The following is a 72,089-nucleotide window of genomic DNA, read 5'->3' as shown; positions in this document are numbered from 1 at the left end:
TCATACAATACCATTGTCGAAGTGTATAATGATCTCCTGGTTCTGCTCATTTCACTTAGCATCAGTTCATGTAAGTCTCTCCAAACCTCTCTGTATTCATCCTGTTGGTCATTTCTTACAGAACGATAATATTCCATAACATTCATATACCACAATTTACCCAGCCATTCTCCATTTGATGGGCATCCATTCATTTTCCAGCTTCTAGCCACTACAAACAGGCTGCCACAAACATGTTGGTACATACAGGTTCCTTTCCCTTCTTTAGTATCTCTTTGGGGTATAAGCCCAGTAGTAACACTGCTGGATCAAAGGGTATACAGTTTGATAGTCCTTTGGGCAGAGTTCTAGATTGCTCTCCAGAATGGTTGGATTCGTTCACAACTCCACCAACAATGCATCAGTGTCCCAGTTTTCCCGCATCCCTCCATCATTCGTCATTATCTTTTCCTGTCATTCTAGCCAATCTGACAGGTGTATAGTGGTATCTTGGAGTTGTCTTAATTTGCATTTCTCTGATCAATAGTGATTTGGAACACTTTCATATGAGTGGAAATAGTTTCATTTTCATCATCTGAAAATTGTCTGTTCATATCCTGTAAGTAAGTAATTGACTAACCAAATATATATCATAGATTTGGGCTCAGTATTATTTGGAGTATGTATTTGGGGTTGGAATAACTTCTAGAACAGAGCTGGTCAAAAAGAGAGAAGTTTTCTCAGGAAAGAGTAAGCTTCCCATCATTTGATATGGAAGTTACTAATGTGTCATATTGCAGTCCCTGTTAAAATTAACTCCAAAGATTCATACAGTGTAATCCCACAGAAAAATCTTCGCTCCACCCCTTTTTCTCCTGTCTAATCCCTTTATTTTAGGAAAAGGTAAAGAATGAAAGTGAAATCCCCAGAAGATGGATTAAAGATGGTGAATAGCTTTAAAAAGTTTTTAGCACAGTGCTAGGTAGGAGGAGGTTCTTAATAACCATGTCTGTTTTTATCATTAGAACATTTGAATAGATAATGATTTGCATACTAATGATAAACTAAGGGTTCCAGGGTTGTATTCTTATATATCTCCTGCCTCACTTTTTCTGGCTCCTTTAGGCAAGTGGTGTTTGATCAATTCCCTTGTTAGTGGGATAATCATTTTTAAAAGGACTTTTTTTTTCTAGGTTGAAAATTTGATCTTCTATTCATATTCAATAGTTCAAATATTTATTAATAATGAAAATTACAACTTTATACTAGTTTCCAAAATATCTCACTTCCTCTCATGACTTTATGAGCTAGGTAATCCAAGTGCTCCATGGTATAACTAGCAGTTTTTCCATCTGCCATAAACTGTATAAAAAGAAGTGTGTAAATCAACATTTTAAGAGCAAATTTATTTGGGAGGATGTAATAAGACCCAGAGATATAGCCCTGTAATAAGAAATAAAACTTGAAAAGCCACAAAGTTGATGGTAGAAAAAGTCAGGATCGATATAAATAGGACCTCAGATATGATAGTCACCTGGGGGATAAAGTGTTGGACTTGCATCAGGAAAACTCATGTACTAGAGTTCAAATTTGGCCTCATCATTTCTTTTAGCACAATAGTATTCCTTTATAATCATATATAAAATTAAATTTTATATTTTTCTTTCAATTTCTTTGGGGACCTATTACAGACCTAGTAGTAATTGTAGTAGTCAAGGGATATGTAGAGTTGTATAGCCCATTGGGCATAGTATCAAATTGTTCTCCAGTTCTAGATATCCAACCAAGGCAGCATACAAGCAGTGTACTCTCACTGTCCTCATTCTTAAGACTCTGTCTTTTTCATAGTCTGAATCTGATAACTGCCATATCACTCTTATTGACTCACTGAGCTGAAGTCCACTAAAACATGACTGTCAAGCACATCTTTTTCAAAAGATAAATTATAGAACAAAATAATATCACCAGGAGGGGAAAGCATTGGAAGGTTGAATAAAGAAGACTGAACTATAGAAAAGCCTTACCATGGTGGCAAAGTTGTAGCACAAGTCAGAGAATGGTCAAATTATCGTTTTCCATTATTGTTCCAACAACAACAATAACACCCCTTGACTTCAAAGAAGCATTGTAAAGGATTTCCTAAACCTAACTAAATAAAAATCACAATCAGCAGGAACAGAACTAATTCTGGTATAACCTAGCCTACACAGCTACAAGGTCATTATAAGAAACTATCAAATTGCTCTGATAAAATTTTGGTGAACTATCTACTGATCTAGAAACCCTATGAAAGAAGGAAACAATGCTAGTCCAGAAAGACTTAATCATAACTGGTTCTTTAGAATCACCACATTCTTTCCTAAATGTTCCTTCACCATTTAAAAAATAAGATATTAAAAAGTTTTTGCTATGAATGTAGGCAATTTAATGACCTATAATTTGCAAGCTCTGAGGTCTTTCTGTCTCTGTCTCATCAGAATAGTTGCCTCTTCCAATTCTCCATTACCCTTCAAAGATCACAAACATGGCTCAGTATCCAGATCTACTAGTTCTTTCAGTAAGTTGAAGTATTCTACTTCTGCAACTCTGTTAAACTGAACTTTCAAAGGCAACAAAATGCTTTTCTATGTTCCTATTACTTACCACGGATTCTAAGATCCTATCAGTCATTCTTATTCTGTTTCTTTCAATCCCTAAATTTGCCTTGACAAACAAAACAAAAGTGAAATGAATTGAATAATTCTGCCTCCTGTCACCTTTTATAGTTATCATCCCATCCACCTTGGATAGATAGCAATACTAATCTTTAGATTTTATTTTTTCTCCTCACTCAGTATAGCTTTAAAAACAATTAAATTAAAATAACACCCCCACCACCACATTTTTTCTGTTCTTAGTAATCCTATCCAACCTCAGATTATTTTGATCTTTGGTGTTCTTGAGATTCTTTTTATAAGACTTTGTTATGTTTGTACATTTATTCTGTTACCCTCCCTTACTTCCTGCCTTCTGTACATAACTTGTAAAAAAAATTATTATCAAGCAGGTTGATAAATTCCTTGTCCATATCTATTGATCTCTTCAGATAATACCATTTTTTGTCATTAGGATCATGGATATAGAATGGAAAAAGAATTCTGAGAACTTACTGCTGTTTCCTAATTTTGTAGAAGAAACCACCTCAGAAGCAATAAGCACTTGGAATAGAATTTTAATCCAAGTCTTCTAACTTCTGAATCATTTCCCTTTCTATTATACCATACTTATAGAACGATTTCCCTTTTTCATTGTTAAGATTTCATTCTTAAGTTTCTGATGTCTAATGAGTTAACTAACTTCTATTGAATTCTAACTCCTGGAATTCCACCTATCCTTTCTCTGAATTTTCTGAAATCTGTTTTCTCAAAATTGAAGGTGAATGCCATACCATGCTCTCCTTTTCCTCTCTATCCTTATCCTCTATCTTAACTAAATTCTTAGTTAAGCTGGTCATTTTGTCCCTTCTGTCCTTATTTTTTATTTTAAGGAAATTTCATTTTTAATCTTCCACCTAAGAAATATATATTTTGTCTTGTCATTTTCTCTTACCCATTGGGAAAAAAAGCAAAAAAAGAAAAACAAAACTCTTATAAGATATTCATATAAGATATTCAAGCAAAATTCTAGCATTAGCCATATGAAAATGTATGTCCCATTGTGTATTGAATTCATCACTTTTCTGTCAGAAGATGAATAGCATTCTTCATTATCCCTCTCCTGGAATTGTGGTTGGTCATTACAGTGATCATATTTTCTAAGTCTTTCAAAACTATTTGCTTTATACAAAGTACAAAATGTTCTTTTGGTTCTGGTCACTTTACTCTGAACTCAGTTCAAACAATGCAATGTTACAATGATATTCCATTATGTTCATGTAATAATATATTCATCATTCCCTAGCTGATAGACACTTCATTAGTTTTCAGTTTTTTTGCCATTGCAAAAAAAGCTTCAATAAATATTTTTGTACATATGTGACTTTTTTCATTTTCCTTGCTCTCTTTGGCTTAGTAGTGATATTTCAGGGTCAAAGGATATGTATAACTTATTAAAATTTGTGGGCATAGTTTAAAATTGCTTTCCAAAATAGCCAAATCAGTTCATAGCTCTAACAATAGTATATCAGCATACTTATTTTCTTATAGACCCTCCACCATTTGTCATTTTCCTTTCTTTCAGCTTTGTCAATTTGAGGTTTACTTGAAGATGTTTTAACTTTTATTTCCCTAATTAGCAGTGATTGGAGGTTAGCATTATTTTTCTTTCGGTTATTGATAACAAGAATTTCTTTTGAAGACTGCCTGTTCATGGTATTTAGCCATTTATCATTTAGAAATGATTTATTCCTATAAGCCTGAATCAATTCCTTATTTATCTCAAAAATAAGATCTGTATTAGAGGAACTTAAAGCAAAAAATTTTTTCCAACTAATTTTTCCTTCTAATCTTAGCTACATTCAACCTATAGAAGAGAGAACTCTTTCTCTTTTGAACTTAGTTTTATTTTTTAATGAACAAAAATTTACCTCCCCCCTTGACTTATTTACCTTACCTCTACCTCTCACTTATTGAAAAAAAAAAAAAAGAAAAAGAAACTCTTGTAATAATCAAAATTAAGCAAAACAAATTTTAATATTGGCTATGTCCTCCCCAAAATACATCCTGATTTGTACCCTAAGTCCATTATCTCTTTGTCCAGAGATAGGTGACATGTTTTATCATGAGATCTTTTGAACTGTAATTGATTATTGCCTTGATCAGACTTCTTCTTATAAAGAAGAAGTTTGATTGAAAAATCAATTTAAAAAAGATATTGAGAGATGAGTGTGCTCAACATCAGTATATCAAGTGTGAGTCAGTGTGCTTCTTTGCCATTAAAAATCCCAAATGGCTGAAACAATTCAATAACAACAAAATGAGGGAGTTGGCTATGAGATGCTTTCCAGCTTTGAATCTCTCACCCTAAAAGCCCAAGATGGAGCTTCCTATTATTCCTACTTTTTTTTTACTATATTTATTACTATTGTTACTACAGTTGTGTCTGTAACTACTTTGGGATCTGTAACTCACAATGTTCAACTTTAGCAAGAGCCATTTGAGAAGCTACTAAATCACCACTGGGTGGTGCTATGGGAGCAATTTTTTGTTTGTTTTTTTTGGTTTTTTGCCCTAAGACAGAATTTTGAGACGTACCTAATCAATTTAATAAAGCAGTGGAAGACTATTCCCTACCCATCTTATTCCTACGGGACTGATAGCTTTCTGTCTAACTCTCTTTTTCTTTTTCTATGTATTCTCTGTGTATCTGACTGTCTCTTTTCTATTTCTGTATTTGCCTTTCTCTCCATTCTGTTTCAGTTTTCCTTGCCTTTTTCTTTTCCGTCTTTGTCTGTCTGTCTCTGTCTCTGTCAGTTTGCTTCTGCCTCTCTTTCTTTTTTTTTTTTTTTTAAATTTTTTATTTAATAATTACATTATATTGACACTCGTTTCTGTTCCGATTTTTTTCCCCCTCCCTCCCTCCACCCCCTCCCCTAGATGGCAAGCAGTCCTTTATATGTTGGATATGTTGCAGTATATCCTAGATACAATATATGTTTGCAGAACCGAACAGTTCTCTTGTTGCGTAGGGAGAATTGGATTCAGAAGGTATAAATAATCCGGGAAGAAAAACAAAAATGCAGATAGTTTACATTCGTTTCCCAGTGTTCTTTCTTTGGGTGTAGCTGCTTTTGTCCGTCATTTATCAATTGAAACTCAGGTCTCTTTGTCAAAGAAATCCACTTCCATCAAAATATGTCCTCATACAATATCGTTGTCGAAGTGTATAATGATCTCCTGGTTCTGCTCATTTCACTTAGCATCAGTTCATGTAAGTCTCGCCAGTCCTCTCTGTATTCATCCTGCTGGTCATTTCTTACAGAACAATAATATTCCATAACATTCATATACCACAATTTACCCAGCCATTCTCCAATTGATGGGCATCCATTCATTTTCCAGTTTCTAGCCACTACAAACAGGGCTGCTACAAACATTTTGGCACATACAGGTCCCTTTCCCTTCTTTAGTATTTCTTTGGGATATAAGCCCAATAGAAACACTGCTGCATCAAAGGGTATGCACAATTTGATAATTTTTTGGGCATAATTCCAGATTGCTCTCCAGAATGGTTGGATTCGTTCACAACTCCACCAACAATGCATTAGTGTCCCAGTTTTCCCGCATCCCCTCCAACATTCATCATTATTTTTTCCTGTCATCTTAGCCAATCTGACAGGTGTGTAGTGGTATCTCAGAGTTGTCTTAATTTGCATTTCTCTGATCAATAATGATTTGGAACACTCTTTCATATGAGTGGTAATAGTTTCAATCTCATCCTCTGAAAATTGTCTGTTCATATCCTTTGACCATTTATCAATTGGAGAATTCTGCCTCTCTTTCACACACACACACACACACACACACACACACACACACATACACACACAATCTTCTCTCTGTCCCCTTCCTCCTTCAGATTCAGAATTATATTATACCATGTAGAATATTTCTCTGTTTTCTGAAAAATTAAAAACATTCCACCAAAGACCTAAGGTGGCATAGTGGAGAGAAAGTCAGATCTGAAATCAGGAAGACTCATCATATTGAAATAAAATCCAAACAAACAACAAGAACCCTCAAGATCATCTTTATTCAACAATTTATCCCCTTCTTTTTACACATAAGAAAACTGAGACTCAGAAATAGATGACTCTATTTTTATTATAGCTTTTTATTTACAAAATATATGCATGGGCAATTTACAGCATTGACAATTGCCAAACCTTTTGTTCCAACTTTTCCCCTCCTTTCCCCCATCTTCTCCCCCAGATGGCAGGTTGACCAATATATGCTAAATATGTTAAAGTATAAGTTAAATACAATATATGTATACGTGTCCAAACAGTTATTTTGCTGTACAAAAAGAATCAGAGTTTGAAATAGTGGATGATTAGCCTTTGAAGGAAATCAAAAATGCAGGCAGACAAAAATAGAGGGATTGGGAAATCCATGTAGTGGTTCATAGTCATCTCCCAGAGTTCTTTCGCTGGGTAGCTGGTTCAGTTCATTACTGCTCTATTGGAGCTGATTTGGTTCATCTCATTGTTGAAGTGAGCCACGTCCATCAGAATTGATCATCATACAGTATCGTTGTTGAAGTATATAATGATCTCCTGGTTCTGCTCATTTCACTTAGCATCAGTTCATGTAAGTCTCGCCAGTCCTCTCTGTATTCATCCTGCTGGTCATTTCTTACAGAACAATAATATTCCATAACATTCATATACCACAATTCACCCAGCCATTCTCCAATTGATGGGCATCCATTCATTTTCCAGCTTCTAGCCACTACAAACAGGGCCACCACAAACATTTTGGCACATATAGGTCCCTTTCCCTTCTTTAGTATCTCTTTGGGGTATAAGCCCAGTAGAAATACTGCTGGATCAAAAGGTATGCACAGTTTGATAACTTTTTGAGCATAGTTCCAAATTGCTCTCCAGAATGGCTGAATATGTTCACAATTCCACCAACAATATATTAGTGTCCCAGTTTTCCCACATCCCCTCCAACATTCTGCATTGTCTTTCCCTGTCATTCTAGCTAATCTGACAGATGTGTAGTGGTATCTCAGAATTGAATGGCTTTCTAAAGATCACAAGGTAGTAAGTAATAGAGTTGGAATTCAAGCCCAAGTCTTCTAATTAACTGTAACACTGCTTTTCCATTATAAAGTGCTCCCATGGAAATTGGGGACAAACAGAAAATGTCTAATCCTTTCCCCACACAATAGCCCTTCAAATATTTGAAGTTAGCATACCCACCCTAAGTTTCTCTTTTTTCAGACTAAATCTTCCTAGTTCCTTTAAAAAATGATCTATTTTGTCCCTCTGTTCCTCTTGGATGCTTTCCATTCTATCAGTGTCCTTCCTAAAAGTTACTTCCCACAACTGAACCCAGGACTCCCAAATGTGGCCCAAGCAAGGAAGGGTACAGAATTCTCTTGAGACCTAGATACTATACTCTTTAATGTAAGTCATAAACCTGAGGGCTCTTTTTGTAGAAAAGGGAGATGTATTCTCTGAGAAGGAAGCCACTACTTAGGTTCCATGATCCAGAGGAGCCTAAGAAGAGAGATCATTCAGAGGAAGTTAAGGGAAGTAGTCCTGTGGAGTGACTCTCCTTGATGTGGAACACTGAAGCAACTAGCTGTCACCCTAACCCTGTGGAAGGGGGCTGTCTAAACAGAGCATTTGTCTGGGGTTGGATGGAAAAATACTCATGACCTGTCAATCTAGATGACTATTATGCTTTTATTATGACTATTATCATGCCTGATGATTTGTGTGGATACCAATGAAATGGCAAGAAAGGGTTCACAAAATATTGTGGTCTGCTTAGTTTTATGGAGTCTTAGGCAAGAAACTGAACAACTTAGGAACAACAGTCATGTGTTAATCACTGCCAACAAAGTCAAAGGCTTGAGAAGGGGAAAGCAGATTTGTTTTGTGTTTTGTTGTTGTTGTTGTTGTTTTGTAAGGTGTATAATTGGTTCCAGATACTCAAAGTAAGAACAAATAGAAATTGCAAAGAAACATCCTGCTGACTGAGTGAGTAGAATGCCCTCTGTAACCTGACCTAGTCTCAATATTAATTTATCCAGACTCTTTTGGATATAAATATAATTTGGATGGAGAAGAGAAAGTGGCAATGTGATTTATCCTATACTCTGCACCTCCCCTGATACCTTCACACTCACTGATCCTAGCTGTGTGACCATAGATTGATAGCTCACTTCACTTCCTGAGTTTTCAGTTCTCCATATGTAAAATGGAAACATGTTCTACTTGCCTGTGGTGAAGATCAAATGAGATAATACCTTCAAAACCATAAAGCCCTATATAAATGGCAGACTCATTATTACTCTGGACATTCATCCCTGAGATACCCCTGAGATACTCCCATTTTTCCAGGTCCCTTCTGAATTCCTGAAGGATAGCCCCTGGTCTCTCACCCTCTCAAGGGATATTCCTAAAACTCCCTAAAGATGCCCTCAAGATCTTTATAACCTTTAGAAACTACCCTAGCAAGAAGAGAGAAATGTTCATATGATAAGATGTGACAATCTGGGGAAAAATCACTTCAGAGTAGTCCTGATGCTAGAAGTAAGATTTTCTGTTTTTTTGCAGGTGCATTTTGTCATCTCCAATTCATTGTTATTCTGTGATTTTTCTGGGCTGTCAATAATCATTACTGAAAGTCTACCCTAGACTGGTATTGTTGAGGGAAGATTGAAGATATAACCTCCCTTCTGGGAGCCTGAGGTTTTGTCAGGGAGAACAAAGACACAAAAGAAAAAGTGTCAAGGCCATACAGAGAGCCATATGATGATTATACTATATGGACAACATAGAATAAAGGAGAAATTAGGGAAGATTCCTTGGAAGAGTTGAGGTTTTTTAATAAAGCTTTTTATTTTCAAAACATATGCATGGATAATTTGACAGCATTGACTTGCATGGCCTTGTGATTCAGATTTTCTCCCGCTTCCTCTGACCTCCTCCCCTAGATGGCAAGTAATCCAATATATGTTAAACATGTTTAAATACATGTTAAATCCAATATGTGTAGACATATTTATACAATTCTCTTGCTGCATAAAAAAAGTCAGATCAAAAAGGAAAATAAATGAGTAAAAACAAAATGCAAGCAAACAACAACAAAGAACGAAAATGTTATGTTATGATCCACATTCAGTTCCCACAATCCTCTCTCTGAGTGCAGATGGTTCTCTTCATCACAAGATCATTGGAACTGGCATCAATCATCTCATTGTTGGAAAAAGTTACATTCATCAGAATCAATCATCGTATAATCTTGTTGCCGTGTACAATGATCTCCTGGTTCTGCTCATTTCACTCAGCATCAGTGCTTTCCAGTCTCTCCAGACCTCTCTGAAATCATGCTGTTGGTTGTTTCTTATAGAACAATAATATTCCGTAATATTCATATACCATAATTTACTCAACCATTCTCCAGCTGATGGGCACCCACTCAATTTCCAGTTTCTGGCCACTACAAAAAGGGCTGCCACAAACATTTTTGCAGATGTGGGTCCCTTTTCTTCTTTAAGAACTTTTTGAGATATAAGCCCAGTAGAAACACTGGGGATCAAAGGGTATGCAGTCTTTGTTAGCTCTTTGGGCATAGTTCTAAATTGCTCTCCAGAATGGTTGGATGTATTCACAACTCCACCAACAATGTATCAGTGTCCTTGTTTTCCCGCATCCCCTCCAACATTCGTCACTATCTTTTCCTGTCATCTTAGCCAATCTGACAGGGGTGTAATGGTATCTCAGAGTTGTCTTAATTTTCATTTCTCTGATCACTAGTGATTTAGAGCACTTTCTCATATGATTAAAAATAGTTTTAATCTGGAAGAGGTGAGTTTTGAACTGGTTATTGAAGTACTCAAAGAAAATAACTGGGAGAGTTCATAATAACCAGGTAGGGTAGGATTAGAAATACAGAATCATACAGTGTCACAATTGGATATAGACCAATTCTCTCAATGTATGGGATATAGCACAGCTGGTGCTAAAACCCAAGTTCCTGATTCCTGATCCAGGATTCTTTCCTTTGGGCCACATTCATCAATATACTGGATTTATATTGAATTGAATATATATTGAAAACCAATGTGGCAGCTGTATTTCTAATCTTCCACAAAACATAAAGACATCTAACTGCAACAACCATTGGTATAGACCTCCATTAAAGAGCACAATTTCTCTAGGATTTTTTTGAGTAGAGGCTCTTTAAGAGATTCCATGGCCTCACTGTGACCTAATTTTGGGAAGCCTCTTTGAATTTAACTGGTGAGTGCTGGTGCCATAAAGGTTCACAAGGCCCATGCGAGAAATCTTCCCAAGTTAGCAAGACTTTTTAGGACTTGCATCCTATTGACATCACCCAGATGTCAAGAACCCAGGCTCCCTCCCATATCATGATGAGGTTTTATATTAGCACTTTGTTGTTGTTGAAATTGTTGAATCATTTTTTAATTGTGTCCAGGACCTCATTTGGGATTTTATTGGCAAAGATACCACCAGGGTGGATTGCCATTTCTTTCTACTTGTTTTACACATAAATTGAGGCAAATAAATTTCAGTGACTTGCCTTGATTTATGATTAGATTTGAACTCAGGAAAATGAGTCTCCCTGACTATACCTGCGCTCCTAAGGGTCTAAATCCTATCATCCTATTAATCCTACTCAAGATCAAATTTCCTTTTCCTCTGCCAAGTGACACTGTTTACAAATATTGAATTTATAATCAATTCCTTTCTCAACTTTCTGCTCCCATGAAAAGTCTAAATGTTAATTCATTCAATTTAACAAACATTTGTCTAGAATCTACATCTTGTCTCTGGGCTGTTGAATTTTTGAATCAAAATGCAGAACTTGACATTTATCCCATAGTTATGGTAGAGATGAAACATTGCACATATAACTTATGAGATTCTTCTTTCTTTCTGTGAAAAACCAAGGAAATGATTTTCTAAGAGCTTGGAAAAGCAAATTCTAAGATCAGATAAGGGACAAAATGTGTCCCTCTCAACTCTCAGAGTTAAATGGTCCTTCTATCAACTGAAGACTGGAGGAGTTGAAGACCACACCACGTTACAATTAACATCATTCTCAAATCAACCAAGAATCTGTAGATACTGAGTCCTGGAGTCATCACAGAATTTAATCTTCCTCAGTTTTCTTTGCTCCATAAGAATATGCCACCTCTTTCCTATTCCTTTATGGGGCTTAAGTGTACACACTCAGAAGATAAACTATCTACTCCTGAGAGGTGATTAATCTGGAAAGAAGAATTAATTTTTCTTTTTTGCATTTTAATTCCCATGATATGAAAGCTACAGAATCATATATTACAGTTGATCTTCTGAAGCACAATGATAATTTAAATTGATTATTTTTATGACATTTACCACCGTAACTTTTCATTGAAAATTGTTAATGTAAAACCTGAAAATTTTTGAAAGACTATTTGGCTCAGAAATTACTAGCAAAAAAAAAATGTTTCCCCCAACCTTCTCTACTTCCATCAAGCCATGTCATTATGACATACTAATCTATAGGTGCCAAGGGAAGAAACCAGATATGAAATACCTCTATGGGGTGGCGTAAAAAGAAATATTGACTTGGGCCTCACCTTGGTCAATAAGGCATCTCAGAAAAAGAAAGGTAAAAAGGATTTTATTTAACATATTGAGGCAGATTGCAATTGGGTGCAGCTTGTAGATTGATTCAAAACGGCCTACTCCTTTTAAAGATGGGAGTAAAAAATGTCCATATGAGGGCAAAGATATATTGACTGGATAACATCATCATAAGGAGATGGAATTAGTGCCTAGCTCCTCTCACAGTTCCTCCCTCATTACAGTTTCATAGGGATAAAAATTGTGCCCATATGCAAGGTAACCTTTTCCTCTGCAGGCTGGCACCCACAAGTACACAAAGATTTTAAGTAAGGTTTAAAGTTGGAACTTCTTAGTGTGACTTTTCAAAATAGAAATATGAGCCCCAAATATAAAAAGTTGGTTTTACATTTTAATATCTGAACAATATTTTATCTCCTATACTCTCTTGGAACTCAGGAGCTAGAGGGAAATATCATGCAGGGAATCCTGCATGTTTAGGAGCATTCAATCTGTCAGCATGCTGTACAAAATTTTGGCTCAAATTTGGAACTATGCCCAAAGGGCTATCAGAATGTGCATACCCTTTAATCCAGAAGTGTTTCTATTGGGCTTATACCCCAAAGAGATACTAAAGAAGGGAAAGGGACCTCTATGTGCAAGAATGTTTGTAGCAGCCCTTTTTGTAGTGGCTAGAAACTGGAAATGGAGTGGGTGCCCATCAGTTGGAGAATGGCTGAATAAGTTATGGTATATGAATGTTACAGAACATTATTGTTCTATAAGAAATGATCAGTAGGATGATTTTAGAGAAGCCTGGAGAGACATACATGAACTGATGCTAAATGAAATGAGCAGAACCAGGAGATCATTGTGCACAGCAATAAGATTATACAATGATCAATTCTGATGGACATGGTTATTTTCAACAATCAGAAGATTCAGACCAGTTCCAATGATCTTGAAATGAAGAGAGACATTTACACCCAGAGAGAGGACTGTGGGAACTGAGTGTGGTTCACAATATAGTATTTTCATTCTTTTTATTGTTTGCTTGCATTTTATTTTCTTTCTCTTTTTTTTCTGTTTGATTTGATTTTTCTTGTGCAACAAGATAATTGTATAAATATTTATATTTATATTGTATTTAAGATATATTTCTGCCATGTTTAACATATATTTGGGGAGGGAGTGGGGGAATACAAGGTTTTTACAAGGGTTAAGGTTGAAAAATTATCCATGCATATGTTTTGAAAATAAAAAGCTTTAACTATACACCTGTCAGATTGGCTAAGATGACAGGAAAAAATAATGATGAATGTTGGAGGGGATGTGGGAAAATCGGGACACTGATGCATTGTTGGTGGATTGTGAACGAATCCAACCATTCTGGAGAGAATCTGGAATTATGCCCAAAAAGTTATCAAACTGTGCATACCCTTTGGTCCAGCAATGATACTACTGGTCTTATACCCCCAAGAGATACTAAAGAAGGGAAAGGGCCAAAATGTTTGTGGTAGCCCTGTTTGTAGTGGCTAGAAACTAGAAATTGAATGGATGCCCATCAATTGGAGAATGGCTGAATAAACTGTGGTATATGAATATTATGGAATATTATTGTTCTGTAAGAAATGACCAGAAAGATGAATATAGAGAGGCTTGGAGAGACTTACATGAACTGATGCTAAGTGAAATGAGCAGAACCAGGAGATCATTATATACTCAACAACGATACTGTATGAGGATGTATTCTGATGGAAGTGGATTTCTTTGACAAAGAGACCTAACTCAGTTTCAATTGATAAATGATGGACAGAAGCAGCTACACCCAAAGAAAGAACACTGGGAAATGAATGTGAACTATTTGCATTTTTGTTTTTCTTCCCGGGTTAGTTTTACCTTCTGAATCCAATTCTCCCTGTGCAACAAGAGAACTGTTCAGTTCTGCAAACATATATTGTATCTAGGATATACTGCAACATATCTATCATATATAGGACTGCTTGCCATCTAGGGGAGGGGGTGGAGGGAGGGAGGGGAAAAATCAGAACAGAAATGAGTGCAAGGGATAATGTTGCAAAAAAATTACCCTGGCATGGATTCTGTCAATATAAAGTTATTATAAAATATATTTTAAAAAAGAAAAGAAAAGAAAAAGCTTTAACTAAAAAAGATTTGGGCTCAATATAAGGAAGAACTTCCTAATAATAATTGTCCAACAGTGAAATGGGCTTCCAAGTGAAATAATGAGCTCCCCATTGTAACAGTTTTCAAATAAAAGCTAATTGGTAATCTGTCAAAGATATATTATGGGAGATTTTTGCATAAAACAAAAAGTTAGAGTAGGTGACCATTAAGGGCCTTTTCAACTCAATTTCTTTATGACCCTAGATTTTAAAGACCTCAGAGATCATAGTCAACCCATCATTTCATGTTGGGGAAATTTGGCCAACTGGGTTAGAGAGGTGGATGCATCAGTCTGACAATAATTGTTGTGCAGTCTTTGAGTCATGTCCTACCCTTCAAGGTTCCATTTGGCATTTTCTTGGCAAAGATACCGAAGTAGTTTCGCATTTCCCTCTCCAGTTCATTTTATAGATGAAACAAACAGGGTTAAATGACTTGCCCGGGGTCATACAGCTCAGGTCTGAGGCTGATTTGAACTCAGGTCCTCCTGACTCCAAAAAGGAAGTGCTCTATCCAGTGTATCATCTTTTTTTTTTTTCCTAATCACAATCATAGCTCACATCTATAAGACTTTGTGGTGGGATTTTTTCCAAAGCCCATTACCAAAATAGCACTATGATATTGATATTGCATATACTATATCCTCATTTTAAAAGGGCAGAAATTGAAGTTTAAAAAGAAACAATGACTTGTCCCGAGCCAGAGAGCTAGTCAACTATGAAGTAAATATTCACACCTAGATAATTTGACTTAGACCAGTGCCTAAGAAGCAGCTAGGTAATGTAATAGAGTCTTACTCAAGGAGTCAAGAAGACCCTGTTCTAATCCTACTTGATGTCCTTGAACCTCAGTTTCCTCATTTGTAAAAGATGGAATTTTTTACAATGGATGGAGTCTCAGATCTCTTCCAACTCAAAATCTATGATCTTGGTCCAAATATTTTAGTGTCAATAGTCAAACAGTGGAAAAACACAGGCGCTGAACCCCAGCACAAAGAACTCTAGCAATTAAATGCCAGGGCTGGGGATTCCCACAAAAGGTGTGTGAATGAGAATTTGCACAGTTCTGTACATTTCCTGTTCCAGGTTGGCACCTGGGTTTCAGAGACCTACCCTTTAAGCCACAGACAGTCCCTTTCTAAGGTCTGATGAGATCATTCCAATGCAAAAGTGTAACTTGGAAGCATTATGAACACTTAACAAATGCCAGCAAGGCCTCCCTGGAGCAACATGAGGAAGGCAGGTGCCTAGAATCTGTGCTATTCATAGGCTTCTGACATCAGAATCCTATTCTTCTCCAGTTCCTGTAGTCTAGTCATTCCCTGGAAGAAGATCCAGTCTCATCACGCTCCTTGCTCCTGCAGAATGGCTCTTTATGGCAGCCCCCAGAGTCCAGTGCAGACCAGATAAGGTTTGTCCCCTGAAGCTTCCTGGTCTGTCATTTTTCTACCATCACTTCCTGCAGTCAATTGATTAGGTTTCACAAGCATGACTGAAACTCTATAAAGTCTTCCTTCCCTGCTGACACGGCTTGAATTTGCTGAGCCACTAGCCAGCCACGCTTGTGCCTCTGAATTACCAGTATCTGGGTTTTTTGGGGACACAAAGGCCCGTTTGTCCTTGGTCTCCCTTCAGTGGTCTCCAGTTAACTTCCTCATAGGAAGAAAAATATAGGGCAGACCACATACATACTTCAACTTTTAACTCAGGGTTTTGCCTCAAGGGAATGATGTAGATTAGGGGTGAAGGAATTTTCTCCCAGCTGTGGTCAGCATAGGGAGCATGGGGCCATCTGAAAATCATGAGTTCTATTGACTTTTGCAGGAAGGGAACATACCTTTACATTTTCACCATTGGCACTCTAGGGGAGGAGAGGGAAGAGTGGATCACCTCCCTTGACAAGCTCTGGGGTTGTCACTCCCTTGACAGTCCTCTCCCATCAACTCTACTTCTCTCTCCCAATTGATGATTTTCAAGTTTTATTTTTTTCATTTGATATTTATTTTTCATGCTTTTTCCTTTGTAAACACACATGAAAAATAATTTTAACATAGAAAAACTAAACCTTGTAACAAATAATGTACAGACAAGCAAAATAAACAACTACCTTAGCTATGTCTAAAAATATACATCTCAGTCTATCTACACTTTGAGTCTATTTGCTATCAAGAGATTTCCCCTAATCTGCCTTCTCCCACTAGCTTAATTACATTCAGTGGGAATGAACTGCCCACAAAATGCCAAGTATGATCAACTTTGAGCTGGTCATGAGTTACTCCATATAGTAAAAGTTTAGTAAGTACTTTTTCTGTGTTACTTATGTAGGTTAAGTGGGTCCACAAGGGTCTTTCTAGGTGGAGCTAACAGGAGATATAAATAAAATTCCCCAATTCTTCCTTCTTCAAGGAAGATTTTGATTCTTACCAGAAGGAGAATAAAGCTAAATACTGGTCATTCTGTTCTCTTCAGAAAGGTAGTATGGAGCTATAATTATATCTATTTTCCTCCTAAATATTATTAGTCTAGGGAAATTTCTAAATTCAAGCTGTCCTTTAACAGAGAAGCTATAAATACAAGGCTTGACTGCCTTATTATCAAATGTACATAGTGAATAGCAAAAAAAAAAAAAAAAAAAAAGCAAAAACAAAAACAAACAAAAAAATTTATCCAAATTAATAGCAAATAGAAAATCTGAAAAGTTATATATATGAAAATAATACTGTTCACTACACAGAGTGAATGAACAGATTCCCGGTTCCTCAAAGCCTTGAGTAAGCCCTAGTTATTATTTTTCTTTTAATTATTTTTAGTCATGTTCATTTGGGAATTTCTTGTAAAGATGATGCAGTGGTTTGCTATTTCCTTCTCCATCTCATTTTATGCATGAAGAAACCGAGGGTCACATAAGTTACTAAGTGTTTGAGTGTCTGAGCCCAGAGGTTTTTGTACTGTGCTACCCAGCTGTTCTTGTTATTATATCTATAAAAAGAAGGTAATTGAATAAATGATCTCTAAGATCTGTTCCAGTGCTGATACTCTATTCTGAACTCTCTCAGGTTGACATTCTCTGCTCTATATTCTAAAATACTTCTCAACTCCAGTGTTTTAAAATCCTGTCTAGCTCTAAAATTCTATATGTGAAGAGTCCTTCCTAGCTCTGATTTTTGTTGTTCACAGTATACCTCCAGCTCTGAGATTCTGATATCATGGAATGCTGCTGATATATTTTTTCCTGTTAGTGTATGAATGACAATGCTAATAACACTGCACATCCCAATTAAATGATGTTTAAATTTCCTTTATTTGAATTCCTACATGGCCTGAAGTCTTATCGCTTAATTTAATAATCTCATATAAAGCAAACTAGTTTCCAACACTAGAGTGAGACTTTTTCTTTATATTGGGCCAAAATCAGCCTCTACACTTTCTACCTACTGGTTCTCGTTCTGACCTGTGAAGCCAAACAAAGATGTCTATGCCTTTTCCACATAGAAGCCTTTTAAATATTCAAAAAAACACCATTTTTTCTTTGCTAGATAGGTAATTCAGGATATAGAGCATTGGATTTAGAGTTACCAAATTCAAATTAGCCCTTAGAACACTGCAACTCTGGGCAACTCATTCAATCTCTATTTGCCTCAGTTTCCTCAACAATAAAATAGGGTTATTAACACAATTTTCCCTCTCTCTTTTTTCCCCTCCCTCCTTTCCTTCCTCCCTCTCTCCCTCCCTCTCTTCCTTTGTTTCTCCCAGCCTTCCTTCCTTTTTCTAGAGTAAAACATCCCAATTTATTCAATTGGTTGTTATATGACATGGATTCCGATAATTTCATCATACTTGTCACTCCTGTTTGGTCAAGTTCCCTTTTGTCCATATTCCTCTAAAATGTATCATGCAGAGCTTAACACTAACTCCAAAAGCAACCTGGTAATAGTAAGAAATTTCTGAACTCAAGTTTTATCTCTAACATAATATTAACTCTATGTCCCCAGGCAATACACTGAGCCAATAGGCCACATGGGACATACCCATATATTATTTATTTATTATTTACTTATTTAATAGTATTTTTTCCCCAATGATTAGTTTTCAACATTTATCTTTGCAAGCTTTTGAGCTCCAAAATTTTCTCCTTCTCTCTCTTCTCTCCCCCTTCCTTAAGAGAGTAAACAATCTGATATAGGTTATATATATACAATCAATCATACTGAAGAGGTAATTAAGTGAGGAAGGTTCTACAACAAAAGTTCCCTCCAATGAGGAGATCATAGTCACCTGTCCAAGACAAAAATGAAGGAATGAAATGAACAAACAAATAAAAATCGTGTTCTTCCCCATGCATCTAAAAAATATAAAAGGGACTGACATTCAAGCTGAATCATTTTAGGAAGATCTTTGATCATGAATAAGATAGACTAGATCAGAGGTGGAAAACATGTGGCCTATACCCGTTCTCCACAATATTCTTGAGTGAGCCTGAACCAGATTAAAAAAGTTTAGGAGGAGAGGGAGAATGAGGAGGAGGAAGAATATAGAACATATGTTATATTTGTAATGTGTTTCTTCTTTTTTTTTCTTCTTCTGTCTCTCTCTGTCTCTGTGTCTCTCTCTTCCCTCCCTCCCTTTTTCTCCCTCTTTCTTTCTCCTCCCCTCTGCCTCAAAAAGTCTTTTTCTTCTTTCAAGATGGAGTTCATGTTCTCTCTTCTATAATAAACTTTTCTTAGTCTCCTCAACTAGTAATGTTCTTCCTTCCTAAGGTTGTTGGTGTATAGTCATTTTTGGTCATATCTAATTCGTTGTGACCCCTTATGCGGTTTTCTTAGCAAAGATCGTGGAGTGGTTTGCCATTTCCTTCTCCAGTTCATTTTACAAATGAGGAAACTGAGGCAAACAGGGTCAAGTGACTTGCTCAGGATCACACAGATAGGAAGTATCTAAAGATGGATTTGAGCTCAGAAAGATGAGTCTTCTTGACTTCAGGCCTACCTCTCAATCCATTGTACCACTTAGCTTTCCTCCTTAACTACCTTATATTTAACTACTTCATATTTATTCTTTTTATCTTTATTCTATCTGTATTTGCATTCTTATCTCACTTATTAAAATGTAAACTCTTTGTTATTAGGAATTAGTTTATTTTTTTTAATTCTTATAATCTAACATTACTAATACATGTTGTTGATGGATTGATTGATCTAAAACAAGTATTCTTTACACTATACCAACATACCTCTCCAAAGAATGACTTTCAGAGCTGAGGCTCAGCTTTAAATCTCCTTAGTGGTAACAGATATTTCTGAGATCAGGTTTGATTTGTAGAAATAGCCCAGGGTCATTTGGAGCTGCTTCTGGCAATGAAGAGAGTGATCACACTGGAGAATATCTACCTCTATTTATCACAACATAATGAGCACAATATGGTAGAAGGAGATGCCAAATTTGGATTCAGAGGACTTGAGTTCAGTGCCTAGTTAACTTATTATCTTAAGAATTTCTAGCATTTGGCATAGTGCCTGACACATAGTAAATTCTTAATAAATGCTTATTTAGTGACTGAGAACACCAATTCTCAAGTTTGCTTATTTGTAAAAGGAAAAACTTAGACAAAACAATACTAAAGTATCTTCAAGTTCTAAATTCTAATAATAGAAATATCAGTATTTCTATTTGGTATACAATATTGGGGTACAAAGTAAAGTGAGCAGAACTAGAAGAACAATTTACATAACAGCAACAATATTGTAAAGATAATCAATTGTTAAAGATTTAGTAACCCTAATCAACATAATGACCCACCATTGTACCAAAAGCCTCCTAATGAAACATGATGTTCATATCCACATAAGAATTGAAAGAATCAGACTTCAAACTGAAGTATATTTTTTCTCTCTTTATTCTTTTTTTTTTTAGGGGGGGAGGGTCACTATTTTATATTTAATGTGGAAATTTATTTTGCATGTCTTCACATTTGAAATGGGCTTTGCATTTCTTGCCTTGTCAATGGGTGGAAGAAAGGCCCTTCCTTTCAAAGGAAGGGAAAGAATTTGGAATTGAAAATAAAATAAATTTTAATAAAAAGGAAAAATAATAAAATAAAATAAATTACTTAAAAAAGAAAAAGAAATGAAAGAAAGAAGGAAAAGGAAAGAAAAGAAAGAGAGAAAAGAAGAAAAGAAACTCTTTGACCTAGAAAGGAGATAATTTAATTGAGGTCACAAGACACAAGAGCTAAGACCAAAACTCAAGACTTCTGATTATGAGGCCTGGCCAAGGCTTTCCCCACTGCACCTTATTGACAACTCACCTAGAGAAGGTCATTTGGTTTGGAGGGAAGAAGACAAGCAGAGAGATCTCTCTGTTTCATCTATGTTGGCTACTTCTCTAAAAGTCCCTGCTAATTGGCATTAAGAAATGTTTTCTGAAGAAACTATTATAGAAAGAACATGAAATACAGAGAAAAAAATTTTAAGTTTCAAAAGGAGGTAGAAGCAGTCGTTTTGTTACTACCTTTTCAAATTCAATAAACTTTAAAAAGATTTCAACATAACAGAAGTTCACAGATTAGTGTACAGATCTGTTTGTTAAAATGTTTGTTATTTTGACAATTATTAAGTTTATAGTTTTGGGGTTTTTTTAAGTACATTGGATTTTTAGCTGCATTCAAACTCCTGTCCTGCTGTGTATTACCTATATAACTTTGATGAAATCACTTAATTAACCTTGACTGAAGTTTCCCATTTTCAAAATAAGAAGATCCCCAGTGTCCCTTCCATCTCTCCATTCCATATACCCAGGATCTCCTCAAACATTATGGTCTGGAATACTCCAAAAACCATTCTTCTCTCAAAAAGTGATGTCCTATGTTTCCTAGAACTCATGCTCAGGCCCAGCCTCCAATAAAGGAGCTCTATCCCATTGGGGTTCTTCAGCCTGGTGGGGATCCTCCCAACTTCCTTTCCCTGGGACCCAGGAAATTTGAACTGTGAGTTAATACAGGTTAAGGGTGTTGTGTTAGTTCATCAAATCTCACAAATATTTACCTTGGAGGACTCTAAATACAATGGTGAACTCTAAATACAGTCCCAAAAGGAAGCACACCCATTCCTGGTGGCAATTTCTCAGGATAAAAAGACTGTTACATGGTCCCACCAGGAGACGGGGACCTGACAGATGACAAGTGGAGAGCTGGAAACTCCAGCTAGTGCAGGTAAAAATGATGTGAATTTTATAATGAACTTTGCTTTGTTGGAAAATACCATGGAGATTTCCCTGGTAGAGATATAACTCCTAATTGCAACAAGAAATTCCACTGCTATCTTCTGCTGTGGTATAAGTTCTCATGGTTGATGAGAATAGAATTTATTAGTTCCCAGAGATCCTCCAATTAAGTAGGTGAGCTGTGATGAATCAACCTGAGTCCAATCTTCTCATTACTGTTTAGTCAGAACCTTAAAAATCTGCATTTTTAAACTTACCTTTCCTATTGGATGCAAAGTTTCATTCAATTTCATTTCAAGTTAGCAATGCCATATTTGCTTTTCTGGTTGTCTTTATTGAGATAATATTTTGATTGACTTGGACTCAAGCAGCTAGATGGTATAGCATTGGAGAGTGCTGGACTTGAGAATGGAAGATCGAAGTTCAAATTGACTCCCAGACACTCACTGTGAACTTGGAAAAAAATTAATTTCTGTTTATCTCAATTCATGATATGTAAATTGGGAATAATAATGGTACTTAAATCCTAAGATTGTTGTGAAATTTGACTGAGATAACATTTGTAAAGTTTTTTACAAATGTTAGATGTAATATGATTAATAATAATAATAAATTATTGTTTACTGTGCAGAAGACAGCTATGAAGCAATATGAGAGGTAGTTTATCAAATTATTCACAGATAGTTTAATTCAACTGATTGAGCTCCTACTGTGCAAAACATTGTGTAGATAATTGAGAACTGATTAGTTGCTTTTTGTTTAGATGAAAAGTAATCCATGGTTTCTTATTAATGAATTCTTCTACTCTTATGGACAAAATGGAAAGATGTGGTATAAATAATACAATTAAATTGATTCCTGTCTGGTTGAAAGGCCAGATCTGAATCCCTGTGATCTGTCCTTGGTCCTCTTTAACTTTTTAATCAATAACTTTTCGATCATTGATTAAGTAAAGGTATCTTTATTTTGATAATTTGCTAATAATATAAAGCTGGAACAATTGGTCATAAACTGGATAACAAAATCTAGATCCCCCTCTAATCCTGATAGGTTAGAACTCTGGGCTAAATCTAATATAAGAAATTTAATAGAGATAAATAGACTCATAAACTTGGGTTCAAATAATCAAATTCACAAAAATATAATGAAGGGTGACTAGGCAGCAATTTATTTGAAAAAATATGAATATTTTAGTAGATTTCAAATTCATCTTAAGTCAAGGGAGTGATATGGCTGCCAAATAAGTTAATCCAATCTTGGAAAGCTTTAAGAAAGGCATAATTCCCAGAGTTTATAGTTTATAGTCTTGCCACACTCAGCTTTGCTTAGACCACATCTAAGCTCAGGAATGGGAATTATATTTTAGGAACGATGTTGATAAATTAAAAGAAAATCCAGAATAAGGTGGTAATCACAATGGTGAAGGACCTCAAATTCATGCCATGGGAAGATTGATTAAATGATCTAGGATTCTTAGTCTGGAGAATAAAAGACTTATGAAAAACTAGAGAGCTATTTTTAGGTGTTCAAAGATCTGTCATGTGGAGGAAAGATTAAGCTTGTTCTCATTGACCCCGAAGAGAAATGAATGGTTGTTAGAACTACTTAGAGACAGAGTTCCTGAGGTCCTGAGGTTCTGAATTTCTATGCTTTAGGATTCAGTGCACAAATAGAGCATAATCCCAATGTTCCAGGCTGGGGAGGAGGAGAGTATAAGTTCTGAGGAACTCAATTTCCACTTAAACTCAATTTTAATGTATAGACAGATATCCAGATACTCCCATTATTCCTGCCCTCAAAGTTGAAAATCTTCCATTTTCCCACTTTAGTTCATCATCAACACTAGGACATGACCACTGCTGATTTTTACTATAATTACTCTTAGCAAAGAGAGCTATCACCAAGTAATGTCCTAGATATATGTTTCTAGAGTTGCCTATGTTTGATAACTGTCTGGTGTGTGTCCCTGAGTGGATGAAAGAGCTATTGTTTATCATCTATTACATGCCCATATGTCTACTTCATGGAGGAAGTGTCACAATTGTCAGGAGCTCATCACTGCCACAAAGCATCTGTGCTACAGAAGATGAGACAGCAAATGGCCTCCAGTCACCAAAGGCTAAATAGCCCCATGACAGCTTAAGGGAGATATTTTAGTTAGGTATTCAGAGAATCCTTGTGGAAAATTAACTTTTTTCTTTGAGCTTGTGCTTGTAGTTTTTAAGGAATTAATTGTCCCTTCTTTAGGAAGAATTTCTAGATTTGCAATAGTTTTTGACATTAGTCAGGATCTAATTTATTTGTCTCTCCAGGTTTAGTTCTTGATCTGGGCATTTGTGCTAGAACTAAGATTTTTCCCTTGCTGTAATGTTGGATGGTGTGGCCTCCCAGGATCAGGTCCTTCTGGAGCTTTAAGGTTCAGTGTGATGGATCTTTGTGGTACTTTCTGGAATCTCAGTATAAAATATTGGGGACTAAGCATAGGTGAAATGTTTTGGCCAAAGTCAACTATTAAGCTAGAACCTCAGTCCCAGCCCAGAACTCTTCATTCTGCCTAAAGCTACTCTCTGGTATGCTGTGTCAGCTCAGACTAATTCTGTCATCACTTTTGGTTTTTACATCATTTCTGCCTTCTGACTTTGTTGACTGGCTTGTTCCATTTTGATCTTTACCTTCTGTGTCCTAGTGATTAAAAAAAGAGAAATATTTCTTCATATTTTAATAGGGCTTTAAGGTTTAGAAAAATATTTTGTTCATAACAATCTTTTGAGTTAGTATGAGGACTTATTTTGTAAATTTTATTTTGTAATTTTTTTGTATTTTGTTATTTTGTAAATGATGAAATTGAGTCTTAGAAAGGAAAATTGATTTACCTGAGCTGATTTAATGAGTAAAGGCAGGAGACAGAACTAGAATCCACATTCCATGACTCCATATCCAGCATGCTTTCTCCTCTAATCTGATAACATTCAACCTTCTTCTCTACTTATTTCTAATCTTCATTTCTAACCTTTGCCTCAGTTCAGATAGTTCTGTTTTCCATCATGCTGACCCTGGTCTTGGGCTGATCACCTCCACTCATGGGTAATTGCAACACAATTCCCTATGGCAGTAGAGATGGGAGTCACTAGGTGTGTTCCTTAGTGATACCAAAACAAAATATTTCTTAGGGAAGCCACTGATTCACAAAAGATACCAACCTTTAACAGCAGTTTCCTGCTTGAAAGTTGTGCAGAGATATTGAACCTTCAGAGCCAGAACTCTGCCAAGATGCCTCAATCAGATATATTCAGGCAATGATTTAATTTCTTTCTTGGATTAATTTCTTTCAATGTCTCATTATGTCATGACAGTGACCTTGACTTCTTGAAGGCTCTTCTAGTAGAGAACAAATACATCCTACCTAACTGGAAGAACTTCAGGTATTAATTCTGGTGACATACACTGTATATTGTCTAAGGATGAGCCTAGATAAGTGCAGTGAGACCCCTAACCCATCACCAGAAGTTTAGCCAATAGGAGATGGAGTTTTTCATCCATGACAATCTATTAAACTTGTCTAGAAAGGCCTTCAGCATTGGGATCACTGTTGCTTGAGAGAATATTCAACAAGATGAAATTATGGATCTAGAAAGAATAATACTGATCTTTTATATTTAGTTAATCAACAAGCATTTATTAGCCATCGATTATGTATCAGACACTGTATTATGTGAAATGAAAGGGAAAACTAAAGTCCCTTCTCTAAGGAGTTCACAGTCCTTTAGGAGAGAAAACTATGAGATCATTGAAAGCCAAGGGAGAGACACTGGGAGAAGCAAGGGTAGAAGATATAGTCCTTGGTTTCAGGAAGCTCAGTTTGAGAAGACAAGACACATAGAGTTAATTATAGCCTCCATTTCTGCATTGTCAAGCACTTTCTTGACAATAGCTTTACAAGGTAGGTAATACCTTTATTATTATCCTCATTTGACAGATAAGGAAACTGAGATCTAGAGAGATGAAGGGGTAATCAAGAGTGGGCAGTGTAAGTGTAAAGACTGAGTTAGCACCCTGGATACCTTAGAATCAGCCGGAGTCAAGATAAGCTAAAGTCCTTGGTCTTTATTCTTGGTCTTCAGGGGTAGAAGGGAATCGGATGGATTTAGGATCTCCACCACCTTCCTTCTCTTCCTCTCCCATTAAAAGTGACTCTGGCTAGCCTTACTCCACCCCTACTCCCTCCTACAATTCTCTGTATACACCAAATGATTAAGCCAGCACAGAATAGTGGGAAGGGCCATTTTCCGAGCATATTCTAATAGAGCATTGTCCAATAAGTAATTAGCCTTAAGTGCTCGGTTGTACAAGTTCACCTATTCAGAGTTTCAGCCCTTTACAAGTAAGGAACAGAGGTCAAGGCTTGAAACCTGATCTTTGGGATCTATTGTTGTTGTACAGTTATTCGTGATTCTTCATGACCTGATGGATAATCCCATATCAGGCCTTTCTATCTTCCATTATCTCTCAAAGACTGTCCAAATTAGTGTTCATTGTTTCTATGATACTTTCTATTCATCTCATTCTCTGCCATCCTTTTTTTTTTTTTTTAATGATTATTTTGCCTTCAATCTTTTCTAACATGGATCTTTTCCAATGGATCCTTTCTTCACATTATGTGGTCAAAGTACTTAAGCTTCAGCTTTAATATTTGCCCTTCCAGTGAATAGTTTAGATTTATTTTTTTAGGTATTAACTGATTTATTCTCCTTGCTGTCCAAGGAACTCTCAAAAGCCTTTTTAGCACCATAATTTTAAAGTACCAATTCTGCCAGCTTTCCTAATAATCCAACTCTTACAACCTTACATTGCTACTAGAAGAACCATATCTTGTGATGATATGAATCTTTATTGTCAAAGTGATAGCTCTGCTTCTTAGTAAGCTGTCCATATTTGCCTTTCAAGGAGCAAATGCCTTTTAATATTATGGTTACAGTTGCTGTCTGCAATGATCTTTGAGCCCAAGAATATAAAATCTGATGCTATTTCCATTTCTTCTCCCTCTATTTGCCAGGAAGTGATGGGACCAGTTGCCAAAATCTTAGTTGTTGCTTTTGATGTTAACCTTCAAGCCAGCTTTTATGCTCTTCCAATTCACCCTCATCAAGAAGCATCTTGATTCCTCTTCACTTTCTGACATTAGAATGGTATCAGCTACATAGCTGAGATTGTTGAAATTTTCCCAACAATCATAATTCCAGATTTTGATTCATCCAATCTGGCATTTTGCATGATATACTCTGTATACAAGTTAAATAAATAAGGTGACAACTTATAATCTTGTCATACTCCTTTTCCAATTTTAAACTAGTCAGTTGTTTCATGTTCAGTTCTAACTGTTGCTTCTTCATGAAAAATACAAGTTCCTCAGGAGACAAGTAAGATGATCCAGTACTCCTATTTCTTTGAAGACTTGCCACATTTGTTGTGATACACACAGTTAAAGACTTTAGTATAGTCAATAAAACAAAAGTAAATGTTTATCTTAGAACCCTGGCAATTTTGTCTTTAGCTCTTCTACTTCTTTGGAAACCAGCTTGCTCTTCTGGTAATTGAGAAAGAGTTAAATAATATAGTAGATTTCACAATACAAAGTGAGCTAAAAAATCAGAATCAAGAGTTAAATAATACAATGCACAAAGCAGCATGAGCTAAAAGTCAGAGTCAAATGTATCTAGCTAAAAGGATGTCTGGACTAGCTGTTCAGGGAAGGTTTTCTGCCAGGGTTTGGGAATAAACAGGGCCTTAAAGGCAGAATATTTCATTTTAGGTATGGTGCATCTGAATCAAAGCACAGGAAGATGAGATGAGCCTAGTGTGGGAGAAAGGAGAGAATGGGGAAACATAACTGTCTGAAAGCAATGTGGGGTTATTCAGACAAGCAGCAGGCATGGAGCAGAGCTGGAAAAATAGGCTGGAGCCAGATTATAGAAGGCTTCAAATGTTGGGTGAATTTTTTTTTTTTACTCAATGGGCTAGTGGTCCCCAACCTTGTAGTAAAAAGGGATTCCTCCTTTTTCTCCAGGCCTTGAAATCTCCTGAATAAGAGGAGAAAGGCAAAAAGAGGGTTTAGCAGTGAAGCCTGGAGAGATCAGCATCTAGTTTTCTTACATTCTGAACAATTTAATTGCTACTACCTCCAAGGAGTCTTCCCTGATTCAAATATTTGGTCACAACTATCCCTATAGACCTAACATAACACCATTTTGTACTCCTCCAATGCAATGCAATCTTATTTCTTATGTATATATTTCTTATTCCTCTAATAGACTGTGAGCTCTATAATGGCAGGGATGGTATTCTAGCTGATTTTGTTCTCCTCTAGCACTTAGCACAAAGTTCTTCATTCAGTAAGCACTTAAAAGATGGATATTGATTAAATGCTCCTTGTCCTGCTGCAAATCCTAGCAAAATACCAAAAGGAGACCTGGGGGAGAGGGGTAAGGAAATTCTTGGAAGTATAAAGCATCAGAAGTATAAAGAACTGTGGAGACCATCTAACATAATAAGCCTTTCACTTTAAAAAGCCAGAAATATCAGTTTAGCCATAAGGAGCTTGCCTAAGGTCATATCTTTGCCCATAAGAATACGTTATGGTTTAAGTAGCACTTGAATCATGCCATCTTGCACATGAGATTCTCTAGAAAATTCCAGCTATCCCAGGTTCAAATTATAGTGTATTTTTACCGGTCAACTAGATGACAAAATTAGTTAAAAGCAACGGCATTTAATGAAATGCCTACAGGCAGCTGGGCCTGGGGTTAGGAAGACCTTTCAAATGTGACCTCAGACATTTAGGATCTTGGATAAGGTATTTGCTCTTCTGGTAATGGAGAAAGAGTTAAATAATATAGAAGATCTCACAATACAGTGTGAGCTAAAAAATCAGAATCTTTCTGCCTTTGTTTCTTCAACTGCAAAATGAGGATAATAATAGCACCTACTTCCCAGGGTTATTATGAGGATTAAATGAGATATTTGTAAAGCTTTTAGCATAGTACCATGAAAATAGTAGGAACTAACAAATGCTTGTTTACTCCCTCCCTCCCTTTTCTCTCCCTCCTTCTTTCCTTCACCCTCTCTTCCTTCCTTCCCCCCTCTTCCTTCCTTCACCCCTCCCTTCCTTCACCCCTCCGTCTCTTCCTTCCTTCCTTCCTTCCTTCCTTCCTTCCTTCCTTCCTTCCTTCCTTCCTTCCTTCTTTCCTTATCTCCTGCCTTTATTATATGTGTCCAACAACAAGCTCCTTCCTTTCACCAGACTTTTAGCTAGTCTATTATTAATTTAAAGTGTTTTTACACCAGGCACATCCTTTTCCAAATTCTTCCTCTTTCTTGGTGGTCCTAATAGGATTGTTTCCCTTTCATGAAGCATTGTGATTGTTCCATATTCTCTGCTGATTTCAGGACTAAAGATGTTCCAGCCATGGGGAATGGTACTTATATGGGGTTTGCTTACAATATCCTTGGCTCAAGCTACACCAAGAGGTCAGGCAGTTTTGGTTGTTGGTCCAGAAGTCTTCAACAAAGGTAAGTCACTTGATAAGTCAGAAGAAAAGAAGGAAGGAGATACTGTCCCATACTAAAACCATTAGAGCTCTACAAATTAGTAGGTAGTAAGGTCTACATCAATCAAAAGATTCAAGTACCAGGATACTAGAGAAAAGATTTCTGACATCATAGTCATGTGTCCAGAACTCTTTGAAACAGCTTCTACTGAGACTTTCCTTGACTATCTGTCCTGCCTTAGAAAAGCTATCAGCACCAGAACCAAAAATGCTTATATGGGGGGGAGGGGGGAATTTAATACATGATAAGGATGAGAATTCAGATTATGACTAGATATGGCTGCACCTGGGGCTCAGTTTGAGGCTGGTCCTGAAGTTTAGTCTATAACAGAATCCAGAATTCATCTGTGTCTGTGGTTGATGTTTGTTCTGGATATGTGTGAGGGACTCAGCTCAGCATATGATCAGAGGTTTGAGATAAGCTTACTGGATCACACAGAGAGATATTGGGATTTTAGCTTTGTGTTGCATCTGTAACTAAGACTTCTGTCATTGGGGAAGAATCTGGCTGATCCATTGGTTGTGGTGAGACAATACAGTAGCAGTGAGAAGTTTATTGGCAGTTGGGGTATACAAAACAAAGTAAGGAAAGAACAAGAGTGGGAGAAGCATGAAAGATTCCAGTTGTGAGAACAGTTTTGACAGGAGAGGAGAATCCATCCCCTAGAAAGACCCATTCTCTGAGAAAAAAAAGAGAGATGGGTAAGGTGAAAGGTGTCCAAGAAGAAGCATCAGACAATAATGGGAGATTAATAGATTTTGCACAGGTTCTTGGCACTTAGACCTTTGTTTCAGGAAGACATTATTGGGAGGTGCAAGTGCCAAATAACACTATGTTTTGTTTTGGCTTCTGTAAAAAAATCAAAAGTCAAAAGATGTCTTTGTATTTAGAACTGTACTGAAAATTAATTCCTGCTTATGCTATGTCCCACCATAATCTTTGTTCCCAAGTCTATAGCATATACTGCCTGGTCAATGCATGCAATTTAAAGATTGGCATCTTCCTTAACTATGAACACGGAGAGATACCATTTTATCATGTGAAAAATAGATATCTAATTTATACTTTCCCTACCATTTCATTCTCAAGACTCCTCATGCCCATCTAGTCTTTTTAAGAAAGTATTGACAAATAACTATTTTATCACAATCTGCTCCTAATTGAGAGAAATTAAGGAACACACATTTATTGACCAATGGACTTCTGGCATTATTACCCCAATTCCTATGTACTATGTAATATGAAAATAATTGTACCTACTTGCCCTGCTGATAACTTTTCCTATTTTATCTTTGTATATGTTTTATCTCAACTCCAGTAGAATATAAGCTGTTATATCAGGGATTGTTTCAAAGGCAATGGGGGGGGGGGGGGTGAGGGAGTAGACTTGTGTTATATGCACAGCTTCTCAAGAGGTCCATGACATCAGGAAAAGATGTCATGACATGCAAGTGAAGTGGATTTAAGTGAGGGGCCCAAAGAGAGGACTGTGGGAACTGAATGTGAACCACAACATAGCATTTTCACTGTTTCTGTTGTTTGCTTGTATTTTGTTTTCTTTCTTAAGTTTTTTTTTTTCCTTCTTGATTTGATTTTTCTTGTGCAGCAATATAACTATATAAATATGTATACATATACTGGATTTAACATATTTAACATGTATTGGACTTCCTGCCATGGGGGAAAAAATTTGGAACAGAAGGTTTTGCGAGGATTAATGTTGAAAAATTACCCATGCGTATGTTTTGTAAATAAAAAGCTCTAATAAAATAAAAAAAAAAATCAAGACAAAGAATGGCCTCTTTTATCTAATCCAAAAAAAAAAAAAATCCAATCTGGAAGAGGAAAACCCTCAGGGTTTCTGATCAAAACAGAAACAATTGCTATTTACATTCACTCTGAGTGGATCAAGGCCCAATCAATGGCCAATTGGTCTGGGACCTATAATTGGCCAAGCAATGATAGTCTGAGATATTTGGGTTTAAGGTATGATCCTTAAAAAATAAATCTTAGTCTTCAATGGGAGGTTTCAGTTGTATGTTTACCCTATATGGAGAGAAGGAAGGAAGGAAGGAAGGAAGGAAGGAAGGAAGGAAGGAAGGAAGGAAGGAAGGAAGGAAGGAAGGAAGGAAGGAAGAGGGGGAAGGGGAGAGAGAAGGGGAGGGAGAAAGGAGGGAGGAAGAAAGGAAAGGAAAGGAAGGAGGAAGGAAGGGAGGGAGGAAGAAAGGAAGGGAGAAAAATATGGAGGGAGGAAGAGAGAAAAGGATGGAGGAAGGAAGGCAGAAAAGAATGGATGGAGGAGGGGAGAGAGGAAGAGAGGGAAGAAGGAAGGAAGGGAGAGAGGGAGGGAAAGAAGAAGGCAAGAAAGGAGGGAGAGAATTATGTTATTCAACTGACCAGTTCCATTTGGGTCCCCAGAGGGGCAATTCTACTCACAGAGGTTATTGTTCATCCTTTGTTATCAAAGAGACCATGACATCAAGGAGAGAGATGATGCCATGACATGCAAGTAAGTTGTATTTAAGTGAGGGCAAACTGTATGTGCATAGGATAATACATGGAAAAGTCAGGAGGTTTAAGGACAGTGGTCTGAATACAGTCAAAAGGAGGAATCATGTTTCCTGGGGAAAGCATAGCACTTCTCTGGATGTAGATGCCCTGGTACAAGACTTCAACAGTTATACCCTAGTTATAGCTCTGCTCAAGAAGCACAGTAGTCCAGCAACTAAGCTGATGAGAAATACTCTGCTACTTTGTTAAACCCCATCCTCTTGGATAAAATGGCAATAATATTTGCACTACTTACATCAAGGAGGGTTTTGTTTTGTTTTGTTAAGAAAGTGCTTCATAAATCATATAATTCTATAGATACAGTATGAATTTTTTTACTTTTTTTAATTATAGCTTTTTATATACAAAACATATTCATGGGTAATTTTTCAACATTGATCCTTGCAAAAACTTTTATTCCAACTTTTCCCCTCCTTCCCTCTACCCTCTCCCCTAGATGGCAAGTAGTCCCATACATGTTAAATATGTTAAAGATACTGTATGAGTTCAAGAAAAAATTTTTTTTCAGCTTTTCACCAGGAACTCATGAATCAGGATACTATTAAGATCCTAAAAACCTTGCCTCTTTATGAAGCTATGGAAAAGAATCAGGTCAACAGCTTCCCCTTGATTGGAGGCCTTGTCAACAATTTTCTGAAGCAGATTATATGGTGAGCAACTTAGTGATACCAAGTACATCTTGATATGACCCAGTCTCTGGAAAGAGATATTTGAATGTAACTTATTTCCAATAATAGTTGATTCTTTTCAATTCAATAGCATTTATTAAGGACTATATTCTAAGTATTGTGCTAAGCAAGGAGATATCCTTCCCTTAAGAAGCTTAGAATCTAGTTGACCCAGAAACAAGGTGAAATCATGATGCTCTACAAAGAGCCCTGGATTTAAAGTTCTGGGACTTGAGTTTAAGCCTCTTAAACATTTTGGACCCCAGTTTCCCTATCTGGAAAATAGAGTGGAACTAGATAATTCAGGAGGTCTAAAATTGCATTTTCTTCATGTATGATCCCATGTATATGTGCATGTATGTGATGGAAAGTATGTGAGTATATGTCAAAGAGATAAAGTGTATGTATGAAGTGAGCAGAGAAAGTTGGGGATAAGGGGTTTATAGCTGCTCATTTTGTCCACCTTAGTTGCTATTCTGTATATTTATGTGAAAGAAATAGGGTGGGTATATTGATACATATGCATGTTAGTATACATGTGTTTATGTGTGTTTTTGTATATATACTTATGCATATATGTGTGAGTGATGAAATTTTGCTCTGGAATTAATGATCTTTCAGGTCTCAGAGATTCCAGGATTCTAGAATTCTATTACAAGAGGACTATGTCAGTCAATTCAGTAAGAAAAGTCAAACAAAACAGTCATTTGATTTTCTATGATATTCTCTTTCACTAAAGCACAAAATTAGGCTATTTATAAATCACCACCACAAGAAATATGTTTGGATCTGATGTTTTATCCTAGCCACTTATGCTTTTTGTGTATACAAATGTGCCATGTGCAAACTTCCTCCCTTCCATTAAGAAGGAAGGTACCTTGGTCCCAACACATCTTGAGTCTAAAGGTAGAACCTTGGCTACATCTTTGTTTCATTGTCATTCCCTTGCTGCAGGCTGAAAGTTACTGAGGCTAGTATTCCCCATGTAGCATTTCAAATTTCTGAGGGGCATCAGCTCCAGATAAGGATCCCCCTGGATATGGTGGCTGGCTTCAACACGTGAGTAATCCCACCAAGGGTTTGGGCCACCTCCTTCACTGAAGCTGGGGGCCTCGGGGAGGAGGGGTTAAGCACCTGTCCAAATCAGTATTATTCTCCCCATTTCTCTTCTCTCTTTGTCCCTCAACTTCCATCTCTGTTATTGGGCCCAGGTTAAATCCAATCTTACTTAAATCCTTGGGGGTATGATCTACCTGGGCAGACACTCAGTGCTCCCAACTTCCTCCTGCCATCTCTTTGAATAATTTTTGCTTGCTGAGTTCTATTGGGTGAAGCTTAAGGTCATTTCCAACAGTATCTCTTTTCTCTTTTAGCATAATTTCCCCCAAACTCGTAGAGCTGCATGTGGAAATTGATGTCATAGCTGATGTCCATACAGTAATTGACTATCAAGAACCCTCTCATTTGGTCCTCAGGCAGTGTACCAACAGCCCCAATAACTTACGCATCAGTCTTCTACAAAAGTGAGTATTTGTCATTTCATAACTAACTCTTTATAGCTAGGCAGCACTTTATAATTCTCTAAAGTATATCCTAATCCATCTGATTTGATTCTTTACTTTATCAAAAGAGTCACCTTTTTTTTTTTCAAATGATCTAAGATGAAATTTAATAGAGATAAATGTACATTCTTACACTTGGATTAAAAGGTATCAATTTTGTGAGTATAAGTGTAGACATGGTTATGTGACATTTTGTCCAAAAAAAGATTTGAAGAGGTATTAAGTAGACTAGTTATAAACTCCTTATATTTCATATATTGTGACATGGCAGCCAAGAAGGCTATACTTCATCTTGGACTGCATTTGCAGGAGTATAAAATTCACAATTTAGGAGGAGAATGTCACACTGTATGCTGTCCTGGTCAAATGAAATATGGAATACTGTGTTGTCATGAGCAGCTCACTTTAGGAAAGACAGCTATTCTACCAGGGACCTTTTTAATCATACCCCAAAACAATCAAAAGAATGTCAATAATACCTTCCAATCCCTACAAAATTTTACAAGGATAGACTCCATTTGTATTAAAGATACAGAAGTCAAGAAAAAGAATCAGGTCTTCTTTCACAAACATGTTAAATAGCAAGCATATGTTTATAGCCCCCCCCCCCCCAAAAAAAAAAAAAGAGTGAAAGTGACAAATAATACATGATCTCATTATTCTTTTTGTTTGTTAACTATTTTTTTTTTTAAAAAAGCATTTCATTTGGTAGAGTAAAATTTGCCTTGGAAAAGCTTTTCTCTAATAGAGTACAATTTATACATATATTTTAAAATCATATTATTCATTGAAAATGTAGCAACAGATATAAATTTGTTTTATTACCCTTAGAATATTGATGAGCTCTAGACTACAGAGATGAATTTGACTCAAGAAGTTTGCTATCTTATAGGATGTCAATTGCAGGATCCAAATTCAACAGATATTGTTTTTTATATGTTCCAGATATTTATTTTTGCAAATAACAATGTACCAATAGCATTAAATATGAAAACCCTGCAAGCCTTCCAAGTGGGACTCACATTAGCTAAAAAAAAAAAAAAATCAACTCTTCACATGGGGGTAAAAAATGGATGATGAATACATATTTAATTATATAGAAAATCCATAGAGCTGGTCCATCAATAAATAGAACTTAGAAAGTGAAGAGGAAATAAACTTGGACAAGAATGAAATTGATTTTCACAAAACTCATCATTCCTTTATTTATTCTTTGAATGAATTATTTAATGAACCAATATTTATTAAGATTTTGATATGTGTCAAACATTGTATTAAATGCTAAGGATACAAATACAAAAGCAAAGAATGTCCCTGACCTCAAAGTACTTATGTTGGATTGAGGGAAACAATGCTTATAGAAAAATTGTGAACAGGATTGGTGAGTAATGTCACAAGGAGAATATGACGTACTCTTTTCAGAAGCAATGGCAAAGTTAATTTAATCATGGTTCATGGTTGCAAAAAAGGGGAAGGAGATTTTAGAGGAGAAAGTTGAAAGAAAGAGTTTGGAAGAAAATAAAGCATGGCCAAGACTTTCTAGAAATAGTGCCCAGAAGAGATATCCACTAATTCAGAAAGGGGGGGCCTCAAAGCTTAAATTATTCTTGGATGTAGTCTCTGATAGGGATAGTTTGATCTTTGGTAAAGAGATCATAGTAGGGATAGAAAAAAGGGAGTCCCTTAATGTGATAATAAAAATGGCTTTCTGTTGTTGTTAAACCTCTGGGTATTGTGATAATCTGTGACCCCTTAAATGATGAATATAGGCACATAGAAATATAATTTATGTCTAGCAAATAAAATATTAACAACTTAACTATTTTAATGAGCTCACTAAACCACAAGACAATGTGATTATCTATTTTCTACAGTAGCATAGAATTTATTTTCCTATGATTTCTGCATATGTGGTCTTCAGTATGGTCCAATTTTTTGTAACCCCATGGACTTGTTCTTGGCAAAGAACTGTACTGTAGTAATTTGGCCATTTCCTTCTATGATGTGTTTCCATTTTATAGATAAGACACTGATACAAATAAAGAATAAGTAACGTGCCCAGGTTATATAGATAGTAAGTATCTGAAGTCACATTTGAACTCAGAGTTTGCTACTCTATCTATCCATTTATTGCATTACCTAGTTGCCCCACTATAAATATTGACAGTATTCAGGTATTCTTAATTCTAAAAAAAACAAAAGAAAGAAAAATGTTTTCCTATTTTCTATTCAGTTGTTATTTCATTGCTATCCTCCCCTACTTTGTTTAACATCTTGAAAAAGTTTATACCCAAGTCTTCTATTTAACCACTGTTTTCTCAGCTTCTTTCAGTAAAGGTTCAATGATCTTTTTTAAAAAGTCTTTTATTTTGTTGATACTCTTGTTTACATAGCTTTCAGTTCCCAATGATTACTCCATTTCCCCACATATCCCCCTCAAAAAAAAAAAAAAAAAGGAATCTTCCCTTATAAAATATAAGAAAGTTGACATTTTGGGCCATTGTTTCAATGCAAGCCTTATTCTACATGTAAAATCTATCACTTCTTTGCCAGTAGGTGAGAAGCATGTTTCATGACCCATTAGTCGTTTGGAATTATAACTAACTCCTGTGCTTATCAGAATTTTGAAGTATTTTAATGCTTTTTTTTTTTCATTTTCAATGACTTCTTTATCCAGTCCTTAGGCTTTTTTACTTTGCTATAGTTTTTCTAACCCTTGTGACCATTTTACTTTACATTCCTTGAATAGGGGGGTCCAATCAGATTAAAATGAAGTGTGCAAATATTTAACAAAATAAATAAATATTCAAGAGAGCATAGATAATATTAATGTATGGTTTTCTAAATCAATATGCAGTCCACAGGGATTCTTATGTGAGGTTTAGTGATCCAATTTCTATTTGAATTTGACACTACTATACAAGACTATGCTTAGCTTTGAAGACAGCACACTCTATGGATTCTCCTCCTTTCCCCTCCCCCCCACCCCAGCAGCCCCTTTTTCTATTTCCTTTACTGACTCTTTTGTTTTAGTTATGGTTGTTCAGAACTGTTGAACTTGCATGACCCATCTGGAGTCTTCTTAACAAAGTGATTGGAATGATTTGCCATTTCCTCCTTCAACTCATTTTACAAGAGAAGATACTGAGGCAAACAGGCTAAAGTGACTTGCCCAGAACTTCTAGCCCAGGGCCTTGCTAGAAAATGTTTGAGGCTAGACTTTAACTCAGTAAGATAAGTCTTCCTGCCTCCAGGCTTGGTAGGTATTCCAACCACTGTGCTACCTAGGTGACCATAATTCTGATTACACACAGCTGAAGTTGTTACTTAAACAAAAGTAGTGCAGCCAGAATTAGAAGTAAGACAAGGAACTGTGAAAAAAATTATAGCAAGTTTCTCTGATAAAGGACTTATTTCTCAAATACATAAGGATATTATCTATATTTATAAGAAAAAGGGGAAAAGGACCCACATGTGCAAAAAATATCTGTGGCAGCCCTTTTTGTAGCAGCAAGGAACTGAAATTTGAGTGGATACCCTACAGTGAGAATATGACTGAATAAATTATGGTACATGGATGTGATGGAATATGTATGGATTATTATTGTCCTAAAAGAAATGATGAGCAGGATGATTTCATAAAGGCCTGGAGACACTTACATGAATTGATGCTAAGCAAAGAAGGAACTGAGAGAACATTGTACACAGCAGCAAAAAAAGATTATGTGATGATCAACTGTGATGGACTTGGCTCTTTTCAACAAAGAATGAGGTGATTCAAGGCAATTCTAATAGACTTGTGATAGAAAACGTCATTTGCATTTAGAGAAAGTACTATGGAGACTGAATGTAGATCAAAATATAATATTTTCACCTTTTTTGACAGTGATAGTATTGTTGATTTAGGTTTTTTCTCATGTTTTTTTGCATTTTGATCTGATTTTTCTTGTTCAGCATGATGAATATGGAATTATGTTTAGAAGAATTGCAAGTTTAACCTATAGTAGATAGTTTGCTGTCTAGAATTGGAGGGAAGAGAGAGAGAAAATCAGAATGCAAAATTTTACAAAGGTGAAAGTTGAAAACATGCATGTATTCAGAAAAACATAAAGCTATTATAAAAAAGAGCCATTCCTCAATTGATAATTAGTCAAAGAAGAGAGTTTTCAGAGGAAGAAATCAAAGCTGCAGTTATATAAAAGATGCTCCAAGTCATTAATAATTAGAGAAATGCAAATTAAAACCTTTTTAAAAAAATAATTATAACTTTTTATTGACAGACCCCATGCCTGGGTAATTTTTTACAACATTATCCCTTGCACTTATTTCTGTTCCAACTTTTCCCCTCCCTCCCTCCACTCCCTCTCCCAGATGGCAAGCAGTCCTATACATGTTAAATATGTCACAGTATATGCTAGATAATACAATATATGTGTGCAGAACTGAACAGTTCTCTTGTTGCACAGGGAGAATTGGATTCAGAAGGTAAAAATAACCCGGGAAGAAAAACAAAAATGCAAATAGTTTACATTCATTTCCCAGTGTTCTTTCTGTGGGTGTAGCTGCTTCTGTCCATCATTGATCAATTGAAATTGAGTTAGATCTCTTTGTCAAAGAAATCCACTTCCATCAGAATACATCCTCATACAGTATCGTTGTTGAAGTATATAATGATCTGCTGGTTCTGCTCATTTCACTTAGCATCAGTTCATGTAAGTCTCTCCAAGCCTCTCTGTATTTATCCTGCTGGTCATTTCTTACAGAACAATAATATTCCATAACATTCATAAATTAAAACAATTCTGAGGTACCACCTCACACCTATTATGTTAGCTGGCATGTCAGAAAAGGTAAATGAGAAATGCTAGAAGGGAAGTGGAAAAAGAGATACACTAATGACAGTTAATGGAATTCCAACAAGGAAAACAATTTAAAAGTATGGCAAAAGGGCTATAAAACTATGCATACATATACTTTGAGCCAGTACTAGATCTATTCCCCTGAAGAGAAGAAAGAAAAATACCTATTTGTACAAGAATATTGATAGCAGTTCTTTGTTAAGGGGTGAAGAATTGAAAATTGAGGATATGTCCATCAATTAGGGAATGGCAGAATGAGCTATGGTAAATGAATGTAACAGATTACTTTACGATTCTGCTGTAAGAAATGATGAAGGGGATGGTTTCAAGAAAACCTGGAAAGTTTTATATATACTGATGAAAAGTGAAATGAGAATGATCAAGAGAACCATTTACATAGTAACAGCAATTTTGTCAAGATAATCAACTGCGAAAGACTTAGGAATGCTGGTCAATATAATGATCTACCACAATTCCAAAGGACTCATGATGAAAAATGCTACCTACCTGCAGGTAGAGAACTGATAGACTCAGAGTGAAGATTGAAAAGTATTTTTGGGTGGCAGCTAGGTGACACAGTGGATAGAGCATCAGCCCTCAAGTCAGAAGGACCTGAATTCAAATCTGATCTCAGACACTTAACATTTCCTAGTTGTGTAACCCTGGGCAAGTCAAGTGATTATTCTTTTTGAACATGGCTGATGTAGAAATCAGTTTTGCTTTGCTTCATATGGATAATGAGTACTTTATTTATTGCCTTGGGTAGGGAGAGAATTTAGAACTGAAAATAAAATAAAACTGAATGGAAATGGTAAGCTATAGGAACAGAAAGCTTTTTTTTTTTTCCTAAAGGAAGAAAATGGAAAGTAATAAAAATAAAGAAGTTGAAGGGGGAAAGAATTACTTGGGGCACTGAGAGAGAGTGTAAGAGACTTGTCTAAGATTACACAAACATTGGATGTCAATAGGGTAGCTTGAACCCAGATGTTCCTAGCTCTGAGGTCAGCTTTCTATACAATATAACATACTGTCTGGTTTTATAGGTTAGTATATTTAAGTAAATATATTCATATATAAAGAGTGTGTATGTTTATTTATATTATATATGTGTGTATATTACATATACAAATTATACATACATTCATATTATGTAATACAGAATATTTATACATATATGTCAAGTAATATATGTAATAATATGTAAATATGTAATAATATGTAAAGATTCTAAAGTCTCTTCTCATACTTTATCATAACCTGGCAGTGACACTAAGTTTTAAAAACAGTTTTAGAAAAACACAGGTTATATGTCAAAATGTTTGTGGCAGCCCTGTTTGTAGTGGCTAGAAACTGGAAAATGAATGGATACCCATCATTTGAAGAATGGTTGGGTAAATTGTGGTATATGAATGTTATGGAATACTATTGTTCTGTAAGAAATGACCAGCAGGATGAATACAGAGAGGCTTGGAGAGATTTACATGAACTGATGCTAACTGAAATGAGCAGAACCAGGAGATCATTATACACTTCAACAAAGATACTGTATGAGGATGTATTCTGATGGAAGTGGATTTCTTTGACAAAGAGATCCAACTCAGTTTCAATTGATCAATGATGGACAGAAGCAGCTACACCCAAAGAAAGAACATTGGGAAATGAATGCAAACTGTTTGCATTTTTGTTTTTCTTCCAGAGTTATTTCTACCTTCTGTATCTAGGATATACTATGACATATTTAACATGTATAGGACTGCTTGCCATCTGGGGGAGGGGGTGGAAGGAGGGAAGGGAAAAGTTGGAACAGAAGTGAGTACAAGGGATAATGTTGTAAAAAAATTACCCTGGCATGGGTGTTCTGTCAATAAAAAGTTATTTAAAAAGAAAGAAAGAAAAACACAGGTTGTTATAGATCCCACCAAGCTGAAAATGTTTCCATAATGACCTTGTAGCAGATTATACATCTCCTGTCCAAATATTAGCTTAGAAAAATTTTTATTAAAGCTTTTTATTTTCAAAACATAGGCATGGATAATTTTTCAGCATTAAATCTTGCAAAACCTTGCAAAACTCTCTTCCCTCCACCCTCTTCCCTTGATGGCAAGTAATTCAATATATGTTAAACATGGTAAAAATACATGTTAACTCCAATAGAGGCTTACATATTTATACAATTATCTTGCTGCACAAGAAAAATCAGATCAAAAAGGAAAAAATGAGAAAGAAAATAAAGCAAACAACAACAAAAAAAGTGAAAATGCTATGTTGTGATCCACACTCAGTTCCCATGGTTCTCTCTCTGGGTGTAGATGGCTCTCTTCATCACTGAACAATTGGAACTGGTTTGAATCATCTCATTGTTGAAGAAGCCATGTCCATCTGAACTGATCATTGTATAGTCTTCTTGTTGTCTATGTATAGTGATCTCCTGGTTATGCTCATTTAACTTAGCATCAGTTCATGTAAGACTCTCCAGGTCTCTATGAAATCCTACTGATCATTTCTTAGAGAACAATAATATTCCATAACACTCATATACTATAATTTATTGAGCCATTCTCCAACTGATGGGCATCCACTCAGTTTCCAGTTTCTAGCCACCACAAACATTTTTACACATGTGGGATCCCTTACCCTCCTTTAAGATCTCTTTGGGATATAAGCCCAGTAGAAACACTGCTGGATCAAAGGGTATGCATTCTTTGATAGCCCTTTGGAAATAGTTTCAAATTGCTTTCCAGAAAGGCTGGATCAATTCATAACTCCACCAGCTTAGAACATTTTAAAGAAGTTCATCACCCAGTGAGTCTCAAGTGGATGATATTTTTTGGTCATAGGAATCCCCAAAGACCATTTATTACGTTATAGATTAAGTTATGTGGCAATGTGGAGTAGTGGATAGAGCTCTGGACATGGACTTGAGGAAATCTAGGTTCAAATTCTACCTCAAACATTTAGTAGTTTTGTAAATCTAAGCAAGGTTTAATCTCTGTCTGCCTAATCTGCATCTGTCAAATAAATATAATAATTGCATTAATCTCAAAGAGGTGTTGGAAAGATAAAGTGAAATAAAGTATGCACACTTTAAAGTTTTGGATAAATGTGAACTCTTACTAATTGATGTATCATTGGAGGAGGTCTTCACACAAACACCATTATAGAGCCTCAAAATGTTTAACTAGAACCATTATTTGGTATCATAATGGCTGTTTTATTTTGGGCAGGTTCTCCTTTGCAATCAACATCTTGGCTAACAAGATCATTGATGCTCTGATGCCAACATTGCCCAGCTTAGTGAAAAATGAAGTGAGTGTGATGCCTTTTTCTTATTGGAGGTACCTTTGAGCATAGTATTGTGGGAATACATTCATGCTAATAACTGATCCGGTGAGTTCTGCTCTACAATTGCAATGATTGGGTCATTGGCAGGAAGAACCAGCCAGTTTAGTTGTGAAAATTGAATCTTGAATAATGGATTAGTAAACACAATTTGACTATGGATGTTTCAACTGGAGGAAAAAAAGGGGAGACTTAGGGATGGTATCTACACTGTCTTCAAATATCTATCTGGAAGATTATCATAGTAAAGAGGGATTATACCTGGGGTTCTTAAGCTTTTTGTGAAACAGACCATTTTGCTAGTCTAGTAAGTGTTTTGGACTCCTTCTATGAATGTTTCTAATGCAGAAAATAAAATATGCAACAATACAAAAAAAATCAATTATATTAAGATATAATAATAAAAATATAAAATTAAATAAAACAAAGGCACCAAGTTTATGAACTCCCGATCAAGAACTACTTAAGATATTCTTAAGGGAAGGAACTTTCTTGATTTTTGTTAGTGTTCCAAGCACTTAGCAAAGAGTTTTATATATTATATTTTAATAAATGTTCATTCTTTTATTCTACTTGACTTCAGAGGACAGAGTGTAGAAGTAGGGGCAATAGATAGAAACTGGGGGAATAACATTTCAGCTCATTATAAGAATTTCCTAACAATCAGCATTATCCCAAAGTGGAGCTGATTGCTTTAGAAGCCATTATTCTCCTCTTCCCTAGAGGTCTTTGGACAAAGGTTGGTTGACTGCTTGTTCAAAGGTATTTTATATAGGATTCCTGCTTTCTGTTGGGTTTGCCCTTTATGTTACTACCCAATTCTACAACTATTGAGACTAAATACTTGATCTGCCAATTGTCATATAGATCAGCAACCTAAAGTCTTGTTCAAGAAGGAATTGCAATCTGACTTTTACTTCCTTTGTAACCATATTGTTTTTTATCACAAAACAACTTCCCATCTTACAACAGTCCTTACATTGTACTGACAAGTTGTGTGTAAACTAAATTTTTGTAAGTTGAATCCAATGTTGTCACTGACTTGAAACTGCATCGACTTTTTTTTGGAGGGGGTGCTGTGGTTTAAGTGACTTGGGGTAAATGACTTGCCCACAGTCACACACAAGGTTTAAGGTGAAATTTGAACTCAGGTTCTCCTGACTTCAGAGCTGGTGCTCTATCCACTGCACCACCTAGCTGCCCCAGCACAGATATTTTCAGTGTGCTTTCTAATTATGATTAATTATTTTTCTCTGACCAATAAATGTCTTCAAATCTTAGAAAAATTGTATGTGGAAAAAGGATTCTTTCTGTGCTTAGCCAAAGCTAACAAGCTGAACAAGAGCAATGGGTAGTGGTTACAGGGTCAAATTTAGATCAAATATCAGAGAAAACTTCCTAGCAATGAGAGTTATCTAAGAGCAGAATCATCAGCCTCAAGAGAAGATGAGTTCCCCTCTTCTTCCACTCAAGAAGAGGCTATATTGTTGAATACTTATTGGGTATATCACAGTGGGGATTCCTTTGGTGTAGAGACTGGACTAGTAACTGATGGAAGTCCTATCCAATTCTCAATTTGCATCCTAAGATTTAAGATTCCTTCCTTCCTCACTTCTTTTCATTCCTCTTCCTTCCTTCCTTTCCTCCTGCCTTCCTTCCCTCCTACATTCCTTCCTTCCCTCCTACATTCCTTCCTTCCGTCCTGCCTGCCTGCCTGCCTTCCCTCCTTCCTTACTCAGCCTTATACTTATATTGTGGCACCTTGCTTTATGTCTCCATTGCATAAGCTCTGTAGATCAACTGATCGTATAGTTAACTCTCATTAAACTTCCTGAAACCCCAAATTTTTGTTGTTATAGATATGCCCAATCATTGAAAAGTGTTTTACAAGCGTGACTTCCAAAATCTACACTTGGTCAACCTGTAAGTCCTAGGCATTTGATATTTTCTTTCCACGTAAAAAAATATTTTCTTTTCTCCTTTTCTGCCTCTTGGGTTAAGCAGCCTGTTACAAAGCTTGGGAGTGGGAGGAGGGTAGCCCTCTTCAGGACCACTACCTTTTATATTCGTTAAATGACTCTTGTGTGCCCAGGATTTCTTATCCACATTCCTATTTGCAGTGTGATATTAAGCTCTATAGAGCCCCTTTCCTTACAAACTATTATGAGATGTGGCTGGGTCAAGTTTTATTAACCTTATTTTACAAATATAGAAACTGAAGTACAGAGAGAACAAATGGCTTGCCTAAAGTCTTAAGATTTAATAAAGCTACTATGCCTGGGAAGTGCAGTGAAAGACTGAAGGTAGACTGGGTGGGGACAGGAATTATCACAGTATAGTTGTCTTCCTGAAGTGAGGAAATAGATAAGAGTATATGGTCAACTGTTCCCATTTGTTGATTTTAGATTTAAGATCTTAAATACCATTTTTATGCTGGCCACAGGGAAGTATGGGAGGAGGAAAGGAGGAAGGGAGAGAGAGGGAGAGAAGGAGAGAAGGAGGGAGGAAAAGAGAGATGAAGGAAAGGGGAAAATAAAGGGGGAAGAAGGGTGAAAAAAGAAGGGGAAGAAGGGAGAGAGGGGGGAGAGAGAGAGAAAAAGGAAAGGGGTGGAAGGAGGGGAAAAGGGAGAAAGGGGGAAAGGGAAAGGGAAAAAGGGAGAGGGAGAGAGAAGGAAGGGAGAGAAGGGAAGAAAAGGAAAGGAAAAGGGAGGGAGAGACAGAGCACAAAAGCCACAGAGAGACAAACAGAGAGAGACACACACATACAAACTGACACACTGAGACAGAGATAGACAAAAAGACAAAGGAAGGCAGTTGCATGGCACAGTGTATAGAGAACTGGGCCTTGGAGTCAAGAAGATCTGACTTCATATCTGGCCTCAGACATCGATTAGCTGTGTGACCCCAGGCAAGTCATAGAACCCTATTAAGGTTAACAGTTTCTTCAAGTGTAAAATGAGCTAAAAAAAAAAGGAAATGGCTAACCTTTCCAGTATCTTTGCCAAATGGGGTCCAGAAGAATTGGAAACAACTGAGCAACAGGGAACCTTTGGTGGAGGTGGTATTATGAGGTGTGGTACTTTGAGTAGACACTTCACATCAGGGAAGAGAGATAAGTTTAGAAAGGTAGTCTGAGGGCAGATTGTGGAGTCTTTTAAATGACAGGGAATGGACTTTTGTTCAGTGTCTATTACATTCTAAGTTCTTTAAGGTAAGATGCTTTAATTTTGCTTTTCTATTTCCTTTGTTTTTCCTTTTCACATTTTCCTGGTCCTGCAGTGGTTTTGCCAGGGCTATTAACAAACTAATGAGTTAATCAGATTTCTATCTCAGAATTGTAGTCCTACAACAATTCTGACATAAAAAATGTCAGAGACAGAAAGGACCTGAGAACATAGAAGGTTGGAGCTGGAATGGGCCTTCGAAAATAGAATGTTAGAACTAGAAGGGATCTTAAACTACAAAATGATAGGATTGTAAGGAGTCTTAGAGACACTGTCCTCCCCAAACACCTCAGCCTATCTCTATTTCTAATACTTCATACTATTGTATGTCCCAGTATATTCTACATGCACATGCTGTGTATTTTTAACAAACATTCTGCTATCCTCTTACAGTACCAGTGCCAATTGGATCCAATTTCCTGAGTTTCGATGTCCTGTCATTTTCAGTTGTGGACACCAACTTTCAGCTGGATCTAAATGTGAGTATAGCTGCCTAATGATATGCTAATCTAAGCCCTTCAAAGCCTTTAAAGAGACAGCATGTCTTCCTGAGGTTGGGTGAAGGAGCTAATGTGCCCCCTAAATAAAGCTCAGAAACCCTCTAGATTCTGGCTCCCTTTGAAACTAAGAAAGATATCAGAACTCTTCAAAACAAGTCCTTTCCCCTCCCCCAAGGCTCACTATTTTTAAAAGCAATGCTACATCAGTCCCATTCTAAGCTTGGGGCTAAGCACACGGATTTCCATTTTCCTTACCTCTATTTTATGTCTACCCTGAGGATGAGAGCATAAGAAAAGAGAAGAGAGGACAGAGGAGAAGGGAAAGGGGAAAAAGGGGAAAGAAGAGAAGGAAAGGGAAGAGGAGTGAGAAGAGAGAGGGGAGAGAGGAAAGCGGGGGAAGGAAGAGGAGGAAGAGAAGGAGGGAGGGAGGGAGAGAAAGAAGGGAGAAGGAGAAGGGGAGGAACAGAGGGAGGGAAGAGAGAGGGAAAGGAAGGGGGGAGACAAAGACCGAGATTTACAACATGGGTTGTGGAAGCAAAAGGAACCCTTTGAATGGAGAATACCAGAGCTGGAGTGAATTTTATATCATCTAGTCAAATCCTTTCATTTTGCAGAATGACAGAGCAGGGGAGTGACTGGTTCTCCTGAACAATTCATCATTACAACTTGGGTTTGAGCTTGGCTCTGAAGCTAAAGCTGACCCCCATAAATGTACTTGTGGAAATTACACAAGCTTGTCATTCAGGGAGAAGAAAGCCTTCTGCCAACTATACTCTCCTACCCAGGGATGCAGTCAGAGCTCAGACTGAGGAAAACACACAGATGGAATCCTTTCACAACTTCCTCTTTCCCATGTATCTCCCCAGGCTAAGCTTCGGGACCGAGCAGGAAAGCTGATCAAGATCTTCAAAGACACAGAGGGCCAGCTGGTTATGCCCACCTTGAATAACTTTGATTTCAGTTTTATAGTGAGACAAGAAGTGGTGAAGGCCGCCATTGGGGCACTGATGCCTTTCCAGGAGCTAGCAGTTCTTTTGGACTCTGTGGTAAGGAAGTTCAATCTTATGGACTGGCTGCCTATGATGTATGGGTAGAATCACAGCAGCTCAGAATTTGAAGAGAGTAAAAAGAACATCCAGTTCAACTTCCAACTAGTAAAAGAAAGGAAAGAAACATTTTTAAGTACCTACTAAGCACTTTACAAACATATCTTCATGTGAGCCTCAACAATATTGAAATATAAGTGCTGTTATTATCAACACTTTCCACTTGAAGAAAAAGGCAAACAGATTAAATCACTTGCCCCAGGTCACGCCCCCAGTTAAGTCCCTTGAGATCAGATTTTAACTCAGGACTTCCTGATACCAGGCCCAGAATTCTATTCCCTGCAACAACTAAATCACTTTAAAAAAAAAAAAAAGACAATTTCACAGTTTCCTCCATTGTGAGAGGAAGAGAACATCTGCAGTCTTTCATCCATCCTTCACCTAATCTCCACCCACATAGACACTACCCTAATTAAGGCCCTCATCACCTCTAACTTGGACTAAAGCAGTGATCTCCCAGTTGGACTTCCTGACTCTAAGACCTTCCCTCTCCAGTCTATCTACTACACAATTACCAAGCTGGTGGGTTTTTGTTTTTCTGAAAACACAGTCTGTCATGTCAATCACCTGCTCAAGAATTTTCGTCCCTTCTTTCCTCTAGGATGAAATTCAAACTCCTCGCTTGACATTTAAAACCCTTTACAATCTGGCTCCTGTTTTCAGACTTGTTATTGTCCATTGCTTCCCCTAAAGTCCAACCAAATTTGATCATTACCGATGGGTTCATTGCATCCCCTATTGCTTTGACTTTGGCAAGACTGCCTCCCAGTGGCCCCATAGGTCCATCTCCCTCATCTCAGCTTTCTAGAATGTTTAGTTCCATTCACAGCTCCTTAAATGCCATTTCCTACAAGTCCTGATTCTCTGTCATCAGAGCTTCCTTTAAGCTAGTCCTTTGAATTTACTATATATTTTTTCTATTGATTTATTTATAAATAAGCTATGTCATTCCCATTCCTCCAGTCTCAGTTGTCTGAGTTCAGATTTGAACTCATGAAGATGTTTAATTCCAAGCTTAGTACTATCCATTGAGCCACCCAGCTAATCCCTACTCCTCTTTGTGTATTCTCAACCTCACCCTCTCCCATCTTCTCCAGATAACTTATCAACTTCTCTCTCTGTTTCTGTGTCTGTCTCTCTCTGCTTCTATCTCTTGGTCTCTCTCTGCTTCTAAGAACTCTTGGTCTCTCTCTCTCTGATTTTCTCTGTCTCTCTCTCTGTCTTTGTCTTTGTCTCTGTTTCTCTGTCTCTGTATCTTTGTCTCTGGTTTTCTTGGTCTCTATCTCTCTCTCCCCCTGACTTTTTCTGTCTCTGTCTCTCTGTACTTCTGTCTGTCTCTCTGTGTGTCTCTGAATCTCTGTCTCAGCTAAATTTCCTGAGAAAGCTATCTCTTGTTGCTTATATTTCCTCTATTTTCATTTTCTTCTAAATCATCTTAAATCTCATTTCTGACTTCATTGTAAAATTGAAACTACTCTCTCCAAAATTATCAATGATCTCTTAATTGCCAAATCTAAGGACCTTTTCTCAGTTTTCAATCTTCTAAACCTCTGCAGCCTTTGGCATTAGTGAGAAGTTCCTCATGACTATATTCTCTCCTGTAGGTTGTAATATCATCTTCTCTCCTTATTCCTCTTGTCTGATCAAGCCTTTGCTGTCTTCTTTGCTAATTCTTCATCCATATTACATATGTTAACTGTGTTTGTCCTCCAATGTTCTGTCTGTATCCTCTTCTTTTTTCCTTTTATATTATCTCACTTTCTACTTCTTATATATTAGTCTTCTTTACACCTGGCTCCTCTCTGTACACTCCATGACCCAGCTATACTGGCCTATATGCTAGTCTTCACCCTCCATTCCTGTGTCTATGCATTTGGCAGGGGTTGTTCCTCATGGTCTCCATCATTAGCACTGCCTCTTCATTTCCTTGGCCTCCTTTAAAAATTAACTCAAATAATATGTTCTGCAAGAAATTTTTCCTAGTCCCTCCAGCTCTAGTTCCTCTTCCATCTATATCTTGTACATTTGTATCTGTGTTATCCTCCCTCATTATGTAATGTGAACTCCTTGGGAGTAAGGACTGTTGTTTGGCCTTTTTGTCTCCTTGAGGCTTACCATACTACACATAGAAAGTATTTAATTTGACTTCTTGACTGATCTGTGGGATACAAAGGCAGCATCAGGACTTCAATGATGAATTTTCTTGAATTGGTGGTGTGAATAAGCAGCACAGTCAAGTATGCCATGGAGGATATTCATGTTCATATGTGATTTGAACCAGACAGCCTTTGAGCTGCCTTCTAATTTTTTAATCTGTGACTTACCTCTAACTCCAAGAATAAGAAACTGTTCAGAACACTATCTGATCTCATTGTAACTGAGAAAAATTGATTTTCCATTATCCATTGTCTAATTCATCTATTAATTCATTATTGCCATAAGTTTGAGTATTAGATGACTCCTTTGAGAACTTTACCCCCATTTCATAGTTAAGGAAATTGGGACCCAGATTGGGGAAGGAGTATTCCTAAAGTCACATAGAAAAACATTGTTCCAATAAAATTCAACCTATAACAAGTTTTGATCTCTTTTGATTCTTAGCTTCCTGATGTTGCTCGCCACCTGAAATCAATTCTCGATAAAATCAACCCAAAGGTTAGTCTATTGTCTGTATTATTTTCTTTTTAATTTTGATTTTCCCCAGTTACATGTAAAAACATTGTTTTGGTTATATATTTACACCAATTTTTAACATATTTTCTTATGAATTATGTTGCAAAAGAAAAATCAGAACAAAAGGAAAAAACACAAAAGAAAAAAAAGCAAACAAAGCATGTGTTGTTTTGTATTCGTCTTTATAATTCTCTCTAGATGCAGATGGAGTTTCTCATCCAAAGCTTATTGGGATTGCCTTGGATCATTGAACCACTGAAAAGAAAGAATTCTGTCATAGTTGATCATTGCACAATCTTGCTATTGCTGTGTACAGTATTTTCCTGGTTCTGCTTGTTTACTCAGCAGTTTGTGTAAATCTTAATAAGCCTTTTAAAAATCAACTTGTTCATCAATTTTTATAGAACGATAATATTTCTTTTTTGTTTTAAATTTATTTACTTAATATTTTCTCAAAAACATTTTTTACATTTGCTTTTTAAACATTTGAATTCCGGATTCTCTTCCTTAATTCTTCCCTGAACCCCCATTAAGAAATCACATGTGAAATTATTAAAACATTTCCATGAAAGTCATGTTATGAAAGAAAATATAGATATTTCACCCTAATAAAAAAAACTCTCAAGAAAAATAAAATTCAGGGGTAGGGGGACAGTGCTTTAATTTTCATTCAAACACAGTTTCTTAGTATGGATAAGATTGTTTCATCATAAATCCTTCAGAGTAACTATGGATCGTTGTTCTGCTGAGAATAGCAAAGTCATTTATAGTGGTCATTCCAGAACATTGCTATTACTTTGTAAACAATAATATTTCATTACTTTTATATTTCATATAACAATATTTCATTCCTTTCATATACTGTAACTTATTCAGCTATTCCCCAATTGATGGGTTTTCCTATTTATTTTCCAATTCTTTGCCATCACAAAAAGAGCTGCTATAAACATTTTTTGCACATGTGGAGTCTTTCCTCCTCTTTTATAGATTTCTTTGGTATACAGATTCAATAACAGCACTGCTGGATCAAATAGTATGCACACTTTTATAGCCCTTTGGACATAGTTCCAAATTGCTCTTTAGGATGGTTGGATAATTTCACAATTCCACCAACAATGCATTAGTGTCCCAGTTTTCCCACATCCCTTGCAACAACTGAGAGGTGAGAAATGGTACCTCAGAATTGTTTTAATTTGTGTTTCTCTAATTAGATTCTCTAATCTAATTTAAGTGACTTAGAACATTTTTTCATATGACTATGGAAGGCTTTAATTTTTAAATTGAAAATTGTTTGCTCATATCCTTTGACCATTTATCAATTGGGAAATGATGTATATTTTTTATAAATTTGGTCCAGTTTTTTACATATTTTAGAAATGAGGACTTTATCAGAAATACTGATTGTAAAAGTGGTTTTTTTTTTTTTTCAGCTTTCTGCTTCCTTTCTAACCTTGACTGCATTGGTTTTTGTTTGTGCAAAATCTTTTTTATACAATGTAATCAAAGTTGTCTGTTTTGTACTTATAATGATATCTAGTTCTTCTTTGGCCATAAATTCCTCTGTTGTCCAAAGATCTAATAAGTAAACTATCCCTTGCTCTCCTAATTTGCTTATACTTTCACCCTTTATGACTAAATCATATACCCATTTTGACCTTATGTTGATATGGGATGTGAAATGTAGGTCTGTGCCAAGTTTTTGACATATTATTTTCCAGTTTTCTCAGCAATTTTTGTGAAAAAATGAGTTCTTATCCCAGAAGCTGGGGTTTGGGGAGTTTATCAAATACTAGATTATCATAATTATTGATTGTTGTGTCATGTGTATCTAACCTATTCCACTGATCCACCCCTCTATTTCTTGGTCAGTACCATATGGTTTTGGTGACTGCTGCTTTATAGAGTTTTAGTTCTGGTACCACCCTAGGTCACTGTCCTTTATATATTTTTTTCATGAATTCTCTTGATATTCTTAACCTTTTCTTCTTTCAGTTGAATTTCAAAATTATTTTTTCTAGCCATATAAAATATTTGGAGAGTTTGATTGATATAACATTGAACAACAAGTAGACTAATCTAGGTGGAATTGTCATTTTTATTATATTTTCTTGGCCTACGTATGAACAATTGATGATTTTCCAATTGTTCATATCTGACTTTATTTATGTGAAAAAGTGTTTTGTAATTGTTTTCATGTGGTTCCTGGTAGACAGCCAAATATTTTATATTGTCTACAGTCATTTTAAATGCAACTTCTCTTTCTATTTATTAGTAACATAGAGAAATGCTGATAATTTCTATAAATTTGTTTTGCCTGCAACTTTTCTAAATCTATTAATTATTTCAAGTAGATTTTTGGATGATACACTAGGATTCTCTAAGTATACCATCATGTGATCTGCAAAGAGTGATAGTTTTATCTCCTCATTGTTTACTCTAATTACTTTGATTTCTTTTTCTTTTCTTATTGTTAAAGGCAACATTTCTAATACAATATAGAATAATAGTGGGTAGTTATAGGCATCCTTGTTTCATCCCAGATCTTATTGGGAATGCATCTACCTTTTCCCCATTTCAAAAAGGCTTGCTGATAGTTTTATATAGATGCTACTTTTCATTTTAAGGAAAACTTCATTTATTCTTATGTGTTCTAGTGTTTTTAAAATGAATAGGTGTTGTATTTTGTCAGAAAGCTTTTTCTGCATCTATTGAGATTATCATATGAATTTCTGTTAGTTTTGTCATTAATATGGTAAATTATGCCAATATTTTTTAAAAATATTGAACCAGCCCTTCATTCCTATTATAAACTCCACATGGTCATAAATATATTTTGTTGCTGATAACTTGGTGTAATCTTTTGGTAAATATTTTATTTAAAATTTTTGCACCAATATTCATTAGGGAGATTGATCTGTAATTTTCTTTCTCCATTTTGATTGTTTCTAGTTTAGGTATTAACACCATATTTGTGTCATGAGAGGAATTTAACAGAATTCCTTTTTTGACTATTTTCCCAAATAATTTATAGAGTATTAGAATTTGGTCTTTAAATGTTTGGTGGAATGCACTTGTAAATAGGCCCTGGACTTTTTTCCTCACTAAGGGAGTTCATTGATATTTTTCTAAAATAGGATTATTTAAATAATTTATTTCCTCTTTGGAACAATTTATATTTTTTGTAAATTATTCATCCATTTCAACTAGATTGTCAGATTTGTTGGCATACAATTGGACAAAATAGTTCTTAATTATTGCTTTAATTTTTTTCTCATTGGAAATAGGTTCATCCTTTACATTTTTGATACTGGCTTTTTTCTTTCCTTTTTAAAATCAAATTAACCAAATGATTATCTATTTTGTTGGATTTTTCATAAAACCAACTCTTAGTTTTATTAATTAGTTCAATAGTTTTCTTACTTTCAATTTTATTAATCTCTCCTTTGGATTTAAGAATTTCTTATTTGGTATTTAATTGATGGTTTTTAATTTGTTATTTTTCTAGCTTTTTAGTTGTATGTCCAAATTATTGATCTCCTCTTTGTTTTATTCATGTAACTATTTAGAGATCATAAAATTTCTCCTAAAAACTGCTTTGGCTGCATCCCATAGGTTTTGTTATATTATCTCACTATTGTCATTATCTTGGGTGAAATTATCTTTTGTTTCTATCATTTGTTGCTTAACCCCCTCATTCTTTAGAATTGATTATTTAATTTCCAATTGGTTTTTAGTTTGTCTTTCCCTGGTTTTTTATTATATGATGTAATTTTTATTTCATGATCTGAAAAGGAAGCTTTTACTATTGCTGCCTTTCTGCATTTGATTATGAGGTCTTTATCCCTAATACATGGTCTATTTTTGTGTAGGTGCCATATACTGCTGAGAAAAAAATATATTTCTTTCTCCCCCTATTCAATTTTCTCCAGAGATCTATCATATCTAAGTTTTCTAAAATTCTATGACCCTCCCTAGTTTCTTTCTTGTTTATTTTGTTAGATTTATCTAATTCTGAGAGAGGAAGGTAGAAGGTCCCCCATTAATATGGTTTTGCTGTCTATTTCTTCCTATAACTAACAACATTTTCTCCAAGAATTTGGCTGCTATACTACTTTGTGCATACACGTTCAGTATTGATATCATTTCATTGTCTATGATACCCTTTAATAAGATGTCATTTCCTTCCTTATCTCTTTTAATGAGGTCTTTTTTTTGTTGTTTGTTTTTGCTTTATCTGAGATCAGAATTGCTACCTCTGCTTTTTTTTTTTTTTTTTGCTTCAGCTGAAGCATAATAAATTCTGCTGTAGCCTTTCATACTTACTTTGTATGCATTTCAATCTTTCAAATGTATTTCTTGTAAACAACATATTGGTTTTTAATCCATTCAGCTATCCACTTTTATTTTATGGGAAAGCTCATCCCATTCACATTCACAGTTATGATTACCAGCTGTGTATTTCCTTCCATCCTATTTTTTCCCCTGTAATATACTTTTATCCTCTTTTTCCACCCTGTCCTTTCTTAGTAGTGTTTCATCTCTGACACACCTCCCCTTCAACCTGTCCCCCTTCTATCACCCCTTCTCTCTTACTCCTTTCCCTTAGTGTTTCTGCCCTCCCTTCTATTCTACCCCTACCTTTTCTTTCCCCTTTCTCCTCCTTATAGGGTAAGATAAATTTCTATACTTAACTGAATAAATACGTTATTCCCTCTTTGAGATTAAGCTTCAGATAATGCTCATCCCCCTCCCTTTTTTCTCTATATTGTAATAGATCTTTTGTGCCTCTTCATGTGATGGAATTTATTACATTTTACCTCCCTTTTCCTCTTCTCTCAGTGCAATCCATTTTCCACCCCTTAATGTCTTTTTCTTTGATATTATTATATCAGGGTCAATTTATACCTACCCTCTGCCTATATATGTCTTCTCTGATTGTTTTAATAAAAGATGAAGTTCTTAAGACTTACAAGTATCATTTTTTCCACCTGGGATATAAACCTTTAAATAACATTTTGGTTTTTTTCTTTCTTTTTTGCCTTTCAATGCTTCTCTTTGAGTCCTGTGTTTAAAGATCAATTTTTCTGTTTAGTTCTGGTCTTTTTAATAGAAATGATTAAAAATCACTTAATTTCACTGAAGATCCATCTCGTCTCTCCCTCTTTACCCCCTCTTCCCTCCCCCCGCCCCCCCACCAAAAAATGATGTTCAGTCTCACTGGGTAGTTGATTCTTGGTTGCAATTCCAAGTCCTTTGCCTTCTGAAATAAGGTATTCCAGGCCCTCCCATCTTTTATTTTAGAAGCTGACAGATCCTGAGTAATCCTGAATGTGGCTCCTCAATTCTTGATTTTTTTTTCTCCCCTGGCAGCCTGCAGTATTTTTTCCTTGAGATTTGCAACAATGTTTCTAGGATTTTTTTTCTTAGGGGATCTCTTTCTGGAAGTGGTTGATGGATTATTTCAATAACTATTTTGCTCTCTGGTTCTAGTATATCAGGAAAATTTTTCTTGATGATCTCTTAAAGAATGCTATCCAGGTTCTTTTTGGTTATGATCTTCAGACCAGTAATTTTTAAGTTGTGTCTCCTCAATCTATTTTGTTTTTCTGATGAGGTATTTTACATTTTCTTTCATTTGAAACAGAACTCAACCATAAAAAAAAAAAAGAGCAAAAAACAGAAAAGAAAACTCTTCTGAGTTGGTTTTTTGATCTGCCCTATCACCTTAGTAGCTTTTTATGGTCAAGGTTCTTTTCTGTTTCTGACTCATTTTCAATTCTTTCTTTTTTTCCTATTTTGTCACTTCTAAGATTGAAATCTGCTCCTGGAATACAGGGGATGGTCCCAAGCTTCTTGTGCAACTCTGAGCCTTGGTTTTGAGTACAGAAGCCCCTTGTACATAGGTTCACAGCAGAGGGTAGCCCTACCTGCTCTCTCCAGGAAATAGCCTGGTTTCCCAGCTGGCAATTTGCCTTCTTTGCTGGGACGGGAGTCTGGCCCACTGATTCCTGAACACCTTCTGAGCTAGGCTGAACATCCCTTTCACCCCAGAGAGACTGACCTTTCTTCAAGTCCTTTTAAGCTATCTTGAGCTAGAGAGTGGTTTCATTCCCTTAGACTCTGTTCAGAGGCCTAGTTTCATGTGCTTTTTCAAAAGGAATTGGGCTATATATCTGGATACTATTTTGACTCTGGCCCCCTCCAGATATATTATAGCTAAATTATTTTCCATATTTCTTAAGGAAAATGTTTGTCTGTCTCAGATGCTTCAGGATGAGATAGGCTCAAGGAGCTCAAGGTCAAACCAACTATCCTAAGACATTCTTCTGATGAGCTGTTTCTGCCCTATTCTGCTGGGCTAGTATGACATAAATAAGCCATGGTTACATGAAGTATGGTTATAAAAACGGGGGCTTTTTTAACTAAGGTTAGAAAAGATAAAGAAAGGGATGGAGAAAAGACTTCAAGGACACTTTGTCACTGATGTCCAATTTTTGAAGGGCTATCATGGAGAAGAAGGAACAAGCTTGTACTGAGTGAGAGTGGAATCAAGAGGAGAGCAATTGGTAGAAGTAACAAAGAATAGCGGATACTGGCTCCAAAAATGGAAACTTTCTTTATAGTGACCCTGTGAAGTAGATAATACAAACAAAGCATTAACTCTATTTTAAAATTGAAAAGTGAGGGGGGGGTAGGTGTGTTTGGGGGATGTCACTTATCCAAGGTGATATAATGGCTAGTAATTATAAGCATTATATAATGATATAGCTAGTTTACAAAGAGCAAGTGTTAAAATGTTGGATTAATCCAGGATCCAAGCCCAAGGCACTCCAAATCCAGGATTCTTTTTTACTCTTATCTTAATGATGGGTGTTGTATAATGATGGTTTAGGGAACTCACTGGGTGGGAATGAATGAACTAGATTAGAAGAAAGTTGAGTTTAAATGCAGCTATTAGCCTCCCCTTCCAAAAAATTCAAATTGGTGACACACCCACCATCTAGATAATTGTAATTTCTGGGGCCTTAAACCTAAAATGGGATGTATAACAGCAATTCAAATTCAATCTCAATAATGGCAGAACAGAGTAATTTAGGGGACTCAGCAGGTATTAGTTTTCTGAAGTAAAAAGTGGCTTTTGAGTCCTCTTTCTCTTATATTCTGAAATTAAGAAATTGTATAGAAATTTTTGTTTGCTATTGGAATACCCAGGGCCATCTTTGTGAGCACAAATCTCTCCATCTAGGCTGAGACTACAGAAGGAAAAGGGCAGAGAATTAGGGGGAAAAATCCAATCTTGTTTCTTAGTGGGTTTGATTCTGGAAGACTGCTTCAGACACAGAATATCAGAACTACAAGAGATTGCAGAGATCATTTAGTCCAAACCTTTCATTTTACAGATGAGGAAAAAACTGAGTCACAGAAAGGGAAAGATGGCTTGTCCAGGATCACAGTTGGAGAATTTAAATCAAATTCATTTTCTTTGATTCTAAGCCAAGCACTCTTTCCATTAAGGATCAGCTTGATTTTTATTTAGTTTTAGTTTTTATTTTATTTTATTTATTTATTTATTTTGATGATTTTTTTCCCTTCTGGAAACCAAAGAGAGTAGAACAAAGGCACTCAGTGGGGCTTGCAGATGGGAGCGCAGCAATGAATTAAATTTTCCTTTTAGAAATGGTTTTTGGATTGTCTAGTAGAGAAGAAGGGGAAGTGGTGGGAATATCCCTGTACATTAATGTTACAAAACAAGTTAGCTATAGTCCCCAGACAAGTAAGGAAAATAACATATTCTCCAAAGTCAGTATTTCACTTTCTCCCACATCTTCCAAATCTTCTCCTTATATTACCCCACAATTTAATCTTCTTATCCTAGTGTCCTAAGCCTAAACTCTCTCCTCAAAAAAATAAAAATAAAAATGATGCTTCTAGTCTTACTTTAAGTGACCCAGGTCACTGGATTTATCCATCTCTGGAATATAGAGTCCAATGATATTTGGGTCCTATTCTGTATCATTTTCCACACCTGTGCAACAAATAATCATATCCTGTATTTGTCATAGAATAATTATGAGGATCTAATGAGAGGATTTTAAGGAAAGTTAAAGTATTTCTATGTTACATTAAGAAAGTCATTTTTCTTCTGGACCCTAATTGACTCATCTCTCAAAGGGGCATAATAAATCCATATGCTACTTATCTCTCAAGATTGTTGTGAAGAAGATCTGGAGAAACTGTAAAAGATTCTAGACATACTATGGTTGTTATCATTATTCAGGCTTCTGCACAATTGAAACAAACTCAGATGGTGAAGATCTTCCCTGAGGAACCTCCAGAGATTATCTTGAAAGCTGGCAGTGTCAAGGTAGCCCACATGATTGTATTGGAAGTGTTTGCTACCAACCAAGAAACCCGGCCTCTTTTCACTCTGGGCATTGTAAGTACTATGGCCAACGGCCATGATCATATCTAAACTCCTCCACAAAATTGACATGGGTTCTAACACATCAGTTGGGGGAGACCTTAGAGCATAGATTAGAAAATGTCAAAGCAAGAAACAACATTTATAACATTTATAACAATGAGTTATAGAATGAAAGTTAGAAAGAGAAGTTAGGAGCTATCTTGTTCAACTCCCTTGTCTTTTAAAGAAACAGACTGAGAGAAACCAGCTGTCTTCCAGTATCATTCAATTAAGTAGAGATGTGAAGGACCTTGAAGCACTGATAGACAGAGCTTGAAAAGAGACATTAGAGGTGGAATGATCCACTCTTGTAATTTGATAGCTAAGGAAATTGAGATAAGGTAAAGTGACTTGTTCAGGGTCATATAGGCAGTAAGTAACAGAATAAGGATTCAAATTCAAAATCTCTGCCTTCTGATCAGATCTGATATGGTAGTGGAATCTTTTGCCTCAATCCCCTCTAGAAGCTGTTCTTTGATTCCTTAGCCCCTTAAGTCACTTTTACTTTCTGAATTTTTAGGTCAGATCACGATTACTTTTTTTAAAAAATTATTATTACAGGAAGCAAGCTCTGAAGGTCAATTCTACACTGAAGGAGACAGACTTTTTTTCAACCTCAAAGGAATCAGGTAAAAACATAAAACACTCTTTATTCTTTTATTCATCCAACAAACTCTTATTAAAGTAACTTCTCTCTGTAAATCATCGAATCATGTTGGGGGACATTGGGGATTTAAATAAGTCACAGTTCCTGCCCTCAAAGATTATGCTGACATTGACTTTTCTATTACAGCTCTGATCACATCCATCTGATGAACTCAGGATCAGGCTTGTTCAGTGTAAGTCAATTATCTTCAGAGACTGTTGTGAAAGCCTGGACTGAAGTCCCTGAAAATGGGCTTATTCAAGGAAAAGGCAGCTGTCACAATGACTTGTCTAAGACCATTTCTCCCCAGATATCATCATGGCTTAATCACTTCGAGTCCTGGGGATCAATCATGTGGATCCTGAGTGCTCATTATTGCCAAATGCTGTGAATAGGAACAAACAGGAGTACTTCTTTTTGAATGGGATTTTAAATGTGAATTATGTAAACCATTTTCTACATTTTCCATTTAGAGTGAAAAGCATGGACCACTGAACTTGGATTGGGTCTTAAAGGTCACATAATTAGGTCTTTATAAGCCAATTCCACGTCAAATGATGGTGACTTTTTATCTGTGGGAAGTGAATGATGATGGTCAGTTTTATGTCAAAGGGACTTGTTCTGTAAATCATGGATTGGAGAAGTTAAGATAGGGAAAAGGTAGGGAAAAATTGAGGCCCAGATTAAGAAAACTGTTTGTCTAAGGGCACATATAGCCAAATAAGTCTGCCCAAATGTTGAGATTTGAATCTAGAATTACTGTCTCTCCGGCCAGGGCTTTTCTCATCCTCATCAAGTTAATTCACATTGTTCATATAGATTTAGCCTTAGTGAAGTTGGGAGCATCTTTCTCTGAGTCACAGTGTCCCTATTGCTAAAAAAGATTCTTAGACCTCTAGATCTCTACATTCTTCTTCAAATGACACTTTTACCTCTAATTCACTTATAGATCTCTAAGAATCCTGTATGCTCTGACATTCTGTGAATCCAAGGACAAGGTCATGACTTCAATTCAATCCAATGAATTTTTAAGTGCTTACTATGTTTGGGCCACGTAGCTGGCAATGGGCTGCACAAATATGATGAATGACATGGTTTCTGCCATTTATGGAGCTTATATTCTATTAGGGGAGATAGAGTGTGAGGAGGACAAAAGAGGATCCAAGCCAAAGTCTACAAACAAACTAAGGAGGAATGAATTCCCTTCAACTAGGAAGAGATCAAAGACTTTGGGGAGGAAACAGCACCTGAACTACAGAGTATTCAAGGAAGGATTTACAGATGTTTCCTCTCTTAGGCTGGGTTCCTAGGAGAGAGATTTTCTTAGACCACATCATTAGGTTTCATGTAGGAACCTTGATAAAGCCTATGATAGTGCCATCTTCTGTTTTCTCATCCTATTTGTCCTGGGACCACCATTAAGGATTCCTAACCTCTCCACCCTCAACAATAGTAATGTACCAATGTTCAAATATGAGGGTTATCTTCTCACCTACTTTCCATAAGACATACGATTTTAGTTGTTCCACTTAGCAATAGGGATAAACTTTATTGAGTCATTCATTTTCCCTTTCCCCTCCTCCTCCCCAAATCCCTCATAAACATTTTTTCTCATCTATTTTCCCTGGGACTAACTGAATCCTAGAGATTTATGGAGAAGAATCCCTGGGCAAGAGTATAAGACTTCATTTTTTTTTGTTGCAGCCTGAACTTATGGGAAGTGTGATTAATGAAATCTTAACCTCTGTGTTGCTGCCAAACGAAAATGGTAAGCATAGTCCCTCAAAATGGTCAGAGAAGACTTCCTAGAGGAGATAAGATACTAGCTGGGCCTTGAAGAATGTGTAGAGTTTAGAGAGAAAATGGAAACAGTGAGAGGAGAACGTCTCCAGCAATGGCCAAGAAGGGAGAATGTATATGTAACACTGGTGGGTCATTGGGGAGACTGAACTGGGGGAATGGTAGGCAATTATGTAGGACCTAAGGCTTGAAATGAATGGAAAGAGGGATATTGTACCAGATTTTGAAGGACCTCAAATGCCAATCTTATTACTTATTAAGTTTATCGTCCTTGGTATTAGGGGAGATAGCATTAAAATAAAATATAGTTTCTATTCTTATAGAACTCATAGTTTAGCCTGGAATGAAATACATAGATAGTTGCAATATATAATACTTATTATGTAAATGCATTAGAGGGTCAAACAAGATGCTAAATGACATTTAAGAAAGAATATGTTTTATGAAATATGGAAAGAGACAGAAGATCAGAGAAATGCCTAGAAAATATACATATCAGTTGGGTTTTAAAGGATGGATATGAATCCCACAGTGGAAAAGAAATAAAGAAATTCTATAAAGAACAGATTAAGTGAAGGTAGAGGATTTTATCTCATAGCCCATGGGGAGTCATCAAGGGGTTTGAAACAAAGGAAAGCTATTAAAAAGGTGGGACTTTTCTCTTGAGATGTCCAAAGGCATGAATAGGAAAAGAAGGGTCATGGGAAGCTAGGAAAGTAGAGTGTCTGAGAAGCCTAGGTTGGTGGAAGTAAGGATACCTTCATGGTAAGTTTCCAGAGCCTGCTCTAAGAAACCTAAATCCCCTCAAATGCAAATGGTGGATTTCTAGCCATGGTCCTCTTCTCTTTCTCAAATATCTGTGCTTTGTTTAAGGTATATTTCGAAAGGGAATTCCCTTATCTATCCTTAAGGACATGGGATTTAATGAAGCCAAAGTGATTCCTATCCAGGTGAGTAAACTATTTTAGAAGTCCCTGATACTGCTTCTTTAGGGAAGTCTTATAGTGAAGAGGAAAGAATATTGATCTTTGAAGCACAGAGAAGAAAAACCATTTGCCTAAAGTCACACAGTAAATGTGAGACTAGAATTTAGTTGCTCTAGATTCCCAAATCAAATCAGTCAATAAACATTTATTAGACACCAGCTATGTACCAGGTACTCTGCTAAGTGCTGGAGATACAAATAGAAACAAAGACAGTTACTGACATCAATGATCTTACAATCTAATAGAGGAAGATAATAATAATAATAAATATTTCTGTAGCACTTACTATGTGCCAGGCATTATCCTAAGTGCTTTACAATTTTTTATCATCCCCACAACAACCCTGGGAGATAGATGCTATTATTCCCATTTTTCAAATGAAACTCAGGTAAACAGAGGTTATGTGATTTGAACTGGATAATTCCACTAGTAAATGTCGGAGGCAGGATTTGAAATCAGATCTTCCTGATTTCAGGCCTGACATTCTATCCACTGTGTCACTGAGCTTCTTCTAGATAGTACATAAAAGAAAGCTGAAAAGTAGGGACTAGTCTTAAGGAGTGTGATGGAAAAGGTAACAAGTACAGGGGCATGATGGCAAGCTGCAGAAAAATTCAAAAGTCAAAGTAACTGATGGGAAATATGGAGAAAAACTATGGTCAATGCCTTCTTGAAATAGAGGTCCCAAAGCCCAAGGCTTCCAGTCTTGGAACCAATTAAAGGAGTAGGAGATATTGAAGAGGTATATGAAGCAGGCAGGTTTGGTCTTACAGGATCATGAGATTTCCCAAAATGAGTTTCCTGAAAAAGGAAACACGGTGCAAAAATCCAAAGAAGTCCAAAAGCACTCTGGCATCCCATCTTTTTTCCACTGAACCACATACTGCCTCATGCAAAAGTTGTGTGTGACTGGATTTATTAGACCATTAAACACACACACACACACACACACACACATACACACACACACACACACACACTACCATCACCATCACCATCACCATCACCATCACTTCCATGAACATCAATACATCACACAACATCAAACTTGGCTTGCTCTGAAGGATCGTGTATTTTCAGATGGCGGGTTGCTCATCTCTCCTGAGTAACAGTTCAAAAAGAATTGTAAACTTCAGCTGATCAAGCAACTCAGGGGGAAATTAAAGCAATGGTATGACCTCAAATTTTTCTCTTTGCCATGGTCACAGAGACCAGGACACTATCAATCTGACTCTCCATTAGGTCTCAGGCAGCTGATTTTGCTCTGTCCTTGGTGACATGATTTATTTTTAAGGATGACTCTTATCCTTGGTGACATGATTTATTTTTAAGGATGACTCTTATCCCTCAGCCTACAACTCAACTAACCTTTCCACAGCAAGAAAACTCATTCTTCAGCCAGTATTATCAGAGGAGCTGTATCCAATAAGAATGACATTTTGAAGCAAGCAGCATGACACAGTGGAAAGAATTCTGGGTTTGGAGTTAGAGAACTTGGGTTTGAATCCATACTTTATCACTTAAAATAACTGTGGAATTTGGGCAAATCATTTGACGTTAGTTTTCTCATCTATAAGATTAGATAACTGGACTAGATTATTTCTTAGATCCCATCCATTTCTTAATCTTTGGGTCTACCAAAGTATAAAAGAATAGCTACAGGCTGAGAGAAAGATGGTCTGCTATTTGAGGATGATCTCAGTGGTTCAGAGAGAAACCAGAAGACTGGTCATTGGGATATTATTTGTTTTTAGCCATAGTTATTTTTAATAACAATCTGCTAAGTCACAGAATGTTGTGATTCCCTCTGTGCCTTCCACCAATAAATTCATGGATTTCTGCTATATGTGCTAGACATAGTCTTCTCAACTAGGATGCTTGTTTGATTTGTCCTTTTCTAGGGTGCACTCCTGATCACTCCAGCCTAATTCTAGAACATCTGCCACTCCTGGCTCAGCAGATCCATCGATAAAAAAGAAGCCAGAGGAGATGGAGATGATGGCAGAAGGAGAGATCATCAAGTTTGCTCCTAAATTGGACTTGAGAGGAGCTGAGAATGGGAGAACACAAGAACTTCCCAGTCTGTAGCTGTTCTGACTTATCAATAAACATGTCTGTCCCTGCACTGGTGGCATTCTTTAACTTCTCCCAGGCAGACAGGTGGATTTGGGGTCTGGATCAGTCTCTGGCTTATTTTCACTCAGCTCTATTGACCATGTCTTGGCTGTTGGTGTGGGGATGATCTCTGAATGAAAAGAGCAGGTTGTTGATGTTAGCAGCACTATGTCATAGAGCACTGAATAAACAGTCCCAAGAGGCTTTATTCACTTTTCCACTAACTTGTGTGACCTTGAATAAATCAAACTTTTCAACCTAACATTTTTCATCAAAAAACCTATTCATTATAGAAAACCAGGAAAATCTTTAAAGATGTTTATCATTTCTTTTTGAGTTTATACACACACACACACACACACACACACACACACACACACACATTCACATAGGGTATCATAAACCTTAAAGTACTATAGGTACTTTACAATCTTTTCCCCTCCTCTCCCTCTCCTTTCCCCCTGAGTTTCTGTCCTCTCTCTCTCTCCATGGGTATACATTGCCCACAAAAGTAGTTTTCTAAGTCTTTTTGAAGCACACGGAGCTAAAACAAGAAATTTTTGTCCCTGGGCAAGAGGTCCAGAAGGTGTCTTTAGTTAAAGAGGCATAGGGCACCTCTTGCCATCTAGGATGAGGAAAAAAACTTAGCCTAGGGGACCATCAGAAAGCTCCCAGAGTTAACCAATCATCTTTGTTAAGTAGTTAAATAATGTCTAGCCATTCCAGAGACCCCAAGTGTGTATGTGTGTGTGAAAGGCAGAGGGAGGAGATGCGGTAGAGATCTGAGACATTTGACACATCTACCTCCCTCTCCCTTCCCTCTCCCACTGCCATGTTGGCAAAGAGGCGAAGTGCCAAATGCATCTCTTTCTTCCTGCTAATGGTGAGTGGGGGCTGACCTAGCCTAGGCAGAAGGGAGGAGAAATGGCAAAGGTCCAATATCTTCCGCCAAATTTGGAGCTTAGATGAGCATTCCTGATCTGGGGCCAAGTGAGTGTATACCACATGGTCTGAATAGCCCCATGTTTGGGGAAGGGCGGGAGTAGCAAGAGAGTGCAAAATAGCTGGGAGTGCTTCATTACCAGGATGTATGTGGCCAAAGTGAGAGAACATGGACCTACCTGCTCATAAGAACCCCCTCTGTGTCCTCTGATCCTAACAATCATCTCCTGAAGCTCTTTGAGGAGGCTCAGGCATTGAGAAGTATTGGGACTCTTACAAAGCAGAAAGGCAGTGAAAACCATTGGCAACATGATGCCCTCATGCTGACCAGATGACTTTCCAGCCCTTCTCTGCAGTGACCCATTGCTCTATATGTCCTCTTGGGCTAGGTCGTAACCTATTCAAGTCCTTTCCCTAAGGGGAGTCAGGATGGGCAGGATGATGAATGATCAAGAATTCTACTCATGCTTTCCCTTACCCTAGGTCCAGACACTTACCCATTCAAGCACAATTCTGTCACTAAATTGCTGTGAGATACTGAACAGGTTCCTTCCTCATTCTGGGCCTCCTTCATTTGTAAATGGAGCGGATTTGACTACTAGCATACTCTATGGATCCTTTGGCTCAAGCATTTGTGATCCTAAAACCCTATGATTCAGGAATTACCCACTATTCCTTTTTTAGACTCCTTATCTATGCTTGACCTGGATGGGCCCATTTAAAAATCTATTTAAATTAAAAAAAAAAAAAAAAGATATCTTTCAACCACTTCCTAGATCTTGGTGAAAGTATGAGTAAAGTCTATTTGCCAGAGGATACAGATACGAATAATCAAACCAGGAACTAATAAGTACAAGGAAATAAAGAGGTTCCTGAGTGAGGAATATTAGTGTGGGAGTTCCTACAATACCCCACTCTCATGTTTTCATGTATGTATTCCTCTCTGCTCCCTTCATACTTATGGGAGAATTGATTTTTCAGTACCCAGGGCAAAACCTTGGTAACCCTTCTATACTTATAGGTCTAAGGGTATATATTACATCTAGCTTTCCAGAACTATACAATAACTGTATAAAAGACCATGATAAATATCGTCATGATAACTATTGTGGGAAAGGTTCCTTGAAGCAATTCTCTAGCCTTCTTACACCAGAAGATGATTCTGCTCCTAGAATGGCATCCTTTAATTAGCTAATTTACATTTTAAAGAAAGTGCCTTGGTCAGCCAGGCATTATTTCATTGCCCTTTAGCATACATTTCTCCTGCATCCCACTCCCTCTTTTTTCTTTCTTTTATATGTTGTCTTTTCCTATTAGAATGTAAGTTCCTTGAGGAAAGGAAGTGGTTTGTCTCTGTATTGCCAACACTTAAGACAGTGTCAGGAATATACTGGTCACTTAATTAATACTTGTTGACTCAGAAGAAAGGTCCCCCATCTGACATATTGTGAGGGAAGGAACTGCATCTTATCCTCCTTCATACACACACACATACATACACAGCAACATAGGGTCATGTTCACAGGAGGTATCACATTCTCTTGACCCTCCATCCTTGTGATTCACAACTTAAAAGAAAATAATCCAGGATCTGGAGGAGCAATCCATGACCAGAGCACAGAGCTTTTACTATAGGAGACTAATGAGTTAATATAAGGATAGAATCCACATTCATGTCTGTCCTCCTTTATTTACCTTTTCAAGGAAAAGTAAGTCTATAATGGGGTCCATGTGGAGGAGTGGAAAGGCTTCTGGCATCAATTGCAGAAAAAAAAGAAAACATTTCTATCCTTAACTACTTCTGTGATCATGGATTAATCACTTAAATTCCCTGGGATCAGTTTCTGAATTAGTAAAACAAGGGCTTTGTTGTACACAGACATCTCCAAGGTCCCTTCTAACTTTGTTCCTCTGAATTTTAAGGTTTTCAGAGCAGTTTCCCAACAATTCTGTGAAATGGATAATGTAAGTAATTACTATTTCTATTTTGCAGATGAGAAAATTGAGGCATAGAAAGGAAGAAAAGTCTCTCTCTCTCTCTCTCTCTCTCTCTCTCTCTCTCTCTCTCACACACACACACACACACACACACACACACACACACACAGCTAGAAAATGAAAGAGTTGGTATTTTCTTCCAAGACTTTCTACTTTTGACTTGTGCTAAATCATCCTGATTGACATGCGCTCTGTGTTTAAATTTTCTCAAACTGTACAAAGGTCTTCTGCCTAAGAGAGGTGGATTCTGGAGACCTGGGTTCTGCCATTAAATTGGCGTGTGATGTCACACAAGTGTCTTCCTCAGCCTGTTTGTAAATGGTGGCCCTTGACCTAGCCAAACTTTATGGATCCTTCGGCTTAAGCGAACCAGAGTCTTATGACTGTGTGGTTGTCCCTTTTCCCAGTGTGGCGGCTGGCATCAGGATCAGAGCAGGACAAGGGCCCCCTTGTTCTGGGGTAGACTATGATGTGAGAGGCCCAGTCAGCCCATGTCATCCTGAGGGTGATTACACGGCATTGGATTGCATCTAGTGTTGAAGGAAATGATGTTTTCCCAACAAAGACTAACACAGAGTTTCGAAAATTCATATTAGGAACAATAGGATTGAATGTCTTTAGTGAATCCACAGAGGAAAGAATGGGGCCCAGAGGGCCTGGACAGCTTAAGTCAACAAAGGTCCTATTTCCATGGACAAACACCTTAATTTAACCTTGAATTACTCCCTAAATCAAAGCTTCTTTCTTTACCTTTTTTGGAGTGTGGGTCACTTTGACAATCTAGTGATGTCTGGAGTCCTCAGAATGTTGTTTCTTTTTGCACTTAATAACACTTTATTTTTTTCCAATTACATGTAAAGACAGTTTTCAACATTCAATTTTGTAAGATTTTTGAGATCCAATTTTTCTCCCTCCTTTCCTTTTTTAGGAAAGCAAACAATTGCTATAGGTTGGTTGATTAGGTTATACATGTACAATCATGTTAAACACATTTCCAATTAATTATTTTGTGAAAGAAGAATCTAAGCAAAAGGGAAAAACAATAAGAAAAAAAAGTGAAAATGGTATGGTTTGATCTTCACTCAGACTCCATAATACTTTCTCTGGATGTGGATGGCATTTTCCAACACAGAACTTTTGAGATTGCCTTGAATCATTGTATTGCTGAGAAGAGCTAAGTCTTAATCATAGTTGATCAAAGCACAATGTTGCAGTTAGTGTGCACAATGTTTTGGTTCTGCTCACTGTGCTCAGTATTGTTGAGGTTGGGAAGGAACTCCCAAAGGTTGGGGGTCTCAGACTGATGTCTTGAGGTATCTCAAAAGAATTTTCAGGCTTGAACCCATATCCAAGTCAAGAGGCAAAGTTTATTGTAATTGTAATGCCAATGGAAGCGAGCTAAGTTCCAAAAGAATTTGACAAAGAATCAGGAGCAAGGAGACAAATTTATCCAGTTCTTCATGTCTCTGATAGGCTAATTTTATGGCCTAGAGTTAGAAGTGAGGAGTGGTTTCAGGAATTTTGTTATCACTAACCAGCAGATTATACATCTGACAGTCAGTAATGTTTATAGAACTATGTTAAGGTCAGAAGACTTTAGAATCATTGACAGACAGATTGTCAGAACAATAGCACTCTAAGGTCAGAGGGTCTCAGGATCACTAATGTATCTTCCCTAAAGTCTAAAGAAAGAAATATTTTTATATCCCCAGGCCAGAAGACTTTTACAATCATTGATAAACAGATTGTTAGAACAGAAGAACTTTAAGGTCAGGGGATCTTAAAATTATTGCCATATTTCCCCTAGAAGCTATACAAATCAGTATCAGTATGTAAGTCCAGGTTTTTCTGAAATCCTCCTTATTATTTCTTATAGAACAATAATATTTTATTACATTTATATATCATGGCTTGTTCAGCCATTCCCCAATTGATAGTCATTACCTCAATTTCCAATTCTTTGTCACCACAAAAATTGATGCTAGAGATATTTTTGTACATCTGGGTTTTTTTCCCTTCTTTATGATTGCTTTGAGATATAGTCCTAGTAGTGGTATTGCTGGATGAAAAGAAGTACACAGTTTTATAGCCTTTTGAACACAGTTCCAAATTGCTCTCCATAATGGTTGTATCAATTCACAATTCCACCAAGAATGCATTAGTGTTTTAATTTTCTCACATCTTCGCCAACATTTATCTTTTTTTTCTACAATATTAACTAATCTAATAGGTGTGAAGAATTGTTTTAATTTACATTTCTCTAATCAATAGTGATTTGAGCATTTTTTCATATGACTACAGATAGCTTTGATTTCTTTCTCTGAAAGCTGCTTGCTCATACCCTTTGACTACTTATCAATTAGATAATTACTTGCATTCTTATATTTCTCCATATATTTTAGAAATGAGGACTTTATCAGAAATACTGGCTATAAAAATTGATTCCCAGCCTTTTGCTTTCCTTTTTAAATCTAATTTCATTATTTTTGTTTGTGCAAAATCTTTTTAATTTAATGTAATCAAAATTATCTATTTTGCATTTCAAAATGTTCTGGTTTTTGGTTACAAATTCTTCCCTTCTCCATAGATCTCCATAGAACAAGCAAACTATTCCTTACTCTTTTAAATTTTTGTAGGGTATCACCCTTCATATCTAAATCATTTACCAATTTCAACCTTTGATATAGGGTGTGGTTGGTCTATGCCTAATTTCTGCCATACTATCTTTCAGTATTCCTAGCAGTTTTTTTTTTTTTTTTTTTTTTACCAAATAGTAAGTTCTTGTCCTAGAAACTGGAATCTTTGGGTTTATCAAACTGTAGTTATTTAATATTGTATCTTGTATACTTAACCTATTTCCACTGATCTACTATTATTTCTTAGCCAGCAGTACCAAATAGTTTTGATGACTGCTGTTTTATAATATGGTTTTAGAACTGATACAGCTAGGCCACCTTCCTTTACCTTTCATTATTTCCTTTGATGTAGAATGTTGTTTTAAAATGGATTTTAAAAAATACAAATATCAAAAAGGGAAAAGGAAAAATAAAAATGTAATTTTTTCCCTAATTCAACTTTATGCCCTTCCTGAAATTTATCCCTAAGTTAGGAGCCTCTTGTTCTAGAATCTTAAGTTCCATAAGTTCCATCAAACACACAATGCAAAATAGACTGGATCTGGAACCCCAAGACTTAAGTTCAAATTCTAGCTGACTACCTGAAGGCAGCTCTTAGCCTTGCTCCCATACCATACAAGATATTGCTACTTAAGGTTCAATATATAAGCTTAATTGAGGGCCACTGAGAACCTTGTGAATTCACCAAATAATGCTATGAAAGGATGCACAAAGATCCCCTGCCAGATTCACTATCCACTCCTTGAGGGCAAGTTCTTCATTTTATCCTCAAAAGCTCCCTGCACCCAGCAGCACAGTCCATGTAGAGAGGAACCCAGGAAATCCAATGTTTGGTGTCATAGAGAGAGCATTGAGTTTGGAATCAGACTATTGAAGTTGGCTCTTACTAATTATGTCACCTCTGGGGAAAAAAAGTGGTTCCCATCTGTGGCTTTCAGTTTATTCCCCCTAAAAATAATGAGCTTGAGGTACCTTCAAGCTCCAATGTTCTTTGTTGTTGTTTGTCCTTTCTTCTCAAAGAAGACTGACATCAGGGAAGTGAATCCATGAACACTGAATGAATGAATGATTGAATGAATGAAAACATGAAACACAACCTAAAAGGACCAAATTCAGAAATTAATGAGCAGCTGTCTTCTGTTTCTCTTGCCCTAGGAAACCCTTCTGAAAATAATTACTATAAATTTATGTACTCCAAAAATTCCTGTTTCTTCTATCCCTGTCTTTCCCTGTGTAACAAGCTACAGCCCTCCTTCAAATACAATTCACTTGCATATTAAGACATCACTTCCCTGATGTCATTGTCCTCTTGGATAACAAAGGACAAATAACAACACAAGCTATTTCCTAATCATTTTTTTTTCTTCCTACCACATTTCTCCTTATTCCTTTCTTCCCAGCTCCTTTTTTGGACCTTCTCCCTTTACCCACCTTCCCCCATCTACTTATATCTGGAAGCTTCTAGCTGATTGGTACCTCCCTGCCTATGACATTGGACTTTGAAAAACATTCAGACCTGCCTAAATAGAACTTTCCCATTCCTATAAAATCCCTGACCAACTCTGATCCATGAGCTTCCTCGATTCCACTCACCTTTTCTTTTTCAGTAATGGCTATGACCCTAGGAGTTTCCCTAATTATTGAACTTCGTGAGCTTCTCAGAATCATGAACTTGGAATTATCGACAGACATAGATCCTTCCCCTTTTCCTGTTATAGCCTGAAGACTTGACTTCCCCAAATTCTTTGGTGACATCCCTAATTATATATCTCTTCTGGATTGGGCTTTGCATGTGTTAATCCTCACTTACAGGAGTTTGAAGAAGTCAGTTCTGGCCACTCAGTGAGAGGGCCAGATAATTGCCTGATACTCCTCCTTTTTTGTCTTAGATTCCTATTCATCTGGGGGAGTAGGGAAGGGTACTAGACTTTCTCTTTGGGGCCTTCTTTTAAATATTTCAAAGCATACAAGTAAAAGGTTCTATCCTCTAATTCTTTTGTATTCTTTTAATTTGGGGGGTAGGTAGCTGATTTTGAATTCTAGATTTTACATTTATATTTATGAATTTGGGCAGTCAATCAAAAAACAATGATTAATTATCTACCTTATGTTATTGAGTCATCTATGTTGTATCTGACTCATCATGACCTGATGTGGGAGGATTTTCTTGACAAAGACACTATAATAGTTTTCTATTACCTTCTCTAACTCATTTTACACTTGATGAACTGAGGCAAATAGGATTAAGAGATTTTCCCAGGGTCACACAGTGAGGGCAGATTTGAACTGAAGATGACTCTTCCTGCTTCCAGTTCTGATATTCTATCCACTGTACCTCTATCTACTTCTACCTACAATATGCCAGGCACTATGCTGGGTACTAGGAATACAAGGTCAAAAAACAAAATAGTACTCCCCCATCAAGGAATTTACTTTCTGGGGAGAAAATATACATACATATCTGTAATCACAAATATATGCAAGTAAGTACAAGGGGATAGGAGGTATACAAGGAAGTAGTAGCTAAAGATATTAGGAAAGTTTTCCTGTAATAGGTAGTCATTGAAGTTTTTTTTTTTAATTTATTTTATTATAGTTTTTTATTTACAAAAGAGTGAAAATGCTATGTTGTGGTCCACACTCAGTTTCCATAGTTCTTTCTCTGGGTGTAGATGGCTTTCTTCATCACTAAACAATTGGTACTGGTTTGAATTGTGTCATTG

At 36.5% G+C, this 72,089-nt stretch overlaps 1 protein-coding gene and 1 long non-coding RNA gene across 3 annotated transcripts; both read left to right on the top strand.

The window, feature by feature from the left end:
• Positions 1-21,561: 21,561 nt before the first annotated feature.
• On the top strand, positions 21,562-63,800 carry BPIFB1 (BPI fold containing family B member 1). 2 transcript variants are annotated; one of them, XM_051979366.1, is made up of 16 exons: positions 21,562-21,661; positions 29,116-29,238; positions 32,357-32,498; positions 33,471-33,575; positions 33,890-34,039; positions 42,162-42,243; positions 44,136-44,199; positions 45,894-45,979; positions 46,867-47,046; positions 49,708-49,761; positions 58,058-58,216; positions 58,805-58,872; positions 59,037-59,082; positions 60,594-60,657; positions 61,563-61,639; positions 63,577-63,800. In XM_051979366.1, the coding sequence occupies exons 1-16, from the start codon at positions 21,625-21,627 to the stop codon at positions 63,601-63,603; spliced, it is 1,464 nt and encodes a 487-aa protein (XP_051835326.1). In that variant the 5' UTR covers positions 21,562-21,624; the 3' UTR covers positions 63,604-63,800. The 2 variants fall into 2 exon arrangements, with proteins under 2 accessions (XP_051835326.1, XP_051835325.1); XM_051979365.1 differs by lacking the exon at positions 21,562-21,661 and adding an exon at positions 25,375-25,612.
• Positions 23,757-24,987, top strand: LOC127550429 (uncharacterized). The gene is made up of 3 exons (XR_007950863.1): positions 23,757-23,833; positions 24,694-24,756; positions 24,843-24,987. It is a non-coding gene; the product is annotated as an uncharacterized LOC127550429 (long non-coding RNA).
• Positions 63,801-72,089: the final 8,289 nt, after the last annotated feature.

Source organism: Antechinus flavipes, chromosome 2, assembly GCF_016432865.1.
Source record: "Antechinus flavipes isolate AdamAnt ecotype Samford, QLD, Australia chromosome 2, AdamAnt_v2, whole genome shotgun sequence".
NCBI classification, from domain to species: domain Eukaryota; kingdom Metazoa; phylum Chordata; class Mammalia; order Dasyuromorphia; family Dasyuridae; genus Antechinus; species Antechinus flavipes.
This window is presented reverse-complemented; position numbering and strand designations above follow the sequence as displayed.

Bases quoted from the DNA above. Each gene is read 5' to 3' on its own strand.
- BPIFB1 (XM_051979365.1), top strand. From the start codon at position 25,390: ATGAAAGGGAAAACTAAAGTCCCTTCTCTAAGGAGTTCACAGTCCTTT. The intron at 58,217-58,804 runs GTAAGTACTATG...TTATTATTACAG, and splicing joins CTCTTTTCACTCTGGGCATT to GAAGCAAGCTCTGAAGGTCA. The intron at 60,658-61,562 runs GTAAGCATAGTC...GCTTTGTTTAAG, and splicing joins GTTGCTGCCAAACGAAAATG to GTATATTTCGAAAGGGAATT.